Source organism: Solanum stenotomum, chromosome 5, assembly GCF_019186545.1.
Source record: "Solanum stenotomum isolate F172 chromosome 5, ASM1918654v1, whole genome shotgun sequence".
Taxonomy (NCBI): Eukaryota; Viridiplantae; Streptophyta; class Magnoliopsida; order Solanales; family Solanaceae; genus Solanum; species Solanum stenotomum.
The window spans coordinates 23,868,064-23,940,152 of record NC_064286.1 but is presented as its reverse complement, the minus strand read 5'-3'; positions in this window follow the sequence as shown (position 1 = coordinate 23,940,152).

Here is a 72,089-nt window from a genome sequence, read left to right as displayed (position 1 = left end):
TTACTTTCTAATGACACTAGAGCAATCTAAAGTTTGATGTGATAAATTTCTAGGACCATCTTTGATTCCCAAGTTTCCTTGGAGGCAAAATTATGCAAACTATATTTACCCCAAAATTAATGAAGAAAATATTTTTTTTCTTCTTATTTGGCAATGACAAAGCCACACAAGTTTGTTCAACATATACAGACACTTGTTCAACGAGCAGATTGAGAGAATCAGTTGAAAATTATGTGATTTATAACACGTACCTTCAGAATAATTAGAAGAAGATGAGTCACCCGATGATACCTGATCACCAAATAACTCTGCTCCCTTCATTGTTGTAACTAGTATAGAAAAAGAAAAGCATGTTAGCAACTTATACAAATGAAATTTTTCATGAAACTATATTAACTTCAATTGGAAGTGTCTACTCCCAAAAATGAAATGAATAAAGAATTTGGATAGAAGGAAATGACTAATCAATGAAGCTAATTAGCAATTGGATGGAAAGCTATACAATTTCTATAGACGGCTGCGTCTGCACATAAAAACCTAATTGTCAAGTGTAACACTAAACACTTAAAAAGTTCAACTCATATAGAATAATCAACAAAATTCATGTCTTCTTATCATACCCTCCCCAATGTAAAGAGATAGTACCATGAAAGATAAAAACAAAAAAATCAGACACACAAATGACTGTTCAGATACAGAAGCTCATACAATTTCAATAGACGGCTATTTTGATTAATTTTCATAAAAAACTAATGGTCAAGTTTAATATCTAATATAATCTCAAATAGAAAAATTCTAGCAGATTCAACAAAATTCATGCCCAGATCATTTTTTTTTCTTCTTTAACCAAAACGAATTAGGGTTTATAAGAGAAGAGTAACTTACATTTGAAGTTCAAGAAAGAAATAGAAGAGTTCGAAGAATACTAAGTTTTCCTCACTCACTATTAAGCTTTTACCATTTATAGAGTGTGACATTTGAGAACGGCGCAAAAGACAAAAACTTGTTGATTTAATTTGGTCAAACAAACATGTGTTCCAACTACTTGATAATTAATTAATATCTCAATATTATATATACAAAATATAAAATTATATTTGTTAGTTTTCTTATTAAAAATAAAAGATTTCAAGATATTAATAATCTATTTTATAATTTAAAATTGTCCTTATTTCTCTTTCTTCATTCATAATCCTCACACATCATTATTGTCCCCCTATCAAAATCATGGCTATTGCCTTCAATAATATCATTTGTTCCTTACAAATTACTAATCTATTAACACTAGGTAGTGCTTTTTTTCTTTGTTAATCATTCTAATTTAAATGCTAAATTTGATATATTTGTAAATTTTTATCAATTCAAAAGTTGCTCATATACTATTGATGTAAACTAGTTCCGGCTAGTGATGTCATATAAAGTCGATGGAAAATAGTTCTGGCTAGTGATATTGTGCCGAAAGGAAATGGTTCTAGGAAGAGTTTGACTATTGTGATTTGATGCATTTTGATGCTGATTGATCTACTTGTAAAATGTGATTGATGCACTTGATACTTGTGATTGTTCCGTTTGACTCTTGTAATTGGCATACTTGATACGTGTTGATTGTTGAATTGAGACTATTGGACTATGATTATTGAGCCTTGTGAACTGTGTATTCGCACTATTAACGGATGACATATTTTCTCAATGTCTCATAGCATATTTGAGAGTTTCCCATAAAATAATGAACCAATGACATTTATTACCATTTACTATGAGACTAGATTAGACAACTCACAAAGATTTAGGTAAAAATATTTTGGTCAAAATCTAAAGGGAATGTTGCAACCACATTAAATTGTTGAGTCTAATTCATACTAAATTTGGATAAAGCTTTAACCGATGGTCTATTTCATTGAAGGCACAAACTCATGTAACGTATTAAAGTATATGACATCCTATTCAAATTTAGGACCAACAAGATGATGACGTGTGTTTAAATGACATGGAAACTCCCAATCATAACAAGAACCAATCAAAACTCATTTAGTGTCGAAAATGACATGTCTTGACAAATCATAAGCAATCTTATAATTTAGCATTTGTGATAAACTTAATGACTATCAAAATGAAGAAACAAAATTCATTTACCCTTGGAATACCTACATCCTACAACTATTAATAGGAGGGATGGGTTCATAACTTTCTAAAGATATATAAAGCATTGGAGAAAGCATTCTGCAGCCGGTGAAGGCATCCGCAAGCGGAAGTTCTTCCCAGAGATCAACCTGACACAACAAAGTGCTGACCAACGTTCCTAACGGTCAAGTACATCTCAAAGACTTATTTCTATAACCCTTACATATTAATACTTATATCTGTGACATCATTTTTTTTTATTGTAATCCAAAAAATCATGTTGGATACATTTTTCAATATTATTCTTTAGTTCTTTTGTGTTTTCTTTTCATTTTACAACAACACTCATTTCCCAAAATCTCTCCGTTTTTTGTTAGTAGTAAGAAAATACAGATGGTACATTTCAATCTATTTGTGGAGCATTTTTCTAAACATTAAACCTCTTTTATTGATAAGCCTCTGGATGCAACTCCGTAAAGGGGAAATCCCAACCATTGCACAAAGTACGAAACTTGGTAGATAACAGATCTGATCGGCTTTCTTGTATATTGACTATTGGTTTTCTTCAATTGAATCTAGGTTGAATTTTCTAGCTTATTTGATTCTGATGTGCTTTTGTATTGAAAATAAACTAGCTAACACTCTCCGATTAGGGACTGAGTGAAAAGTCATATGTGGTCATATTTTACTATCGGGTGAAAAGTCATATGTAGTCATGTTTTAGTAGAATGTAGGATCAATATGACCTTTTACCCGATCCCTAATGCATGCATTCCTTTTTATCACTTCTACATAAACTAAATTCAGTTATTGATAAATTGTGAAGGGACATGTAGTATATTTTACTTGATAGAATGAATTTAATAAACAATGCTTATGATATTGTGTTGACCCCCCGATTTTCAATTCGCAGAGTTCAATGAATATGAGTGGAGAAAGCTATGGTGTAGATATGATTAGCAATTTTCCTTGTGATCTTCTTAGGAAGATATTAGGATGCTTGCCTTTGCATGATGCCATATGGACAAGTGCTTTCTCAACAAAAAGAAGGTACAAGTGGGTAGTATGTTCCGGGCTAGTGTTTGATTATTACATTAACAAAGAACTCCTCCTGATATTTATAAAGTCCTATTGATGCATCAAGGAGAAGTATGCAAATTAAGCCCCTTGGTCCCTAGCTGTCACGCCCTGAGGCTACCCCCTTGACGTAACACGATATCTAGGATCATGAATGACCCCAAGCTAACCCTGTTTCTAACATATCATAAGCATACTCAACATATCTAATAAAAACATGAACTAATGTGGAAGCTTAATCAATTGATAATTGAAAGTGGGGAATACCCATCCAGTCTTCATATATATGTATAAAACATACTAAGAGTTTTAGTGATACTGAACAATCACTCAAAAGCTAAATTTGAATCTAATACTCTATGTCTAAAAAGCCTGTAACTGACTAGAGTTGCTGAGACATCCCCCCAGCTAACTCTAGCAAAACTGAAACTGAAACTCAAATGAAAGACTGAATGTGAAAAACATTTTTATTGTCCTCGAAGTATGATGACTCACCACTGAAGCTATTGAATATAGATCGGGAACCAATTTATATGTGATTTGGATGCTGAATACTTGAACCTACATCATGAAAGGATGTAGCGCAGAGTATGCGTCAGTACTTGGAATGTACTGAGCATGAATGATATATAATATAGTTGAACAAATAAACTTGAGCAATAACATAATTTGAACAGAAACATAGATATTGAAATATAACTGAAAACAATGTTAAATTCAATGACCAAGTACTAATCATGAAATGGAATGATGAGACTGAATACTAAGGGATAAACTGAAAACCTGGTCAAATGCACTAGATATTGACCGTGGGAGCTACAATTAACCGACGTAAAACCACGTGAGCTAAATGCAGAGTCCAATGTATACCCCCCCCCCCCATCGAAAGGACCCAATATACCTTGTCAGGCGTATAAAGGCATGACTGGCGTTATCACTAATTCTGATGCCCACAGAGGTGACTTATAAACCTACGGGGGCACGTAGTTCTGGGACTACGAGGGTATGCTGAACCCTAGTCCAACTCGGTGTTAAGTCTACTCCTAATTAAAAATATGTATGAAACAACTTAACTGAAATAATGGATTAGCTCAATATTCTGACATGCTAATTGAGAATGCAACATTTATGTACTGACAATGAAACATTCAAAATCTGAGACATGTGTATCTGTTTAACTGACCTAGCAAGTTTAATTCATGAACTAAGAGAATTTACACAACTAGGGTTCTAGTTTCATGCAAAGGACTAAGAAACAATTCGACAAAACCATGATAATTTGAGTAAAAATACTATAACGGCTATATCACAACAATTCTCCAAGGTTTTAGAAACCCTAGGTCTAAACAAGATATAAAGAATCAAAAATTTGATTGAATTCTATGGACCTAGTGGATGAAAGGAACCCACTAGTGAAATCTCACATACCTATTGACGAAATCTACGGAGAAATCCTTCGATTTTGGGGCTGGAGCTAAAGAAAATCTCCTTCTTATTCTTGAGGAAAAATTGGCGCCTCGTACTCTTCTCTTCATTCTAATTATTGGTGATTTAGGAGAATAAAGGTTTTTGGTAGGTTCAGAGTAGAATATTAGGCTAAAACTGAGTAAACAATCTAGTGTAGGGATTAAACGACATAGTTTAACTGTCCAAAGCATAGGGGAAAGACCAAAACAACCTTGACTTAACAGCTAACGAAGCCATCATGGCCCCTGATCGACAGACCGTGGACTGACCAATGATCCATCCTGACAAGGAGTCGTTTTGCTTCAAAGAGTTGGTGCTGAGGGTCACGATCCACAGACCTCGACCACGGACCATGGTCCAACCTACGGACCGTAGGTCTGATCGTGGGTGATGACTTTTCTGGAAATTCTAGGTGGGGTTGAGGTGACAAACAACGGACCACACCTACGGTTCGTGGTTCAACCTATGGTCCATAGGTGGCCTTCATCGGTGGAACCTGCAACTTCTGAAAATCTGCAATTTTGTTCTTTCTCAAATCTGGGGTGTTACATTATCTCCCCATGGGAACATTCATCCTCGAATGAAGTCTAAACAAGCTGAGTATGGAGGGAATGAGCTACAATCCCTACAACTACGTACTAGAAACTGATATATGACTGAACTGAGTTTCGAGAACATGCAAATATGCTGAAAATGCAAGAAAAACTAAAGGAACATGATACTAAGACTGAACTTACGCAAGATTAAACTGAGGGACTGGAGAAGAACTATTACCTCAAGTTGAAACGGAATCAAAAGGAAAGAGGCGAGGATACTTGGCCTTCATGGTTTCTTCTGATTTAGAAGTAGCTCCCTCTACAGACTGTCTCCTCCAAAAAACCTTCACTGATGCGACTTTTTTATTTCTCAACCTACAAAATGGTCAGGATTCTCAATTGAACTCATAAGTGAGACTATGCTTCACAGCTACACTATCTAATGGTACTATAGATGTCGGATCACCCACACATTTCTACAACAGAGAAATATGAAAGATTGGATGAACCGCAACTAGTTTTGCTGGCAACTCTAACTCTTAAGCCACATTACCAATTCTTTTTAGGATTCTATAAGGACCTACATATATAGGACTAAGTTTTCCTTTCTTGCCAAATCTCATCACCCCCTTCATAGCTGACACTTTCAGGAAAACCCAATCATCGATTTTGAACTCTAAGTCCATTCTCCTCACATCTGCATAGGACTTCTGACGACTCTAGGCTGTCTTAAGTCTATCTCTGATTAGCTGAACTTTTTCCATAGCTTCATGAACTGAATTTGTCCCAATCAATGCTTCTTAACCTACTTCAAACCAACCAATAAGAGATCTACATCTACTCTTGTATAATGCCTCATAAGGGGCCATCTGAATACTGGAATGGTAGTTATTATTATAGGCAAACTCTATGAGAGGTAGGTCTTCATCCCAACTACCCTTGAAATCGATCACGCAAGCTCTCAACATGTCCTCTAAGGTTTGAATGGTACACTTTGCCTAGACATTCGTCTGTGGATGAAATATTGTGCTGAGATTTACCTGGGTACCAAGACCTTTCTGAAATGCTTTCTAGAAATGAGAGGTAAACTAAGGACCTCTGTCTTAGATGATAGACAAGGGAACCGCATGCAAGCTGACTATCTCATTGATGTAAAGTTTGGCGTAGCCCTCCACTGAATCCATAGTCTTCATAGCCAAGAAGTGAACAGACTTAGTAATTCTGTCTACTATTACCCAAATGGAGTCATGCTGTCTTCGAGTACGAGGTAAACCCATAATGAAATCCATGTTTATCACTTTCCACTTCCATATATGAATGTTAATCTCTTGAGTCATACCTCCTATTTTTTGACATTCTACCTTAACCTGTTGACAATTCAGACACTTAGCCACAAAATCTGCTATGTCCCTCTTCATGTCGTTCCACCAAAAGACATCCCGTAGATAACGTTACATATTAGTGGCACATAGATGAATGGAACACCTGGAGTTATAGGCTTTTGTAATGATCTGCTGCCTCAACTCACCCATATTAGGAACACATAAGCGACCCTGGTAACAAAGCACACCATCTCCCCCTTGGCAGAAAACCTCAACCTTCTGCTGATGAACTGCACCTTTCAACTGAAGTAATATAGGATCACTATCCTGTTTATCCTTAAACTCCACCACTAATGAAGATTCAGATCTGTTCTGAACTATCACACCACCATCTCGCATGTCCGTAAGACCAACTCCTAAGCGAGCAATTCGTTGAACATCTTTTGATAATTCTTTCCTTTTTTCATCAACATGTGCTACACTACCCATAGATAATTTTCTAAGAGCATCAACTACTTACCAGGATGGTAAAACATATTCATATCATAGTCCTTGAGGAATTCAAGCCATCTCCTTTGTCGAAGATTCAACTACTGGAGGCTCGTATGATCCGTGAACACATCTACATCAACACCTTTCATGCCCTAAGCCTACCATTTGACGTAACATGAGAGCTACGATCACGAGTGACCCCATTCTAACCTTGAAGTTGGCATATCAAAAGCATACTAAAACATCTGAATAAAGAAATACTATGCGAAAGCTAAAACATGAGATAACATAAAAATAGGGAATACCTAATACTGATCTGAATATATAAAAGGTACTAAGAGCTTAATGATATTGAAAAATCACTCAAAACTAAAGTTGAATCTAATACTATGTATGAAAAGCCTCTAAGTGACTAGAGTTGCTGGGACATGCCTCCACCCAAATCTAGCAAAATCGAAACCGAAATGAAAGACTGAATATGAAAAACATGTCTATTGTCCTTGAAGTATGAGGACTCACCACTGAAGTTGCTGAACACGGATCCGAAAGCGATGTGTGATCTGGATGTTGAATACCTGAACCTACATCATGAAAGGATGTAGCGCTGAGTATGCGTTAGTACTTGGAATGTATTAAGCATGCATGATATAGATAATAGTTGAACAAACATGTAAGCTGAACAAAGAATAACTAAGCAATGACATAATCTGAACAGAAGATAAATGTTGAATTATAACTGAAATAAACTGAACTGAATGCAATGACCAGGTACTGTTTATTAACATAACATGCTGAGACTGAATATTGACGTATAACTAAAAACCTAGTCAAATGCACTAGAGTCTGACTGTGGGAGCTACTATTAACCGACATAAAACCACGTGAGCTAAATGCAGAGTCTGTTGTATACGCCCCATCGAGAGGACCCAATATAACTTGCCAGGAGTATAAAGGCATGACTAGTGTGATCACTAAATCTGATGTCCACAGAGTGGACTTATAAACCTACGGGGGCACGTAGTTCTGGGACTATGAGGGTGCTGAACCCTAGTCCAACTCGGTGTTAAGTTTACTCCCAACTGACTATGTATATGACACATTATGACTAAACTACTAAAATACTGAATAACTCAAAATACTAACATGCGAAATCTGAGAATGTAACAATTATATACTAATAATGTGACATTCAAAAAGTGAAGCATGATTATCGGTTTTCCTGACCTAGCAAGTGCATTTCATGAACTAAAAGAAACTACACAACTAGGGTTTTGAGTTTCATATAAGAAATTTAACAACGATTTAAAGAAAACATATAATTCGATTAGGAAGACTATAATAGCTAAATCACAACAAATATCTAAAGTTTCTAGAAACCCTAGGTCTAAACAAGATATAGGGAATCATGAATCGGACTGAATTCTAGGGACCTAGTGTATATGAGGAACCCACTAGTGAAATTCCACATACCTGGTGACGAAATCTATGGAAAAATCCTTCAATTGTTTAGTTGGAACTTGAAAGGAACCTGCTGGTTGTTCTTGGGAATGCTGGCACCTTTTGCTTCTCTTTTTGCTCTAATTTTGATGAATTTTAGAGAACGAAGGTTCTGGTATGTCTGACTAAGTTATTAGGCTTAAACTGAGTAAAATGATGTAGTTTAAGGGAGTAAAATGATGTAGTTTAAGGGCCCCAATGCATAGGAAAAAGACCTAAATGACCCTAACTTAAAAGCTGACGAAGGTCATCCACAGAGGGACCTACGGTCTATCCGTTGGCCTACCAACTGTTGGTAGGGGTTATCGATCAAGCTCTGCCCGACAAGGCTTTACTAAAATAAGTATAAATTTTTACTTCGAGATGGGATTTCAGCAAACTCGGTGGTGTTGGAAAGAGGATTTAATTATCTTTCATTTGATAGGTCATGGGCCACTTAATTCATTCTGTGTTAAAAGATATGACTGTTTAAAGTTGACCCAACAACCAATTCCCTCCAATTTGCTGCTGATCCTCACCTACTGTCAGACCTATGGTCCATAGGTCCAACTACGGACCGTCCTGGTCGACCGTGAGTGGGGTCAGAGATTATAAATATTTGGTGCTCAATGATGGACCCTACCTATGCAACGTGTGACAGACCACAGACCGTCAGTGGCTTTCGTAGTTCTTGTACCAGGTCTGGAAAACTACATTGTTTTCTATTTACTCAAATATGAGGTGTTACAACACCATACAAGTAATGTCTCCAAATCTTTAGGGCAAATACTACGGGTGCAAGCTCGAGGTCATGAGTCGGGTAGTTCTTCTCATGTACTTTAAGCTATCTAGAAGCATAAGCTATGACCTTACCTCGTTGCATCAACACACATACCAGGCCAACACTGGATGCATCACAATAAATGACATACTCGTCTGAACTATCTGGTAGAGTCAATACATGAGTTGTAGTTAACCTAGTCTTCAGTTTTGAGAAGCTTTTCTCACACTCATTTGATCACTGAAATTTGACCTTCTTCTGAGTCAACTTGGTCAACGGGGAAGCTATGGATGAAAATCTTTCAACAAATCTCATGTAATAATTGGCCAAACCCAAGAAATTTCTGATATCTGTTGGAGAGGTGGGTCTGGGACAGTGCACTACCTCTATTTTCTGAGAATCCACTCGGATCCCTTCGCTAGATATGATATGACGAAGGAAAGTGACCGAATGTAACCAGAATTCACATTTGCTAAACTTAGCGAATAACTGGTGATCTTTGAGAGTTTGCATAACAACTCTCAGATGAGTTGTATGCTCCTCATTATTCTGTTAATAAACAAGGATATCATCAATAAAGCCAATAACAAACAAGGCCAAATACTGTTTGAACACTCTGTTCATCAAATCCATGAAAGATGTAGGAGAATTTGGTAGTCTGAAAGACATAACTACAAATTCAAAGTGACAATACTAATTTCTAAAAGCTATCTTTGAAATGTCACTATCTCTGACTCTAAGCTAATGATAGCCGGATCGGAGGTCTATCTTCGAAAAATAACAAGCCCCCTGAAGTTGGTCGAACAAGTCATCAGTCCTGGGGATATGGTATTTAGTCTTGATTGTGACTTTGTTCAACTACCGATAGTCAATAAACATTCTGAGAGAACCATCTTTCTTTTTCACGAACAACACTAGAACACCCAATGGAAAGACACTAGGTCAGATGAAGCCCTTGTCTTGAAGGTCTTTAAACTATTCTTTCCATACCTTGAGATTAGCTGGAGCCATTCAGTAATGGGGAATCAAAATGGGATGGGTATCTGGAAGGAGGTCTATTACGAAGTCAATTTTCCTTTCAGGAGAAACTTCAGGAAGATCTTCTGGAAATACTTCTGGAAACTCATTTACTACTGGGACTGACTCAAGAGTTGGAGTTTCGTAGTTTGAATCCTAAACCACAACAAGATGAAACATATACCCTTTGGAAATCATCTTTCTGGCCTTAAGGTTAGAGATGAATCGACCCATAGGCACTGAGCTACTACCATTCCATTCTAAGACCGACTCATTTGGAAACTGAAACCGAACGATCCTAGTTCTACAATCGACTGAGGCATAACATGAATGTAACTAATCCATGCCTAGAATGATATCAAAGTCTACCATTTCTAACTCTACAAGATCTGCTGATGTGGCTTTTTGAGAGACTGTGACATGGCAATTTCTGTATACCTGTCTAGCTATAATTGGGTCACAAACATGAGTAGACTGAGAAGGGTTCTGAAAGAGTTTCTGGACTAACACCGAAGTTTACTGTTATATAAGGAGTTACAAAAGAAAGAGTAGCCCTTGGATCTAACAATGCATAAACATCTAAGTGAAATACTCGTAACATACCTGCGACTACATCAGGATAATTTTCCTGGTCCTGGTGAGCCCGGAGACCATACAACCTGTTCTGGATCTGCAACGATATGTGGAGCATACCTGGAGAGTTGAGTGAACTTCTGCCTACTCTTGGACTAACATGGTACCTTGCCTCAAATTCATGAACTCTTGAGCTTTAGCTTCCCACAACTCTCTTGGGAAGAACTTGTCCGGAAAAGCCCCAGTAAAACATTCCCAAGTAACATGAGCTGCATTTGTACCCTTGTTTTCTTTCCACTTAGTGAACCAAATGTGAGCCACATCCTTAAGTTGGTAAGATGCCAACTCTACCCTATCATTAACAGTCATTTGCATCACTCCAAAGATATTATTCACCTCATTAATGAAGTTATGTAGGTCCTCACTGATTTGCGACACTAGAAACTCATGCAGATTTATCCGAACAAAATCTCAAACCCTGGCTGATGCTGACGAACTATTAGCATTTGCAGGAATTGGAGCATGCTGATTGTTCTGGTTGGCTACACTCTAAGCCAAAAGCTTGATAACATTCTGAAACTCTGCATTTGAAATGTCTTGGTCTAGGACTAGAGGAACTACGTTAGCGTTGCGTACATTAACATTTCGTCCATAAGCTCTACGAGGAGGCATGATCTGAAATGCATAATGACGGATTACAAAGAGAAGTTGGATCATACCTAACGCACGATAAGAGTAGCAAGAAAGTGATGGTTTTCCTAAAACATTTCGTAGCCTCTCTCTCTCATTAGATGTGGTGCACTTCACACCCATGAAAGAGACTCTACTTAGTGTGGCTTTTTGAAACGACCCCAAAAATGCCCGAAAATGTGCTTCGGAAACACCTATAATTGTAATTTCCATATATCTCAAAATCCGTGCATGATTTCGGAAATTCGACTTCATATTCTTATTCAGGGGGTAAAATTGAGTGGGAAATGGGTCTAACCCGAATTTTAGAGCAACCGTATCAAAATTCGAAAATCGCAAAAAATGCGATTTTCAGGGTCAACTTTAAAGGGGCATATCTCTTAGCACACAAGGAACTGGAAGGGCCACTACCTATTAAATTAAAGCCCTTCGAGTTATCTTTCCAATGCAATTGGTTTCACCTCATTTCGAGTTAGGATGAAGGAGTTATGACCATTTTCGTAAAACCTGTCGGAGCAGATTTGCAAATTCCAGTGAGCTACGTTACTGTAGCGGCTGGGACGTTTTTCTTTTATAAAAAAGAGGATTGTCCCATACTTAGTTATATTTCTTTCTAGCTTCAAAACACTCAAAAACACTCACTAATCCCTCTCCAAAATTCCACCAAGATCTTCAACCAAATTCAAACATCTCAAGTTCTAATTCCGGATTCAAGACTCAATCTCAAGCATCAATTCTCCATTCCAATCTTCATCAAGGATTCTCCAAAGTTGAGGTATGTGGGTTGATTGTGGAAACCTTCCTTTCCACAAGTCCAACCATTTATCCTCTATTTTACTTCAAGTTTATGGGTCCTTATGATCATTTATGAACTCTTGAATTATGGAATTACTACTACACATTCTATTATGGTCTATTTTTGCATATTATCATGAAATGGAATTATTATGTGATGTTTATGGTTTTCATGCTTCCATGATCAAATTATGAAGGTTGATATATATATGTATGTTGTTGGTGGGCTGATTTATATGTATTTCAGAATTGGTTGGACTTAATACTCTTGAAAGACATAGTTTTATCTACATGAACAATAGCCCACCATGTGTTTGATAAAATGCCATTGATAGAATTCTTAGGGAATGGAATGTCCAATGTACATCCTATGAGTCGGATGATTATATAATTATTGAAATGATGATGAAAGGGATACGTGTGTATGATTTTCTCTATATAAGTGTTGTGAGTCGACCAAGCCTAGCTCGGGGGGTTGTAGGCTCGGGTAACCGTATCAAGGGGTTGGTACCTTGGTTGCCTAGTACGGGGGGTAGTAGGCCCGTATAACCACATCGAGGGGTTTGTACCTTGGTCCCTAGCTCGGGGGGTGGTAGGCCCGGGTAACAACATTGAGGGGTTTGTACCTCTTTCGCCTCTCCAAGGGGGTGGTAGGCCTTGGAAATACTATATTGATGGTCACTCGCCACACATGTACTACGTCCCACTAAATATGATTTTTATGTAAGCATCATTATACATATCATTTCATTAATATGCTATCTATCGGGTATGATTATGCATTTTTCCTATGATGTCCATCTATTGTAGCATTGCATTGCATCCCATATACTTAGTACATTCAAACGTACTAATGCATACTCTATGCCTACATGATGTCACCATGTAGGGACCGGAGCACCGCTTGACCATCCTCCTCCGCGTGGCTAATACGATTTCCTATCAAGGTTATTGGTGAGTCCTCCATTCCGGGGACGTTGCTCATGATCTTTTGCTATGTATAAGACTTTTCTTTTTAGTTATGTTTTGACTATGAGGGTGAGCCCGGTAGTTTGTCTTGGCCCCCGCTAAGTACTCATGTTTGGAGGTGGTGTTGGACAAGTTGTGTATTATGCTTGAGCTTGACTCATCTATGGTATTTATGTATCATTTCTTCTTTTTTTTTTCTTGCTCCCTTAGTCTCGATTTCCCCTTTGATTATGCTTATTGCTTATGGTCATTTTAATTGCTTCCGCGGCCAATGATGTGTAATGATACGCTATGAGGCTTGCTTGGGGTTCCTTCGGGTTCCCCATTCGCCGGTCACGTCTAGGCCCTAGGCTTGGGTCGTGACACTTTTATACATCCTAGTACTCGTAAACCTAATGCTCTAATACAAATGTTGTCACGCCCCGAGGCTACCACCTTGACGTAACACGGAACCTATGATCACGAATGACCCCAAGCTAACCTTGTTTCTCACATATCATAAGCATACTGAACATCTCTAAGAAAAACATGAACTAATGCGGACGCTTAATCAATTGATAACTGAAAGTGGGGAATACCTATCTAGTCCGAATATGTATATAAAACATACTAAGGGTTTTAGTGATACTGAACAATCACTCAAAAGCTAAAGCTGAATCTAATACTATGTTTGAAAAGCCTCTAACTGACTAGAGTTGCTGGGACATGCCCCCAACTAACTCTCGCAAAACTAAAACCTGAAATGAAAAATTGAATGTGAAAAACATGTCTATTGTCCTCGAAGTATGAGGACTCACCACTGAAGCTGCTGAATACAGATTGAGAGCCGATCTATATGTGATCTGGATGCTGAATACTTAAACCTACATCATGAAAGGATGTAGTATATAGTATGCGGCAGTACTTGGAATGTACTGAGCATGAATGATATAGAATATAGCTGAACAAATATAACTGAGCAATAAAATATTTAGAACAGAAATATAGATACTCAATTATAACTGAAAACTGAGCTAAATGTAATGACTAACTACTAATCATGAACAAGCATGTTGAGACTGAATACTGAGGTATAAACTTAAAACCTAGTAAAATGCACTAGAGTCTGACTGTGGGAGATACTATTAACCGACATAAAACCACGTGAGCTAAATGCAAATTTCGATGTATATACCCCATCAAGAGGACCCAATATACCTTGTCATGGGTATGAAGGCATGCTGGCGTGATCACTAATTCTGATGCCGACAAAGGGGACTTATAAGCCTATGGGGGCACGTAGTTCTGGGACTATGGGGATATGTTGAACTCTAGTCCAACTCGGTGCTAAGTCTACTCCCAACTTGAAATGTGTATGACACAACTTAACTTAAATACTAGATTAGCTCAATATTCTGACATGCTAACTGAGAATGCAACATTTATGTACTGACAATGAAACATTCAAAATCTGAGGCATGTGTATCTGTTTAACTGACCTAGCAAGTGTAATTCATGAGCTAAGATAATCTACACAACTAGGTCTCTATGTTTCATGCAAAGTACTAAGTAACGATTCCACGAAAATATGATAATCTGATTAAGAACACTATAACAACTAAATCACAATAATTCTGCAAGGTTATGGAAACCCTAGGTCTAAAGAAGATATAAAGAATCAAGAATCTGACTAAATTCTAGGGACCTAGTAGATGAAAGGAACCCACTAGTGAAATCCCACATACCTGGTGATGAAATCTATAGAGAAATCCTTCAATTTCAGAGCTTGAACTGAATAAAATCTCCTACTTGTTCTTGAGGGAAAACTGGAGCCTGTTACTTTTCTCTTCATTCTAATTTTTGGTGATTTAGGATAATAATGGTTTTTGGTAGGTTCTTACTAGAATATTAGGCTAAAACTGAGTAAAACGACGTAGTTTAGGGATTAAACTACGTAGTTTGACTGTCCAAAGCATAGGGGAAATACCAAACTGACACTGACTTAACAGCTGACGAAGCCATCGACAACCCTTGACCGACGGACTGTTGACTAACCGACGGTCCATCCTGGCAGGGTATCATTTGGCTTCAGAAAGGTTGTGTTGATGGTCACAATCCACGGACGTGCACTACGGACCGTGGTCGAATATACGATCCGTAGGTCCGGTTGTGGGTCATGATTTTTCTTGAAATTTTGGGTGGGGTTGAGGTGACCAACCACGGACCACACTTACGGTCCATTGTTCAACCTACAGTCCATAGGTGGCCTCCGTCAGTGGCTCTTGCAACTTCTGAAAATCTACAATTTTGTTCTTTCTCGAATCTGTGGTGTTACATTAGCTCCAATCTCTTTTCTAATATTGATACATGGATTCTATTTTTTTTGGCCAAAAATGTCCAGGAATCATCACTTGCATTTCTTAAATGCTTTCACCTCCCTTCTCACCTATTAAAATTTCAGGATCTAAAGCACCTGGAACTTAATAGTTGTAAATTTCACCCTTCTCCCAACTTTAAAGGTTTTTGAAGTCTTGTTACCCTTAACTTTCAATTTGTAACCTTCAAGGCCATGCCATTTTAAGTCCTCCTCTAAAGTAGATCATTACTTGAGCGTGTATCGACGGTTTGCTGCAGTAAGTTTAATAGCTTCATTATTGATGCCCCTAATCTAGAAATCTTTGAATTCAGCAGCCGAGCAAATTTCCTTTGCTTTAGAAGAACCCCTCTACTTGAGGAAATTTTATTAGGAATGCCTTTTAACATGTTGGCGGTAATCAGCATCATTGAGATATATGTTTGATGCACTACTAGATTTTGCTCGTAATTTTAGATAATTTTGTCGCAGTTTGTTTTAGTCCTTTACAGTACCAGAGCCTTAGTTGATACTAGACCACATCAAAATTTTGAATTTCAAGAATTTTATCTTTTCTGAAGTTGAGTGGGTTGCATATGTGATTGACTTGATCAACCGCTGCCCCAACATAGAAAGGCTTCTAATTACGGTACGTCTTATTTTTCATCTTTTGATTGTAAATATGTTGATTTTTAGCATCTTCTTATAGTTAATCTTCTTTTTCCCTTCTCAAGTCTTATGCCTTTGAACTGTGTGCGTGTGCGTGTACACATCCCTTGCAATCCCAGGAAATGACAATGACACATAGTGCAATGAAGTGGCTCAAAAGCGTGGATATGACCCTCATGTGGGTTAATAAAACTGAAATGGAATTCTTGAAGCATGTATTGGAATTTGCAACTGCACTTGAGAAAATATACATTGCAACTTCTGCAGAAATCCATAATAGGGGAATGAAAAATGATGGAGAAGATGAAGCGATTCCCTCGAGCATCACCTAATATAGAATTTATATATCATTCAGGAGATTGACCTATCTTTGTAGCAATAACAATATCGATTATCCGAGATTCTTATTTTCCTTTTAAATTTCATTGTGTTTTTGATCTCTTCATAAAGGAAAATAATTTATTTTTTGGATGGATGTTCCTCATAATTGAGTTTCTCAATGTAATAAAAAGGAACCTAATGGTTTTTGTATATAGTTGAAATTATTAAATTATAAGTCACGTAAGGGTATGCATACATACTTAAATATGTATTCATGTAGATTTGAATATTGTCTTTATGTCGAAATTCTCCCAAGAATATTGAATACTTTGAAAGTTGTTAAGTGCATTTGCTTTGTACTAATGGTTCAGTTTCTTAATCTCAACTTTAAGAAGTTCTTGCAAACTGTCGTCAGTACTCGACCACGAGGAGTACTAGGAGATCTGGTATAGATACAATTAGTTGTTGAATTTTAGCAAGGTGTAAATGCGAATAAGAATGAATGAGCAGATGGAAAATGTGGGGGAACCAATTTGGAGGGAAAATGAAAAGTCATTTCAAATGGAAAGTCTTCGAAAATGAAAAGTCAATTCTCCCATATTGGTAGAAGAAAGGAAAATTGTTGTCCTTATATAAAGAAACTCTTCCTTTAGTTATTAAAGGGTAAAGAAGAAGGTGCCCCCCACGCCATCGTCGTCGCTCGCTCGGCCTCAACTTTGGATTTTAATTTTGCAAATAATTGAATGATAATATTTTTGGACAAGATTTATTTAATCAATCTCATTAAGTAATTTCCTTTCTCTTGAAAATTAATTAAGAATGTTACTTAATTAACATAATTAATTTCTTTCATATAACAGAATTATTTGAAAGTCGCGCGTAACGGTAAAGTCATTTTGAAGGGACCTGTTCCTTCCGAAAAGACGTTATTTTTTCCAAAAGACACAACACTCTGGAAAGACATGTCTGAACAGATGCGTTCACACCATTGTCCGAACAGACGCGTTGCTTGCTGCAATTGGCTATAAGTAGAGAGGGTTTTCCCCTTTTTCAAACATTGAAATTTTTTCTTTTTGCATACATTTTCTTACAAAATCAAAATTGTCGATCGACTGAGTATATGTGTGCTATCGTTGTTGTTCTTGAGTTTGCTGAAATTAGTGAATTTTAAGGTACCACTACTTCTCTAATAGTTAATCCATTTTATCTTGGGAGGAATTAATCTACAACCTCGGGTACTTGAGGGATTAAATTACTTAAGGAAACACAGTGGGTTCTGTGGACTCGAATTATTTATTTTATGTGTGTTTCATCTTTTTTCTGTTTCTGATTTTTCTAACCTGAATACAGGAGATACCAAGATTAAGAAATTTAATTTGGTTTCTGTATTTGAGGTTTCTGGAGATTAAAACCGTTCTAATTTTCTATACTGTTTGAATTTTAAAAATTCATTCGGTTAATGATTAGAAGATCATAAAAACTTCATCGTTAAATTAGAAACAAGTTGTCCAAAGATTTATTCTTTACTGTTAGTATTTCACATACTAAAATTATCTACCATTTGTGACAGAAAAATGACAAATTCAAGTCAAGTAAATGTTGAAACAGTAGGTCCTGACACAACATCGGTTGCACACAATCATTCAATTGATGCCCTTGCACCGGCTGAGAAACCTACAAAGTTTTCTAGAGTCGACTTCAAGAGATGGCAGCAAAAGATGTTCTTCTATCTGACTAGGTTGAGTTTGCAGAGGTTCATTAGTGAGAACGTTCCTACTCCGTCGGATGATACTCCGGATGAAGAACGATTCTTGGTAACAGAAGCATGGAAGCATTCAGATTTTTTGTGTAAATATTATATTCTGAGTGGCCTACAAGATGATCTGTACAATGTGTACAGTAGTGTAAAGACCTCAAAAGAACTCTAGGATGCTTTAGAAAAGAAGTACAAAACAAAGGATGCCATAATGAAGAAGTTTATTGTCGCAAAGTTCCTGGACTATAAGATGATAGACAGTAAGACAGTTGTCACCCAAGTTCAAGAACTACAGGTCATAATTCATGATCTCCTTGCTGAAGGTATAAATATATATAATACCTATGTTGAACATATTAGTTTTTTTCTTAATACTCACATAATCTTTGATGTAGGATTGATTGTGAATGATGTTTTTCAAGTGGCGGTCATTATTCAGAAGTTACTTCCGTTGTGGAAGGACTTCAAAAACTTCTTGAAACATGAACTCAAGGACATAACTGTTGAAGATCTCATGGTAAGGCTGAGAATCGAGGAGGATAACAAGGCCACAGAAAAGAGGTCACGTGGTAATTCAACAATATCTGGAGTAAATATTGTTGAAAAAGATCCAACAAAATCAAAGAAAAGAAAGAAAGCATCTGGTCCAAAGAGCAGTCCTCCTAAGAAGAAATTCAATGGAAACTGCTTCAATTACGCCAAACATGGTCATAAGGCTATAGAATGTTGAGGTCCCAAGAAGGAAAAAAAGAAGGATCAAACAAATTTGGCTGAATCCAAAGAAGAGATGGACGATCTTTGTGCAATGCTTTCAGAATGCAACTTGGTTGGAAATTCAAGAGAATATTGGATAGATTCTGTTGCCTTATGCCATTTTGTGCCAACAAAGAATTATTTGCATCATATACTCCAACACCAGCAGAGGAGAGGTTGTTTCTGGGATCTCCGTTGCTGCAAAGGTGGAAGGAACTAGCAAGGTCCACTTAAAGATGACCTCGAGCAAAGGTGGTGACTTTGAACATGGTCATGCATGTTCTGGAATTGAGAAAGAACTTAGATTTTATACCAGTTCTTACCAAAAATGGATTTGAATGTGTATTTTTTTCTGATAAAGTTGTAGTAAGTAAGAATGAGATGTATGTAGGAAAAGGTTAACTCACTGAGGGCCTCTTCAAACTCAATGTAATTGTAGTTGATATGAATAAAGATTCTGCTTCTTCTTACTTACTTGAGTCAAAATGTTTATGGCATGAACATTTGAGACACATAAATAACAAAACCTTGCAAAAATCGATTAACTTAAATGTTTTGCCTAAATTTGAGTGCAATAAATCAAAATGTCAAGTTTTCGTTGAATCTAAATATGTTAAGCATCCTTATAAAACTGTTGAATGAAATTCATACCCCTTACAACTGATTCACAGTAACATTTGTGACATGAAGTCAACACCATCACGTGGTGAGAAAAGTATTTCATAACTTTTATTGACAATTGCACTAGATACTGTTATGTCTATTTGCTAAATGGTAATGATGAAGCAATATATGCATTTAGGAAATATAAAACCGAAGTTGAAAATTAGTTGGATAAAAGGATCAAAATGATCAGAAGTGATAGAGGTCAAGAATATGAATCTCCATTTGCAGAAATATGTTTGGAAAATGGAATCTCCATCAAACTACTGCTCCTTAGTCTCCTCAATTTAATTTAATTGCAGAAAGGAAAAACCAAACTTTAAAGGAAATGATGAATGTCTTACTTATAAGTTAAGGTTTACCACAAAACTTGTGAGGGGAAGCTATCCTTACAGCGAATCAAATACTCAATAGAAGGCCTCACAACAAGACACATGTTATTCCATATGAGAAATGGAAAGGTAGAAAACCCAACTTGAAATATTTCAAAGTGTGGGAGTGTCTACCCAAAGTCCAGGTTCCTATACTTCAGAGGGTAAAAATAAGACCTAAGATTGTAGATTGTGTATTCATTGGATATGCACTACACCATTTTAGGCTTTTAGCCACCTCGGTAAAGTGTTGCCTAAACTAAGAAAAAGTGTGGCTTTTGATAAAAGGCCACACTTTTTGACTTTAAGCAACGCTTTTTAAGGGGTGGCCTAAAGAAGTGTAACCTTTGACATTAGGCCACACTTTTGAAGTGTCGCCAAATCAGCAACACCTAAAAAGCGTGACCAAAGAGGTTTAAAGGCAATGCTTTGTAGTATTTAATTATCAACACTTTTATTTGATTATACTACACTTAAAAGTGTGACCTTTGCGTTGTTATTGGTTACACTTTAAAAGTGTAGCCTTTTATATCTCATCTATAACAACACTTATAAAGTGTAACTTTTTCTTATGTAAAAGATAAAATTTATAAACAATAAGCCACACTTTCGAAGTGTTGCAATGTTGTGTAGAATTTTTGTAGCTACAAATTTTCATTTTTAAGAATAATAATTTTAGTTTGCATATAATCAATAATCACAATTAAATATATAAGTGATCTAAAGCACAAAATTAGCTTATAAATAATTCGAAAGTGTATATTTCAAATAAACTTCGAGAAACATGTCTTGTACAACCCATACATAGAAAGCAGTTGCTACTAGCAATACATTCCACAAAACCAAATGTATTCAAACAACATTTATGATAATAGTACAAAAACTCTTTATCGTTCACTACAATATAATAAATCGTGCTTACTTTTGTCCTCTATTCATCAAATTCAATCAACGGCCTTTTCCTGCACATTCAAAATTAAATTATAAGTTAGAGAATCATGTATTTCATATGCTCACTAGTGATTGTTCAATTTCCAGCCCCTTCACAGTTAAATGATCCCCAAACATGTACAAAAATTATAAAATCAGGGAGAAAACAGTAGGCAAACATGGGTGATATGGAATCCTGCCTACACTCATATTATCTTGAAATCTATGTCTGCACAATTCATACACACTACAATTCAAATAAATCTGGGAGAAAACAGTAGGCAAACAGTTAAATGATCCCAAACATGTACAAAGAAGACCCAAATATGAATGATAAAATCTGGGTGAAAATAGTAGGCAAACATACAAATGCATCACAATCCTTAGCTTTTGATGTCTTATATTGAATTTCAACAATTTAGCAACATTTCTTGGAAACTAAAGAAGTGTCAACTTGCAACAATTCTCATTTACTAATTCTAAATATACTAAAGGGAACTTAACTTTACTTACCTGTTCCACCCTCACTCTCCCTCATATTGGTACGACGTTTGAAATCAAGATCAGGAATTGATACTATTATGCTCACACTTCTGGTATTTTGTTTCATTTGTTTCTGTTCTGAACTTTTCCGTTTCTTCCGTTCATTTATCTAGTGTTGAAATATTACATTTTCAGGAAGATATTTCAATCATATTTAGCAAGGAAGACAAGAACAATTCAAGTACTCTAAGAGTGGAAGATTTTAAAGAAGTGATCCAACACATATGTGAGAGGTACCCTCAAGTGGAGCTTTATCTGAAGAAAAAGCAGTTGAAAAACTTAATGCTTTACTAAAAAATTCTGATGAAGTTGCTGAAAGTAACATCGAAAAGTTCAAGAAACTACTTGTTAAAGTAGACTCACAGATGAAAAATTTTCCTGCTACAACACATGAGAATGAATATATAGAGATTATTTTTCTCTTGTTTATATGAATGATAAAATCTGGGAGAAAACAGTAGACAAACATACAAATGCATCACAATCAGACCTGTCAGTGACATGCTATAATACAAAACCAGAAAACCAATTTTTTACCATTATGTTTTTTCAAACCAGAAACATATAGGTCATGTCCTCTTTTTTTCAATAACAAGTTCACAGATCTTCTTTTCACATCTTCTCTTCTTTTACCTTACTCTAATTCAATGTTTATCTCAAACTCACACTATTAATTCAAGACTCCAAAAACCAAATTCACTGGAAGCTTTATAACAGAGAGTCCATAATATTATCATCAGAATAAACTGTGAGTTAGAATTGTTAGGTATACACAATCCTATTTTAACAAGAATTATTATATCACTATAGAGGATAACTAGAATCATTCCACAGCCATACAAGAAAAAAGGAAAACTAATAATGCAAGATATGGCAGTAAATTAGAAAGCAGAGATCCTTGTTCTTCTAGAGTGATGCAATATGCCTACCAATCTTGTCCTCTTTACGTCATATACATGATAAATAAACTGTCTCAAGAAAGGAGGCAATCAAAACCGAAAAACCTCAGAAAAAAAGGTGAAGAAAACACATTGGACAACTTTCAGAAGAAAATCAATAGAGTCAACAATAAGAGGAGATACACAAGCAACAAAACAACAACTACCTTGGCTATCGATAGCAATATGCAGACTATTAATAGAGAATGTAAAATACAAAATACCTTTTGAAGAACCAAATTATGAGCTAACCCTGAAGAATGTGAAAGATTTGTTCCTCTTACAGCTTGTGCGCTACTTGCATCAACAGGTGAAACAAGGTTAGATCCAACACACCCTAGTATATCTTGAAAATTCAATCCATGGGTTGTTTTGCAGCAATTGAGTGAATAAATGTCGCATTTCTTCTCTCAATTATTCCTTTAGAGAAGTGATTTCATTGGCATGCTTTTGTTTTAGATTGTTAATTTCCTCATCTTTCTTCAAAGAACTTGTTGTCATTGATCTACCATGCTTCTCCCTTCCAAACACTACCCTAAATGCATCATCAACTGTTTCCCCAGAATTTTGGCGATTCTGAAGTTCAGCCTGTTGAATAAAATTGGCATCCATAATGAACTGTAAGTACTATTTTAGTTCCAGCTAAAATGAGTTTATGATTCATTTAGTTAACTTTAATTGAGATCCCTTCCGAGCAAACCGTTTATCGACTCAAGCATTTTAAAATAAAATTGTCACCCCCTCTCAACAAATCAACAGTCCTATGATAGCGATAAAGAACTAAAAATATCTAAAAACTTTTCCTAGCAAATAATTTAGGCATGCCATCAGGACGTTTTGCTAGCATATCCTAAGGGGTATTGTTTTTATCAAAAAAATTCTGTTTAATTTTTTGCTTGTGTCGCCTCTAAGCATCACGAAGACCAGTCATCACCCACTTCTTTCCTTCTACTGGAATTAGAAATTTGAACTATGCACAATAAAATATATTTAGCTTCAGTAAGTAAAAACAAACAATAAAATATGTAATCTAAAAAGTGATTGTTCTTACATTGATATATTCCCATATGCGCTTTTTAGTATCATTTGGCACCGCATGCCAACTAGTGTACATCAAGCTAATGAATCTAGGATTCCTTGCAATTGTTCCTATAAAGTTTCTTAATTCTGACACTCTCTTATTAGTTGGTTCCACTGCTTGTCCTTTATCAAATGTCACCTCCTTTCTTTCTTCCAAATTTCTTGTGTGAATATCCTTACATGTTGTTTGTCCTCGAACTTTTTTTGGCTTCGATAGTTTTAGATTGATGTAACAGACAGAAAATAAGAAATTTCTTTTATAACGACTAATAAACTTACAAGGTTTAAGACATACCTTTTGTACTACAACCAATGTCAATTTCCTCTTCTCATCACACTCATCTCCTCCGAGTTCTTCTTGATCCACAAGATCATCCAATCCTTCGTTGTGTTCATTAATAATATGAGTATGCATAAATTCGACATCAGCTATTGTGTGGTTATATTGTTTTGTTTCATCATATATGTGTATCCCTTGATTTTTCTAAAACTGATCAAGACTATTAGCTGGTATTACCGACTTTGTCTTTACCTGCTTGCAATTTGGTAGATCATGAATATCATGTTCATTGTGTATCCGTTGCTTATCCAGAAACTGATCAATACTGGTGGATGGTAGGACTGACTTCCTCTTTGCCTGTTTGAAGTTTAGTAGATCCTTAATATCATGTTATACCTCTCTATTACCTAGTGTTGTTCTAGTCACATATACTGAAGCAGTAACACCTTCCTTGAAAGACGTTTGGAACCTAGAGCTATACATAGGAAGTTTAATTCCTTTCTCTTGAATGGACTCTCCAGATTGAAATAACCTCTATTTAGTTTGTCCTTTCCCTGCAATCCTATGTGAGGTACTAAGCTCTTCCCTTGAAAATGATTCAATTACTGATTTGTGCCCAAGCAATTTACTCTTTCCTTGTTCAGGAATGAAATCCTCAGAATTTTTTCTTTTATGTGGTATTGGTGCCTGCTCTTTCTTAGCTCTATCATTGCGTTCGTTTGCAAGTTGTTCTCTCTTAATCTTGAATTTGTTGGCCAATTCAGCACTTGATCGGTATTGCATATCAAAATCCAGATTCTTCAATGGGCATTGAGCTTTGTTTGGATTCGAACCCTTTTTGTTTAGTATTGCTGATTGATTCATTCTTCCCGCTTTTTTGGATCTCTTTATTTTCTGTCCCTGTAGTAATTTAACCTACAAAATAATAATTCATTAGATAATAAGAATAAAGTTTCCTTGGATTAAGGAGGTTGCTTATCAGTGGAAAGGAATGGTGGCCTTGCTACAGTTATATAAGCCTACTCTATACTATCATGTAGTGAACTGGAAACCACCTGAAATGGGTTGGATTTAGTGTAATACTGATGGAGCAAGCAAAGGAAATCCACGCCAAAGTTCTTATGGTTTCTACATCAGAAACCACATTGGTGAGCTACTTTATGCAGAAGCACAAAGTATAGGAGTGGCTACCAACTTTGATGCAGAATCAATGGCCATCTGGAAGGCTTTACAATATTGTTTGAGCCAAGGATTCCAACAAGTGAGTCTGGAAACAAACTCTCTTACTTTGAAAAACATATTGGTAAGAAACTGGAAAACTCCTTGGGAATTAGTGGAAAGAATAGAAGACATTCAGGAGATTATGTCCCACATGGATGTTACAATCAAGCATATTTTTAGGAAAGTTACTCAACTAGCAGATTACATTGCTAATGTTGTGATAAAGAAAGTGGAAAAGCAACAATTCCAAAACTTTAATCAGCTACCAATTACATTGCTAATGTTGCGATAAACATTACTAATCATTGTAAATGGTTGTTTTTCAGAATCACAGCAAACCACCAAAATTCATCAAAAGCACTAATCACACATTCCATTACACAAAAAATGAATACAAAAGAAGTCATGGGAGGAAGCAAGATCAACTCACCAAAATTAGCTTCAATGTCTTCAAAAGACAAAGTATTGTTATTTCCAATCAAAATCACACTACCAATAGCTCCAGAAGCCGTCAAAGACACATAACATATCAACAAAAACACCTAGAAATTCACCATCCCACTTCCCAAATCTTAAAACACCAGCAACCCATTTTACAATTTCCCAAACCACAAAAAGAAAACTAAAAATTCCACAACAGAAAACTATAAAAATACTCAGAATTCACTATTCCCAACCAACCCTAAATACCAAATCTCAAAACCCACAACCTTTTTTGCCAATTTTCAAGAAAATTCAGAAAAAAGGACACTCTCAGAATGCTGAGAGAATAGAAACATCAGCTTCCATAGAAAATGACTTTCCTTGTATGTGTAGTTAAAGATAATAAATATTTGGAAGGAATTGGAAATCTAGAATTCTTGTTTATCTAAATCTCTAGCAATTTATATTTTTGCAAGTTGCAAAAAACTCAGTAGTCAGTAAGGATAATAATATAATCAGCTACCAATTACATTGCGAATGCGACAAAATAGTTTCTGAGTACACTATCTCACTTGCTCACAATATGTAGTCCATATAAGCTGATCTCAAACTAATGAACTTTTAAATGCATGATACTTGGAGGATTTCTGATAATGTTTGGGCTTTACCTATCCAAACTGTACTAAAACAAATTCAAACAACATCAGGAGCTAGACAAACTAATTTTGATCAAATTGAACATTAGAACTTGAAGCCTCGTAGTATCAGATAGCATTTGAGAATAATCACACGGATATATACAACGACTAAGTTAAGAGATGCTAGAACTGAGGCACACTTGGAGAGAAAGGTAAACAACCAGAGTTTACAACCCCATTTCGAGAACCCAAAACACATAGCAGGCACACTTAAAATTGCGACTAAATAAACTACAGACCATCTTGAACAAACTAAAAGGAGACTTAGTTAACTTTAAGAAAATAGATCAAATCATATCAACTAAGAAACTGACACAAACTAGCAGCTCAATATTTCAGTCACAACAACGCATAACACTCTTGGTCTGAAACAAACAAGGAAAAATTAAAGGTAAAGAGTTGTACCTCTCTTGGAGCGACGAACTCGGGACAGTGACTTCAAAATGCAGAGCTCACTGTTCTGCCTCTACTATCCACTGCCTGATAATAATAGGAAACACATAAGTATATAAATAATAAATAGCCAAATAAAACAATACTCAGGTTCCTCAATAAAATAATAATCAGATAAGAAGCGAACATAAATTAATTAACCAAACAACAATTGGGCGCATGAAAAAAGCCAACAGAATACTTAAATATTGTAGCGATCTAATCTTCAATTCCACATATTAGATATCTTAATGTGTTTGTACAAAAAAAAACAATTAAATAACAAAAACAGTAAGTGAGCACTATATGGTCATCACAAAAATAATGAAACTCATGGTGCGTCATCTAGTGCTCATCTTCAAACTCATCTGTAGACTCATCTTCAATCTTCTCTTCATACTCGACGTCAAGTTGTTGAGTAACAAATTCCTCCGAAGGCACATCAATAATTGTTTCTGGTACATCAGTCCTTGTTAAGAGTACTTCACCATTATCTATTGGTATAGATGGTCCCATCAAATGATCAGATGGCTTGTTTTCATAAATTTGTGGGAGATTAGATTAAACTTGATCACCCATGTCAAACAAGTCTCTTGGAACAGTCTTCATAACATAATATCTATCTTGATCATATGGATCTTGCACATAGAAGCATTAGTGCACTTGAGATCCAAGCACAAAAGGATCTTCCTGAGAGCATCTCTTGTTAAAATAGACATAAGTAAGGTCATAAATATCATTTTCAACCTCATACCAATCACACTTAAATAGAACAACCTTAAAATGACCGTAATAGTCTAACTCAACAATATCAACTATTCTGCCATAATAAGTCAAATCTGCAGCAATTAGATTTTTATCCTTTGAGCTTGCAAAGCTTGTAGTTGAGGCAACTACTGTAATACCACTATTTTTTGTTTCATGCCTTGCATCACGCTGCCTAACATGGAATCTATATCCATTGATAAGATACCCAGATTATCTTTTTGCAACAGAATTTGGTCCTCTAGACAATTGTTTTATCAAATCAGGCACATCCTCTGGCAAAGCACAAGTTTCAAATCATTGAGAGAAGTTTTGACAACTATTTTTGGCCTTGCTCCATTTAGATTTTTGTAGCTGATTATTAACCTCTTGATCATGCTCTCTACACAACATGTACTTTTATTTGTTAAAATAATAAATAAAATAAATTTAAAATTGTTTATACAAAAAGAATACTATATTCAAATTAAGGTACCTAATATATTTTTGAACCTCGTCATAATTTCTCAATAAGTATGCATGTGCCTGACTTAGTGACTTGTTATCTAAAATGAATGGATCAATTTTCTTTGATCCCAAAGGAACTCCTTTGTTAGGAAACAAACTCACAGTTTCTGTATCACTTGGGTCACATTCATTATTATTTCGGGCTCTTCTGTTAAATCTGGTATGCCACCCCCATGCAGATATTTGTAGAATAAATTCATACAATTTATTCCCACTCGTGTCTCTTCTATTCAACCTTCTAGGTAACGTTTGTTGCGGATGTATGATTTGAATGTACCCATTTCTCTTTCAGTGGAATACATCCATCGATTTTGAACAGGACCTCCTAATCTCACTTCATTCGCCAAATGAATAGGCAAATGAATCATTATATCAAAAAATGAAGGAAGAAAAATTCACTCCAACTGATTTGTTGTTTCTATGATCTCTACTTCTAAGCAATCCAGTTCCTCCAATGTGATTATTTTTTGGCACAAACGACGAAAGAAGGAACTAAGATGAATCAAAGTAATAGACACATAATTAGGAAGACTGCTTTTAATTGGTATTGGAAGCAAGTAATGTAACATGAAATGAGCATCATGGGTTTTATAATTAGACAGTTTTCTTTAATCCAAGTTCACACACCTAGATATATTGGAAGCACTACTATCAGGTAGCTTGGCTGTCTTTAAAACTCCACAAAAAATTGATTTCTCTCCATTTGTCATTGAGAAGCACGCTTTTGCAAACTTTTTTCTCTTACTATCTTCTTTATCTTTTGGATGAAGGTTCTTTCTGATTCCCATATTTTTCAAATCATACCGGGCTTTTGCATGATCCTTTGTTTTGCCCAGAAATATCCAAAAGAGTTCCAAGTATGCTATCAACTATGTTCTTCTCTATGTGCATTACATCAAGGTTGTGGCGTAACAAGTTGTGCTGCCAATAAGGTAATTCAAAAGAGATTGACCTTTTTTTTCCTTGGGCCATCATTTGATCTCTTTCTCTTCTTTCCCAACACATTTTCAAAATCATGTAAGCTATTAAGCACATCAGTTCCCTTTAAGAAAGGTGGAGGAGGCCTAAATTCAGTTTTTTCATTGAAAAATCTTTTGTTAGATTTCCATGGATGATCTATGGGTAGAAAAACACGATGATCCATATAACACATTTTCCGACTATGTTTAAGATAGCGAGAATTAGTGCCATAGTTACAACAAGGGCAAGCAAACTTTCCTTTTGTACTCCAACCAGATAACATATCATATGCATGAAATTCATTGATTGTCCACATAAGAGCTGCCCGCATTTGAAAAGTTTGATTTCTTGAAGCATCATATGTTTCGACCCCAGAATCCCACAATAATTTTAACTCATCTATCAATGGTTGTAACTAAATATCAATGTCATTTCTAGGTGGTCGCGACCCAGGTATAAGTAAAGAAAGTATACAGTATTCAAATTTCATGCACTTCCAAGGCAGCAGATTATACACCATCAACATAACTGGCCATGTGCTATGTGATATACTCATGGTTCGAAATGGATTGAACCCATCACTTGACAAGCTAAGTCTCACATTGCGACAATCTAGTGCGAAATCTGGATGCAACCTATCAAAATCTTTCCATGCTAGACCATCAGCAGGATGCCTTAACTTTCCATCTTTAGAGCGCTCCTCGTCATGCCACCTCAAAGAATCTGTTATCTTTGAGCACATAAATAACCTTTTGAGTCTAGGAATTAATGGAAAGTGTCTTACAATCTTTGCAGAGACTCGATGTTATTTTTTTGAAGGCTCAAGCTCACTATCAACTTCAGGAGATTTAATATATCGTGAAGCTCCATAAGTATGACAAATCCATCATCCTTATGATCATTCCTGAACAACATGCAATCATTGGAACATGCATCAATTTTCTCATAATCAAGACCGAGATTCTTAACCATAGACTTGGTTTTATTGTAAAACGGAGGAATGTTCAACTCGGACATAGCCTCTTTTAATAACTCTAAAAGAGAAGTGAATGATCTATTGCTCCATCCATGTAGACACTTCAACAAATATAAACAAAGTGTGAATGATAATTTAGAGAATCCTGTACAACCACGATATAATTCTTGGCTTGCCTCGTCAACTAAGTTATAGAATTTATTGGCATCTTCATTTGGACCGTCATAAACTCCTTCAGCCTGTGCAACATCTCTAAATTGATCATTTAACAACCCATCAATATCATCCCGCGAGTAATCCATATCATCGTCAACATTCAACTTGATATCCCATTCCCCGTGATTGATCCATCTAGTATAGCCTTTAACAAATTCATAGCATATTAGATGATCATACACTACATTCCTTCTAGTCCAACAAATATTACAACATTTTGCACATGGACACTGAATTTCCTCTCCTTGAGGATCTCCATAAGAGTAAGCAAAATCTAGGAATGATTCAACATCATCAATATACTCTTTGCTATACCTTGCTAAATCCATCCAATCCTTGGATGGGACACTTGAATTCATAGAAGAAGATATCAATATTTAATCTTACAGTAACAATCATTAAATCATTAACTACTTCACAAATAAGTTTTAAAAGTCACGAGTAAGTTATAAGAATCATGTGTTATGAGATGATAAAAGTTTCTTACCTAGTCATGGCACTTGTGCTATGCCAAATCAAACCTCGAATCCACCACAAATGTTTTTGAATGTTGATTATACTTCCAAGGAAAATAAGTAAAATTAATAGGATAGACACAATTAAGAAAGAAAGTAAATAAATGGAATTCAAATGATTAAAAGTTAAAGCTTTATTAGTGAATTTAAATACTCATCACCAAATTCATTTTGCACGGTTTACATAGGAAACTCATCAGTTATACACTTTAGTGAAATGAATGCTCAAAACTTGTTTCAATTTCCTTAATTTTGTAGCTCACGCTACTTTCCTTTATTTAATGTACTTCCAAGTGTTATCTAACCACATAAAATTAACAACCTTAGTCAAATAGAAGTTTTAACAAAATAAAAAATATTGACAATCAAACCATCCTAAGAATTGTAAGAATCATAGGGAATTCAACATATTCAAGAAAAACAGAACATAGTCCTACGAATGGTTAAGCTTTAGCTGAGTTTCACCTTCTCTCTAACTCTAAGGAATTTAAATGAACTAATCAAGATTAAGAAATTCTATGCAGAAGCATGTTCAAGTTATAAACAACATTTTAAAGAAGTTCAACATATCAACAGCTTATGAAAGTCACTTTGTATTAGTAATACAACAATTTTTGAAATTTGTTGTCTTAGTAATACAAAAGTTTGCAAATTTCACACTGTATTAGTGACACAACAGTTTTTTAAATTTAATCTGTCATTGATACAACAACAGATACAAAGCGAATTGTTGTATCAGTGAAACATAACGAACATCAGAAACTCTTGTATCAATGAAACATGGCGAATTTTAGAAACTATCACTATGTTAGGTTATCTTTTTACAACTCTCACCATGTTTGATAAATATAGTGTACAAGTTTATCTGGATAAGTAATTAGTACACCAAAAGTATCCTTAAAACTTATGATCTTAAACATATCCGAACAATTGTATAGATATAAGAACATGTTAGTAAGGATAAGATGGGAAAAATGTTGTGTGCTTACCCAATAAGCAGCAGCAAAAAAAGCTATAGCAGAAATCATGTTCTTCAGCGAGAAGCTATTCAGAGAGAAATTTGTCCAAAATCGTGTTCTTCAGCAAGAAATCTAAGAGAGAAGTATGACAAAGAGACTTAGCTTCAGTTCATCTTGCCAAAAGCGTAACGGAGAGACTTAGATATTGTATGCTTCTAAACAATATCATCATATTAATATTTGTCCTGCTTTTATGAATTTTCTGAAGTACTTCTACATTCTAAATCTCAACAAATCAATTAAATCTAATGCATATTTTTTCTGTTCTAGCATTCATTAGAAAAGCATTTTACAAAGTGCAAGACATAGAACAAATTTTGATCTAATGCATATTTTTTCTGTCCTAGCATTGATTAGAAAAGCATTTTACAAAGTGCAAGACATAGAACAAATTTTAATGCTAAAAATGAACTTCAAAGAGGTTCAATGAAAGATAAAACAAGCTATTAATGAATAGAAGTGGAACAAAATGCATACGATAGATACTAACTGACTAAAATGCTTCCGAGTAGTAATTACCTCTATCTCGGCTGCTGAATATGCCTAGGTTCACTTTGACGTTCAGGATTTTCGGCACTTTCTTCCCGTACTTTGGAATTTCAGCTGTAACTAGTGATTTGTTCCATTTCAACAGCCACAAAGCAATCAATTCCTTCTAAACAAAAAACAAAAATTAGTAGAGAATAAGAAGGAATCTCTGCTGCTGAATATGGACTCATAAAATGTAATGGTGTTCATGACTTATAGAGATAACAAATCTAAAACCCCAACATAATATGGATCAAAGAAAATGGACTCATAAAATTGACAATTTTTTTCCAACATGTACTTCAAGAATCAGACATTGTAGGTAATTCAATATGCAAATGCACTTCATTGCATTAAGGACTAAACAGACTGGAGAAGAAGAAACCTTGGCTTTTGGAATGACCTTAACAACAACTTTCTGACCCTTAAGTTGACCTTTCTTGACAATAGTAGAACAAGTATACCCAAAATGGCATCTACACACTTTCTCCCTATTGTATCACTAATACATAGAGAATTTCAGAATTGTTGTATCAATGATACATGGAGAATTTTAGAAACTCTCACTATGTTAGGTTATCTTTTTAGAACTCTCACCGTGTTTGATAAATATAGTGTACAAGTTTATTTGGTTAGTTATTTAGTACACCAAAAGTATCCTTAAAACATGTGATCTTAAACATATCCGAACAATTGTATATCTATAAGAAAATGTTAGTAAAGATAAGACGGGAAAAATGTTGTGACGTTATCCAATAAGCAGCAACAAAACCAGCTACAACAGAAATCATTTTATCCAGCGAGAAGCTCTTCAACGAGAAATCTGTCCGAAATCCTGTTCTTCAGTGAGAAATCTGAGAGAAAAGCGTGACGGAGAGACTTAGCTTCAGTTCTTCTTGCTAAAAGCGTGACAGAGAGACTTAGAAATATTATACTTCTAAACAATATCATTATATTAATACTTGTCCTATTTTTATCAATTTTCTAAAGTACTTCTACATTCTAAATTTCAATAGATCAACTAAATCTAATGCATATTTTTTCTGTTCTAGCACTCATTAGAAACATAATTTACAAAGTGCAAGACATAGAACAAGTTTTGTGCTAAAAATGAACCTCAAAGAGATTCAATGAAAGTTAAAACAAGTTATTAACGAATAGAAGTGGAACAAAATGCACACGATAGATACTAACTGACTCAAATGCTTCCGAGTAGTAATTACCTCTATTTCGGTTACTGAATATGCCTAGGGCTCATTTTGACTTTCACGATTTTCGGCACTTTCTTCCCATACTTTAGAATTTCAGTTGTAACTAGTGATTTGTTCCATTCCAACAACCCCAAAGTAATCAATTCCTTCTAAACACAAAACAAACTTAGTAGAGAATAAGAAGCAATCTCGGATGCTGAATATGGACTCATAAAATCTAATGGTGTTCATGACATACTGAGAGAAAAAATCTAAAACCCCACTAGAACATAAATCAAAGAAAATGGACTCATAAAATTGACCAATTTTTCCCACAATGTACTTCAAGAATCAGACATTGTAAGTAATTTAATATGCAAATACACTTCAACGCATTAAGGACTAAACAGAGTGGAGAAGAAGAGACCTTGGCTTTTGGAATGACCTTAACAACAACTTTATGACCCTTAAGTTCACCTTTCTTAACAATATCAGAACAAGTATACCCAAAATAGCCTCTACCCACTTCCTCCCCAATGTATCACTAATATATAGAGAATTTCAAAATTGTTGTATCATTGATACATGGAGAATTTTAGAAACTCTCACTATGTTAGGTTATATTTTTAGAACTCTCACCATGTTTGATAAATATAGTGTACAAGTTTATCTGGTTAGGTAATTAGTACACCAAAAGTATCCTTAAAAGTTGTGATCTTAAACATATCAGTACAATTGTAAAGATATAAGAACATGTTAGTAAGAATAAGATGGGAAAAATGTGGAGTCCTTACCCAATAAGTAGCAGTAAAAAATGCTACAACATAAATCATGTTCTTCAGCGACAAATCTGAAAGAAAAGCATGACAGAGAGACTTAGCTTCAGTTCATCTTGCCAAAAGCGTGACAGAGAGACATAGAAATTTTATACTTCTAAACAATATTATCATATTAATGCTTGTCATGTTTTTATCAATTTTCTGAAGTACTTCTACATTCTAAATCTCAACAGATCAATTAAATCTAATGCATTATTTTTATGTTCTAGCATTGATTAGAAAAGCATTTTACAAAGTGCAAGACAATGAATAAGTTTTGATGCTAAAAATGAACCTCAAAGAGTTTCAATGAAAGTTAAAACAAGCTATCAATGAATAAAAGGGGCACAAAATGCATACGATAGATACTAACTGACTCAAATGCTTCCGAGTAGTAATTCCCTCTATCTCTGTTGCCGAATATGCCTAGGGATCACTTTGAAGTTCATGATTTTCGGCACTTTCTTCCTGTACTTTGGATTTTCAGCTGTAACTACTGATTTGTTCCATTCCAACAACCCCAAAGTAAACAATTCCTTCTAAACACAACAAAAATTAGTATAGAATAAGAAGGAATTTGTGCGGCTGAATATGGACAGATAAAATCTAATGGTGTTCATGACATATAGAGAGAACAAATATAAAACCCCAGCACAACTTAAATCAACGAAAAATGGACTCATAAAATTGACAATTTTTTTCCAACATGTACTTCAAGAATCAGACATTGTAGGTAACTCAATATGCAAATGCACTTCATTGCATTAAGGACTAAACAAAGTAAAGAATAATAGACCTTGGCTTTTGGAATGACCTTAACAACAACTTTCTGACCCTTAAGTTCACCTTTCTTGACAATAGCAGAACAAGTATACCCAAATTGGCCTGTACACACTTCCTCCCGAATGTATCACTAATACATAGAGAATTTCAGAATTGTTGTATCATTGATACATAAAGAATTTTAGAAACTCTCACTATGTTAGGTTATCTTTTTAGAACTCTCACCATGTTTGATAAATATAGTGTACAAGTTTATCTGGTTAGGAAATTAGTACACCAAAAGTATCCTTAAAACTTGTGATGTTAAACATATCTGAACATTTGTATAGCTATAAGAACATGTTAGTAAGGGTATGATGGGAAAAATGTTGTGACTTTACCCAATAAGCAGCAGTAAAACCAGCTACAACAGAAATCACATTTTTCAGCGAGAAATCTGTTCGAAATCATGTTGTTCAGTGAGAAATCTGAGAGAAAAGCGTGACGGAGAGACTAAGCTTCAGTTCATCTTGCCAAAAGCGTGACAAAGAGACTTAGAAATTTTATACTTCTAAACAAAAATATCATATTAATACTTGTCCTGTTTTTATCAATTTTCTAAGTACTTCTACATTCTAAATTTCAACAGATCAATAAATCTAATGCATATTTTTTCTGTTCTAGCATTCATTAAAAAGTAATCTACAAAGTGCAAGACATAGAACAAGTTCTGATGCTAAAAATGAACCTCAAAGAGATTCAATGAAAGTTAAAACAAGCTATTAACGAATAGATGTGGAACAAAATATACACGATAGATACTAACTGACTCAAATGCTTCCAATTAGTAATTACCTCTATCTCGGATGTTGAATATGCCTAGGGCTCACTTTGACGTTCACGATTTTTGGCACTTTCTTCCCATACTTTGGAATTTCAGTTGTAACTCGTGATTTGTTCCATTCCAACAACCCCAAAGTAATCAATTCCTTCTAAACACAAAACAAAAATTAGTAGAGAATAAAAATCAATCTCGGCTGCTGAATATGGACGCATCAAATGTAATGGTGTTCATGACATACAGAGAGAACAAATCTAAAATTCCAACTGAACTTAAACAAAAGAAAATGGACTCATAAAATTGACCAATTTTTCCCATAATGTACTTTAAGAATCAGACATTGTAGGTAATTAAATATGCAAATACACTTCAATGCATTAAGGACTAAACAAAGTGGAGAAGAAGAGACCTTGTCTTTTAGAATGACCTTAACAACAACTTTCTGACCTTTAAGTTCACCTTTCTTGATAATAGCATAACAAGTATACCTAAAATGGACTCTACCCACTTCCTCCCCAAGGTATCACTAATATATAGAGAATTTCAGAAATGTCGTATCATTAATACATGGCGAACTTTAGAAACTCTCACTATGTTATGTTATCTTTTTAGAACTCTCACCATGTTTGATGAATATAGTGTACAAGTTTATCTGGTTAGGTAATTAGTACACCAAAAGTATCCTTAAAACTTGTGATCTTAAACATATCCGAACAATTGTAAAGATATACGAACATGTTAGTAAGGATAAGATGGGAAAAATATCGTGTTCTTACCCAATAAGCAGCAGTAAAACCAACTACAACAAAAATTGTTTTTTTCAGCGAGAAGCTCTTCAGCGAGAAATCTGTCTGAAATCGTGGTCTTTAGTGAAAAATCTTAGAGAAAAGCATGACGGAGAGAATTAACTTCAGTTCATCTTGCCAAAAGCTTGACGGAGAGACTTAGAAATTCTATACTTCTAAACAATATCATCATATTAATACTTGTCCTATTTTTATCAATTTTCTGAAGTACATCTACATTCTAAATTTCAACAGATCAATTAAATCTAATGCATATTTTTTCTGTTATAACATTCATTAGAAAAGCAATTTACAAAGTACAGGACATAGAACAAGTTTTGATATTAGAAATGAACCTCAAAGAGGATCAATGAAAGTTAAAACAAGCTATTAACTAATAGAAAGGGAACAAAATGTATACGATAGATATTTACTGACTCAAATGCTTCCGAGTAGTAATTCCCTCTATCTCGACTGCTGAATATGCCTAGGGATCACTTTGACGTTCACGATTTTCGGCACTTTCTTCCCATAATTTGGAATTTCAGCTGTAACCAGTGATTTGTTCCATTCCAACAACCCCAAAGTAATCAATTCCTTCTAAACACAAAACAAAAATTAGTAGATAATAAGAAGGAATCTCGGCTGCTGAATATGGACTCATAAAATCTAATGGTGTTCATGACATATATAGAGAACAAATCTAAAACCCCAACAGAACTTAAATCAAAGAAAATGTACTCATAAAATTGACAAAATTTTTCCAACATATACTTCAAGAATTAGGTAATTAAATATGCAAATACACTTCAATGCATTAAGGACTAAACAGAGTGGAGAAGAAGCGACCTTGGCTTTTGGAATGACCTTAACAACAACTTTCTGACCCTTAAGTTGACCTTTCTTGACAATAGTAGAACAAGTATACCCAAAATGGCCTCAACCCACTTCCTCCCCTATGTATCACTAATACATAAAGAATGTCAGAATTATTGTATTATTGATACATGGCAAATTTTAGAAACTCTTACTATGTTAGGTTATCTTTTCAGAATTCTCACCATGTTTGATAAATATAGTGTACAAGTTTATCCGGTTAGGTAATTAGTACACCATAAGTATCCTTGAAACTTGTGATCTTAAACATATCCGAACAATTGTATAACTATAAGAACATGTTAGTAAGGATAAGATGGGAAAAATGTTGTTTCCTTATCCAATAAGCAGCAGAAAAAACAGTTATAGCATAAATCATGTTCTTCAGCGAGAAATCTTTCCAAAATTGTATTTTTCAGTGAGAAATCTGATACAAAAGCATGACGGAGAGACTTAGCTTCGGTTCATCTTATTAAAAGCGTGACAGAGAGATCGACTTAGAAATTTTATACTGCTAAACAATATCATCATATTAATACTTGTCCTGTTTTTAAAAATTTTCTGAAGTACTTCTACATTCTAAATTTCAACAGGTCAATTAAATCTAATGCATATATTTTTCTATTCTAGCATTCATAAGAAAAGTAATTTACAAAGTGCAAGACATAGAACAAGTTTTGATGCTAAAAATGAATCTCAAAGAGATTCAATAAAAGTTAAACCAAGCCATTAACGAATAGAAGGGGAACAAAATGTACATGATAGATACTAACTAACTCAAATGCTTCCAATTAGTAATTACCTCTATATCGCCTGCTGAATATGCCTAGGGCTCACTTTGATGTTCACTATTTTCGGCACTTTCCTCCCGTACTTTGGAATTTCAGCTATAAATCATGATTTGTTCCATTCCAACAACCCCAAAATAATCAACTCCTTCTAATCACAAAACAAAAATTAGTAGAGAATAAGAAGGAATCTCGGCTGCTGAATATGTACTCATAAAATCTAATGGTGTTCATGACATACGGAGATAACAAATCTAAAACCCCAACAAAACTTAAATTAAAGAAAATGGACTCATAAAATTGCCCACTTTTGTCCCACTATGTTCTTCAATAGAGATATGGATACACTATCTCTATGGGGTGCATGTAGACATGTTTATCGACTACAAGAGTCTTCAATATGTGTTTAGCCAAAAAGACTTGAATCTCCGACAAAGAAGGTGGTTAGAACTTTTGAAGGATTATGATATGAGTGTCCTTTACCACCCCGGCAAGGCTAATGTGGTTGCGGACGCCCTGAGTAGATTATCCATGGGTAGTGTGGCTTACATAGAAGATGAGAAGAAGGAATTGGTTCGTGATGTACATAGGTTGGCCCGGTTAGGTGTCCAACTAGTGGATTCCACCAACGGTGGGTTTATGGTCCATCATAATTCTGAATCATCACTTGTTGTTGATGTGAAGTCTAAGCAACATCTTGGTCCTATTTTGATGGATTTGAAAGAGTCGGTTCTCAATAAGTTCGTTGAGGCTTTCTCCCAAGGGGAGGATGGAGTGCTTAGGTACCAAGGTAGATTATGTATTTCGAATGATGATGGTTTGAGAAAGAAAATTCTAGAAGAAGCTCATGGTTCGCGATATTCTATTCATCCAGAAGCCACCAAGATGTACCGTGATCTACGGGAAGTCTATTGGTGGAATGGCTTGAAAAAAGATATAGCAGGTTTTGTAGCCAAATGTCCGAATTGTCAACAAGTAAAAGCCGAACACCAAAAATCCAGAGGTTTGTCCCAATATATAGAAATTCCTACTTGGAAATGGGAGGATTTTAATATGGACTTTGTGGTGGGGTTGCCTCATACTTGAAGGCAACATGATCTATTTGGGTTATTGTTGATAGGTTGACAAAATCAGCCTACTTTATTTTGGTTAAGACTTTGTTTTCAGCGAAAGACTATGACAAGTTGTACCTCAATGAAATTGTGAAGTTGCATGGGGTTCCCTTATCTATTATATCGGATCGGGGTGCCCAATTAACTTCACATTTTTGGAAGGCATTCCAAAAGGGGATCGGTACCAATGTTAAGCTTAGCACCGCATTCCACCCTCAAACGGATGGTCAAGCGGAACGCACCATTCAAACCTTAGAGGACATGTTGAGGGCATGTGTAATAGATTTCAAGGGTAGTTGGGACGATCATCTTCCTTTGATAGAATTTACCTACAACAATAGTTACCACTCAAGCATTGCCATGGTTTTGAAGCACTATATGGTAGAAGGTGTAGATCACCGTTGGGTTGGTTTGAAGTAGGTGAGTTTACTATAATAGGCCCCGAACTAATTTATGACGCCATTGAAAAAGTTCAGCTTATTAGGGAAAGGTTGGAAACGGCTCATAGTCGGCAAAAATCCTATGCCTATAATAGAAGGAGGGAATTGGATTTTGAAATTGGTGATTGGGTCTACTTGAAGATTTCACCTATGAAAGGTGTTATGAGGTTTGACAAAAAGGGGAAGTTAAGTCCCCGATATGTGGGCCCGTAGAAAATCTTGAAACGTGTCGAGAAAGTGGTATATGAATTAGAGTTGCCAAACAAATTGACCCCGGTTCACCCGGTGTTTCATGTTTCCATGCTTAAGAAATGCATTGGTGATACGGTGTCCATCCTTCCTTTAGAGGGTTTAGGAGTTGATGAGAACCCTTCTTATGAAGAGGTCTCGGTTGAAATTTTGGACCGGCAAGTGAAGAAGTTAAGTAACAAAGAAGTATCTTTTGTTAAGGTTCTATGGAGGAACCACCTAGTTGAGGGTGCTACATGGGAGGCCAAGGCCGATATGAAATCCCGTTACCCTTATCTATTTGTTTCTACTCTTATCCAAACTTGAGTAAGAAATTCCTCTTTAGTTCTTAGTATTTTGGGTATCTTGTGTATTGTTTTAGTTTTGCATGATTTCCTTGTATAGGCATGTTTTAGATGAAATTCATGTTTAGTATAAATTGAGCTTTAATGAATTGCATGTTTTATGATGAATTGCATTGTGTATGATGTTGACATGTGTGACTTCATAAGATGAGTTGATGAACATGTTTAGATATGTTGTGATGAAATGACTTGTTGGCTTAAAATTGTTGTGGTTGACCTTGCTTGTGTTGGAGAAGGTAGTTCCTCCCAAGTTTGTATAAAATTGAAATTTTGGTGCGTCATGAAGTTGTGGATGTAGTTCCTACATCTTGTTGTTGCATTGAGTTTATGATGTTTCCTCCTATGATTTGTACCTTTTGAAATGTCTAGTATGATGGGATACTAGTTTTTAGTCTTTATCCCCTTAATACGTTTAAAGTGTCATTCGAGGATGAATATTCCTGGGGGGATAATGTAACAACCCAGAAAATCAATAGGCTTTCATCGTGTGAGTTGGTATAACATTGAGTTGGTCTTTAGGTTGAGTTAGGATTAATGGGTGAGTTTATGTAACTTGCTGAGATGTTTAAAGACCTAACTAAAGCTAGAATGAGGAAGGTAAATATCTAGGATGAAGGTAAGGACCTAAACTTTCAAGAAACGGTAAAGGAGAACCTTGTTTGCTCTTTCAGCAGGTTGGCGATTGGCAGCATGGTCGCCCAGGTCACTTGGCGATACGCCAAAGTGCACTTGGTCACCCATTGTTCTGTCCCTCCTAGCCTAAGCAACTGTCCAAATGGGTGAGATTGCTTGGGGATCGCCCAATGGATTGGCGATTTGCCCAACAATCCTCCCCATCGCCGAAGTGAGCTGCCCACTTTGGTGTCCTACTGTAAAAATGGGTGAGCTTAAGGTTCATTAGGCGGGTCGCCTAAGTGGTTTGGCGAGCCAAGGGTGCCAAAGGGTGAGCTCAAGCGGGCCAAACAAACATAAATGAAGTTTAAGTGAGGGCTTTTAAGTAATCTTTCTTAAACTTGAACCAATACTTTTCCACTCTTTTCCTAACAAGTATATATACTTTTTAAAGTCAAATTTCCTAAAAATTTAGTTACTCCCAATTAATAAAAGAAGAAACCCAAGAACATCATCCTTCTCTAAAAAATCTTCTCTCTAAACTCAAGAAGAAGAAGAAGAAGACATTGGAGCTAGGGTTTCAAGGTTTTTCCCCAAAAATTCTTGGAGTTCCTTAGACAAGGTATGGTTGCTTTTCGTCCTTGGGTAGCTATCACCCAAGGAGCCCCCTTCAACTATGTTTTCAAGAAATCAAATCCCCCAATTTCTAGGGTTTTCATTATATAACATGGGTCGTCTTTCCAAAACATTTTTATTGCTTAATTATGACTGTTTATGGTTGTTTATGATGAATTATGAATATATTGATGGAGAATTGAGGTTTACAACGAGAATTCCCCATAGACCCATGTTTTTCCCATGTTGTTAGATCTTGAATTGATATTATAGGTTGGAGAATATTGTGAATATGTCAATTGAATATGTTTATGATGTTTAAGCTATTGAAACATGAATTCCTTCTATATTATGTAGTAATTGTGTATAGTTGGGTTGATTGTGATTCCAAGACCCTTGAAGGGCAAATGTATGAAGGTTATGTCTCTTTAGGGAATTGTGCATGAGATTATGAATTTCTTAAATAGTAATGATTCTATATCTATTGTGTTGTTGTGGTGTTGATGATTAGATCTTTCATCCCTATACCCTATACACTTGGTTATGCATGATGTATGTATGTTATAAGAAGCTTATTGTGTTGATTGAAATGACATTCTCATGATCACAATACGATTGTAATGTGAAAGGTTTACTCACATGCTAGTGTTTCTAAAGTGAAAGGAGCATTCTCACTTAAGGAACCTATGAACTATTATGATGAGATGTTGGCATGAGTGCTCAATGAATGTTGATATGAACTTAAGCAAAGGCTAATTATGACTATTAAATGGAACAATGCGTAGCACCGAGAGGACATGAAAGTGAGATGGGGGCTTTTATGTTTAGCAAGTCCAGCTTCCCATTGTACAATATCTCATGAGATGGAAACCTTTTGCATTTAGCTAGTCCAGGTTTCTAGTAGCAATCTCCTTGTCCCGTAACTATGTGCCCACATAGGTCTTAGCTAGTGGATCTACCTAAATAGCTAGAATGTACGTTCTACCTTAGGCAAGTAGAACACCTCTTTTCGGTGTGGGGGTAGAACACCAGATTCCATGCAACTCACATGGTCTATGTCGGTTAATGCAATCTTTCCCTAAAGGTCAATGAATGAACTATGGTAAGGACATGGACTTTAACCAGGACTTCTTAAGGTGTACTACTTAGTTTGAGTGGGGGTATGGGACTTCACTTGTACATTGCACAAGTAGACTCTAAGAGGGGTTTTGGTAAGTTCTCTTATGATTATGATGATTTATGAACTATGTATGAAATGGTATGTATGAATGTTATAAATATGAATGTCTTCACTTTTATGTATGTTGTTGGTGGCCTAAAGCTGATACTTGGCATTTGGTAGGTTTATGGGATCTTGCCTTTGCATTGCACTAGTGTTGCATTGGGTTGCTTATATGCTTGGGTTGGCTTATGTTTCTTCATAAATGTGCATATTGGTTTTAAAACTTGACAAAAGGAATGATTTCAACTAAATGTCCCTTTTATGCATTTTTAAGGATTTTATGGATGGCATCCATACTTAGTAGAATTAATTGTGCAAACCCATATTTTGTACTTCACTATGAGTGTAGGTTTCGGTCGTTGATACTTACTACTTTCTTGAAGGTGAAGCTTGGGTCGACTATTCCCACAGCTTGGTGAGTCCTCAAGTTCGAGGACAAGTTGCTATTGATTCTAATTTCTAGTTTACCTTCTATATTCTAGACTATTGTATTTCCCATTGTTGGGAACTTTATTGATGTAAGGGCATAGACCCTATTTGTATTCTTATGTCTAGATGGTGATTGAGACTAGTCTAGTTTCCTATTTTCCTTATATGAAAGAAGTTGGCTTCGATTGTAAAAGTTTTAATTTGTCTATGTCTTTCTATGTCTTTATGCGATGATAAATACAAAGGGCTCGTATAAGACCCCTTCGGGGTCAAGTACGCTGTGTTACCACTAAGGGGTGCTCTCAAGTCATGATAGTTTGAAGCTCTTTCCCTACCTATCCAGCTAGTTTAGAATTCATTCGAGGACGAATGTTCCTAAGGGGGAGATATTGTAACACCTTGGAACCTAGACTTAGAAATTACAGTAGAAAATCACCATAATCAGTGAACCACAGACCGTGATAGGGTCCACAGTCCATTGACGTTCCCGTGGACTTCAGCATCCTCCAACAGAAGTGGACCACGGGATCCTTCACGGGCCGTGGACCACCTCACAAGACCCTTCACGGGCCATACCGGTACCCATGGTGAAGAGTCAGAGTTCCCCCAAGTCATAAAATCTGACCACGAAGCCCTCCACGGGCCGTGGGAGGGTTCGTAGACTTGAGCCAACAGACCACCAACCCAAGTGAAGAACCACATCGACCTTCATGGTCTGTGGTAGGGCTCGTGGTTGAAGCCCCTAGAACCAGCAGCTACTGGACAAGGGACCACGAGCGGCTTCACGGTAGGTGGTCCCTAGTAAACTAATAAGAACTAAACCTAATTAATTATTCACAAAAATCAAGCGTGACATAGATCAAAACAGAGGAGAAAGTCGACCTAGCCCTAGTTCAAGAACGCAACAGATTTTCATTAGTTTCAGCTACAAAATCGAAAGATTTCTCCGTGGAATTCATCACCAGGTATGTGGTATTTTACTAGTGGGTTCCTTCCACCTATTAGGTCCCTAGATTTTAGTCGGAATCTTGATTCCCTTAATATCATGTAAACATAGGGTTTCATAATTGTTATAAATTGTTGGTTTTTAGCTGTTAGAATGATCCAAATCAGATTATCATGTTTTTGCTTAGTTTGTTGTATAGCATTTAGAATCCTAGCTATGTAATTATTTTAGTTCATGAGTTACACATGCTAGGTCAGGTATTCTAGGTATATATGCTTCTGTTTATGAATGTCACATTATCAGTTATAATTGTTGCATTCTAAGAGTTTGCATGTCAGTAATTGAGCTAACCAGTACTTCACATTTCATTCATAATATTGCTTATATATACATTATAATTGGTGGTAGCTTAATACCGAGTGAACTAGGGTTTATCATACTTGAATAGTCTGAAAACTACGTGCCCTCGAAGGTTTATAAGTCCCCTTTGTGGGCATTACATTTTAGTGATCACGCCAGTCATTCCTCTATACCTCTACCAAGGTATATTGGGTTTTCTCGATGGGGCGTATATATCGGACTCTACATTTATCTCACGTGGTTTTATCTCGGTTATTAGTAGCTCCCTTATAGTGATATTCTATTGCATTGACCATGCTGTTAGTTACAGTCAGATTTGAGTCTCAACATGTTATAAACTTTGTCATTGTATTCAGTTAGTTCATGTTCATTAGTCTCAATATAATATCATGCTTATCTCTTATCATTGCTCAGATATATGCTTTGGTTAAGTTATCTTTATTGTTCATCTTTGTTCTATACTGCATGCTCAGTACCTTACAAGTACTGACGCATACTCTGCGCTACATCTTCTCGTGATGTAGGTTAAGGTCCTCCGCTTCCAGATAACGCATAGATCTGTTCCCGATCTTCAAGTCAACAATATCAGTGGTGAGTCCTCATTCTCCGAGGATGACATACATGTTTATTTTGCTTTTAGTCTTTAGTTTTAGTTTTGCTAGATTTAGATGGGGCCTGTCCTAGCACTTCTAGTCAGTTAGAGGCTTATTTCAGACATAGTTAGTTTCAGCTTTAGCACTTCAGTTTGGTGTTTCCGTTGTTGTTAAATTCTCATTTTTTTTAATATCGAGTTAGTTATGGGTATTCCCCATTATTTCATTTCAGTTTATCTTATGATTTAGCTTCCGCACAGTCTTTTCTTACTTCAGTTTATTTGGTATGCTTATGATATTCATATAGGATTAGCTTGGGGTCACTAGTGATCCTAGGTCCCGTGTCCGCGTTCTGGAGGTAGCTTCGGGACGTGACAAACCTGCTATCAAATCCTTATGTTAAACTATCCTAGAAAGTGTGAAAATCCGCACTATGTAGAGTCAGTTTCATGGGTGTGAAGTGCACCACATCTAATAAGAGGAGGATTCAAAGTGTTTTAGGAAAACTTCAAATTTCTTGATATTCTTATCGTGCATAAGGTATGATCTAACTCCTCATTTATAATTCAACGTTATGCTCTATAAGATCATGCCTCCTCGTAAAGCTACAGACAAAATGCGAATGCACTCAACACTAACTCAACTCCTCAAGTTCCAGATTAGAAAGTTTTGAATGTTGAGCTTCGGAATGCCATTCAACTTTTAGCCTAGAGTGTGACCAACCAGAACAACCAGCAGGTTCCAGTTCCTGCAAATGCTAGTGGTGGATCAATGGCAGCTAGGGTTCGTGATTTTGTTAGGATGAATCCGCCTGACTTCTTAGGGTCGTATATTGGTGAGGATCCCCAAAACTCATAGATGAGGTCAAGAAGATCTTTGGAGTGATGGAAGTGACAGGAAATGATATGGTGGAGCTAGCATCCTACCAGCTTAAGGATGTAGCTCACATATGGTATACTCAATGGAATGAAAACAGGGGTACAAATGTGGCTCTTATCACTTAGGAATGCTTTAGTGAGATATTTCTGGACAGGTTCTTCCCAAGAGAGTTGAGGTAGGTAAAAGCTCAGGAGTTTATGAATTTGAGGCAAGGTAACATAACAGTCCAAGAATACAGAGTCAAGTTCACCCAACTCTCCAGGTATGCTCCTCACATGGTTGTCGATTCCAGGGCTCAAATGAATAAGTTTATTTATGGAGTGTCTGACTTAGTGAAAACATAGTGCAGAAATGCTATATTGCTGGAAAATATGAATATCTATAGGCTTATGACCCATGCTCAGAAGGTTGAGAGAGATAAGCTTAGGGAACATTCTAAGGATAATATAAAGGCTAGGACAAACAACTATGAGTATTCTTAGCAGAAATCGGGTGGTGGAAATCGCTCTCAGTTCCACCAGAAATCTTCAGCTCCAGCACCTTCATCAGCTAGTGTTCCATCCCCCAAGTTCTGACAGGATCAGAAAGGTAGGACATCAGGCTCTACGTCTCAGGGGAGTATTTCAGTCACCAGAACCTACCCAACTTGTCCAAAGTGTGGTAAGAACCATCCGGTCGAGTGTCTTGCAGGAAATGAAAGATGTTTTGGGTGTGGTCAGTCTGGTCACAGATTGAGAGATTATCCTTCTGCTAAATAAGGTCAAGGAGACATTAATGGTAGGGCTCAATCTATAACTTCAGCAACACTAGCAGGTCGCCTGACTCAGCAGGGTAACTCATCTGGTACAGGTGGCGGACAGTGCCAAAATAGGTTGTATTCTCTTCAGGCTCGCCAGGATCAGGAAGATTCTCCTGATGTAGAACTACTATGTTACGAGTCTTTAACTTAGATGTTTATGCTTTGTTAGAGCCAGGGGCTACTCTTTCCTTTGTAACTCCTTATATAGCAGTCAACTTCAATGTTAGTCCAGAAACTCTCTCAGAACCTTTCTCAGTCTCTACTCCACTCTAGTCGGTGACCCAATTATAGCTAGATGGGTATACAAAAATTGCCCTATCATAGTCTCTCAGAAAGTCACCTCCGCAGATCTTGTAGAGTTACAAATGGTAGACTTTGATATCATTCTAGGCATGGATTGGTTACATTCATGTTATTCCTGATTTAATTGTAGAACCATGATCGTTCATTTTCAGTTTCCTGACGAACCAATCTTAGAATTGAAGGGTAGTAGCTTAGCGCCTATAGTTCGATTCACTTCTTACCTTAAGGCCGAAAGATGATTTCTAAGTGTTATCTCTATCATCAAGTTCGAGTTAAGGATTCAAGCTCTGAAATCGCAACTCTTGAGTCAGTTCCATTAGTTAATGAGTTTTCGGAAGTGTTTCCAAAAGATCTTCCCAGAGTTCCTTCTGAAAGGGAAATTGACTTTTGAATTGATATCCTTCCAGATACCCAGCCTATTTCTATTCCTCTTTAAAGAATGGCTTCGTCTGAGCTTAAGGAATTGAAAGAGCAGTTGAAAGATCTTCTAGATAAGGGCTTTATCAGACCTAGTATTTCCCCATGGGTTGCACCAATGTTGTTAATGAAGCAGAAATATGGTTCTATCAAAATGTGCATTGACTATAGACAGTTGAACAAGGTCACAATCAAGAATAAGTACCCTATCCCAGAATTGATGACTTGTTCAACCAACTTCAAGGTGCTAGTCATTTTTCGAAGATAGACCTTAGATCCAGTTATCATCAGCGAAGAGTCAGAGATAGTGACATTCCAAAAACAGCCTTCAAAACTTGGTATGGTCATTACGAATTTGTAGTTATGTCATTTGGACTAACCAATGCTCCTGCAACTTTCATGGATTTGATGAACAGTGTGTTTAAGCAGTATTTGGACTTGTTCGTTATCATCTTTATTGATGATATCCTCATTTACTCTAGGAATGAGGAAGAACATGTGAATCATTTGAGGGTTGTCCTGCAAACTCTCAAGGATCGCCAGTTATTCGCTAAGTTTAGCAAATGTGAGTTTTGGTTGCAGTCAGCTGCTTTCCTTGGGCATATTGTGTTTAGCAAAGGGATCCGAGTAGATTCTCAGAAAATAGAAGCAGTGAAACAATGGCCCAGACCCGCCTCTCCTTCAGATATCAAAAGTTTCTTGGGTTTGGCAGGTTACTATAGAAGGTTAGGATTTTCATCCATAGCTTCTCCATTGACTAAGTTGACTCAGAAAAAGATTAAGTTTCAGTGGTTAGATGATTGCGAGAAAAGCTTCGCAAAACTTACAACTAGGTTGACTACAGCCCCCGTTTTGACTCTACCAAAGGGTTCAGACGGTTATGTGATCTATTGTGATGCATCTAGAGTCGGCCTAAGTTGTGTATTCATGCAACGAGGTAAGGTTATAGCTTATGCTTCTAGACAGCTTAAGGTGCATGAGAAGAATTATCTGACTCATGACCTCGAGCTTACAGTAGTGGTGTTTGCACTTAAGATTTGGAGGCATTATTTGTATGGCCTTCACGTAGATGTGTTCCTAGACCATAAGGGCCTTCAGTATGTGTTTACCCAAAAAGAGTTGAATCTTCACTAGAAAAGATGGCTTGATTTCCTCAAGGATTATGATACGAGTGTGCATTACCATCCTGGTAAGGCCAATGTAGTAGCAGATTCCCTTAGCAGACTATCGATGGGTAATGTAACACATGTTGAGGAAGAGAGAAAGGAACTAGCAAAAGATGTTCACAGGCTTGCTCGTTTGGGAGTTCGCCTTATGAGCATATCAAATGATAGTGTAACAACTCTGAGTGGGTCAGAATCATCAGTGGTAGTGGAGGTTAAGGAGAAATAATACATTGATCCTATATTGCTTCAACTAAAAGGTGCAGTTCATCAATAGAAGGTTGAGGTTTTCTCCCAAGGGGGAGATGGTGTGCTTCTCTATCAGGGTCGATTATGTGTTCCTAAGGTGGGTGAGTTGAGAGAGCAGATTCTTCCAGAAGCCTATAACTCCAGGTATTCTATTCATCCAAGCGCCACTAAGATATACCATGATCTACGAGCGATCTTTTGGTGGAATTGTATGAAAAAACATATAAGGGATTTTATGGCTAAGTGCCCTAATTGCAAGCAAGTGAAGGTAGAACATTAGAAACAAAGGGGTATGACTCAAGAGATCAACATTCCTACTTGGAAGTGGGAAGTGATCAACATGGACTTCGTTAAAGGTTAACCTCGTAATCACAGACATCATGACTTCATTTGGGTGATAGTTGACAGAGTTACTAAGTTTGCACGCTTTTTGGCTGTTAAGACCACAGATTTGGTGGAGGACTACGCCAAGCTTTACAGTAATGAGATAGTCAGGTTGCATGGAGTTCCATCATCTTAGATAGAGTTCCTTAGTTTACCTCTCATTTGTGGAAGTCATTTTAGAAAGGTCTTGGTACTTAGGAAAATCATAGCACAACATTTCATCCACAGACGGATGGTCAGGTAGAGCGTACCATTCAGACCTTAGAAGACATGTTGAGAGCTTGCGTGATCGATTTCAAGAGTAATTGGGATGATCACCCTCCTCTTATCGAGTTCGCCTACAACAATAGTTACCATTCCAGCATTCAAATGGCCCCTTATGAGGCATTGTATAGGCATAGATGTATATCTCTAGTTGGTTGGTTTGAAGTATGTGAAGCAGCCTTGATAGGGCCAGATTCAGTTCATGACACTATGGAGAAAGTTCAGCTCATTAGATATAAACTTAAGACAACCCAGAGTCACCAGAAGTCATATGCAGATGTAAGGAGAAAGGACTTAGAGTTCCAAATTGATGATTGGGTTTTCCTGAAAGTGTCACCTATGAAAGGGGTGATGATATTTGGCAAAAAGGGGAAGCTCAGTCCTAGATATGTAGGCCCTAACAAGATCTTGAAAAGAATTGGCAAGGTGACTTATGAGTTATAGTTGCTAACAAAATTAGCAGCAGTGCATCCGATTTTTCACATTTCGTTGTTGAAGAAGTGTGTGGGTGATCCAGTATCTATAATGCAATTAAAAAGTTTGGAAGTGAAGGATAGTCTCACTTATGAAGAGGTGCATGTTGAGATTCTTGATCTTCAGGTTCGAAGGTTGAGAAACAAAGAAGTCGCTTCAGTGAAGGTTTTGTGGAGAAGTCAGTAAGTAGAGGGAGCCACTTGGGAAGAAAAAGTTGCCATGAAGGCCAAATATCCTCATCTCTTTCCTTCTGATTCCATTCCAGCTTGAGGTAATAGCTCATCTTTAGTTTTTCAGTCATTCATGCGTAGCTTCAATCTTAGTACCACGTTCCTTCAGTTTGTACTTGCATTTTTAGCGTATTTGCAAGTTCTTGGAACTTAGTTCAGACAAAAATCACTTTCTAGTAAATAGTGGTAGAGTTTGCATCTCTTTCGCTCCCTATCAAGCTAGATTAGACTTCATTCAAGGACGAATGTTCCCAAGGGGAAGATATTGTAACACATCAGAACCCGGACTTAGAAAATGTAGCAAAAAATCAACAGAATCAGTGAACAATGACAGGGTTCACGGACTCTGATAGGGTCCCCGGTCCGTTGACCTACCCGTGGACTTCCGCATCCTCCAATAGAAGTGGACGACGGTACCCTTCAAGGGCCGTACTGGTGCCCGTAGTGGAGAGTCAGAGTTCCCCCAAGTCCTGACATCAGACCACGGATCCCTCCATGAGCCGTGGTCTTAATGACGGGCCATGGGAGGGTCCGTAAACCTGAGCCAGCAGACCACCAACCCAAGTGAAGAACCATGTCGACCTTCATGGTCTGTGGTCCTTCACACTGGCCATGGTAGGGCTTGTGGTCAAAGCCCCCAAAACCCGCAACTACTGGACCAAGGACCACGATCGGCTTCATGGTCCGTGGTCCCTTTGACGGTCCGTCAACCATGGTCTACCCAGTCAGACTTTTAAGTTAGGGGTCATTTGGTCTTTTCCTTATGCGTTGGACCCCTAAACTATGTTGTCTAATCCCTAAACTACGTAGTTTTGGTCAGTTTTAGCCTAGTAAACTAATTAGAACCTAACCTAATTAATTATTTACCAAAATCAAGCGAAAGTTAGATCAAAACAGAAGAGAAAGTTGACCAACCCTAGTTCAAGAATGCAGCAGATTTTCATCAGTTTCAGCCCCAAAATCAAATGATTTCTTCGTGGAATTTGTCACTAGGTATGTGGGATTTTACTAGTGGGCTACTTCCACCCATTAGGTCTCTAGATTTCAGTCAGAATCTTGATTCCCTTAATATCATCTATTCCTAAGGTTTCATAAATGTTAGAAATTGTTGAGTTTTAGCTGTTAGAATGATCCAGATCAGATTATCATGTTATTTCTTAGTTTCTTGTATGGCATTCAGAACCCTATCTATGTAGTTAATTTAGTTCATGAATTACACATTCTAGGTCAGGTATTCCAGGTTTACATGATTCCGTTTACGAATGTCACATTATCAGTTATAATTGTTGCATTCTCAGAGTTTGCATGTCAGTAATTGAGCTGTCTAGTACTTCACATTTCAGTCATAATATTGCTTATATATACATTCTAATTGGGAGTAGCTTAATACCGCGTGGACTAGGGTTCAGCATACCCAAATAGTCCCAGAACTACGTGCCTCCGTAAGTTTACAAGTCTCCTCTGCGGGCATTACATTTTAGTGATCACGCAAGTCATGCCTCTATACCTCTGGAAGGGTATATTGGGTTATCTCGATGGGGAGTATACATCGGACTCCACATTTAGCTCATGTGGTTTTATGTCAGTTATTAGTAGCTCTCTTACAATTAGATTCTATTGCATTGACCATGTTATCAGTTACAGTCAGATTTGAGTCTCAAAATGTTATACACTTGGTCATTGTATTCAGTTAGTTAATATTCAGTATTCTCCATATAGTATCATGCTTATCTCTTATCATTGCTCAAATATATGTTTTTTTTCAGTTATGTTTATTGTTCAGTTTTGTTCTATCCTGGATGCTCAGTATCTTTCAAGTACTGACGCCTACTCTGTGCTACATCTTCTTGTGATTTAGGTTCAGATCCTCAGAGTCTAGATCACACATAAATCGGTTCCCAATCTTTAGCTCAACAGTATCAGTGGTGAGTCCTCATTCTCTGAGGACGACATAATGTTTCTTTTGCTTTTAGTCTTTAGTTTTAGTTTTGCTAGATTTAGCTGGGGGCCTATCCTAACACTTCTAGTCAGTTAGAGGCTTATTTTAGACATAGTTGGTTTTAGCTTTAGCACATGAGTTTGGCCTTTCAATTGTTGTTAAACTCTTAGTTTTTTTTTATATTTAGATAGTTATAGGTATTCCCCATCATTTCATTTCAGTTTATCTTATTATTTATCTTCCTCACAGTCTTTTCTTATTTCAGTTTATCTAGTATGCTTATGATATGCCAGCAAGGTTAGCATGGGGTCACTCATGATCCTAGGTCTCGTGTCTGCGTCTAGGGGGTAGCTTCGGGGCATGATAGACACGTATTTTTGGGACTATGAGGGTACACTGAACCCTAGTCCAACTTGGTGCTAAGTCTACTCCCAATTGGAATTGTGTATGACACAACTTAACTGAAATACTGAATTAGCTCAATATTCTGACATGCTAATTAAGAATTCAACATTTATGTAGTGACAATGAAACATTCAAAATCATAGACATGTGTATCTGTTTAATTGACGTAGCAAGTATAATTTATGAACTAAGAGAATCTACACAACTAGGGTTCTGAGTTCATGCAAAGGACTAAGCAACGATTCCATGAAAACATGATAATTTGATTAACAACACTATAGTAGCGAGATCACAACAATTCTCCAATGTTTTAGAAACCCTAGGTCTAAACAAGATATAAAGAATCGAGAATCTGATTGAATTATAGGGACCTAGTGGATAAAGGAACCCACTAGTGAAATCCCACATAACTGGTGATGAAATCTACGGAGAAATCCTTTGATTTTGGGGCTGGAACTGAAGAAAATCTCCTGCTTGTTCTTGAGGGTAAACTGGTGCCTCATACTCTTCTCTTTGTTTTTTTTTTTTGTGATTTAGGAGAATAAAGGTTTTTGATAGGTTCTGACTAGAATATTAGGGTAAAACAACGTTGTTTAGGGATTAAACAACGTAGTTTAACTGTCCAAAGCATAGGGGAAAGACCGAAACAACCCAGACTTAATAGTTGACGAAGCCATCGATGGCCCCTGACCGACGGATCGTAGACTAACCAATGGTCCATCCTGGTAGGGCATCATTTGTCTTGAGAGAATTGGTGCTGAGGATCACGATCCACGGACTTGGACCACAGACGTGGTAAAAACCTACGGTCCATAGGTCCATTCATGGGTCATGACTTTTCTGGAAATTCTGTGTGGGGTTGAGGTGACCAACCACGGACCACACCTACGGTTTGTGGTTCAACCTAGGTCCGTAGATCGCCTCCGTCGGTGGCACCTGCAACTTCTGAAAATCTGCAATTTTGTTCTTTTTCAAATCTAGGATGTTACATTATCTCCACTTGGGAACATTCATCCCTGAATGAAGTCTAAATAAGTTGAGTATGGAGGGAAGGAGCTGCAATCGCTACCACTAAGTACTAAAAATTGATATTTGACTGAACTGAGTTCCGAGAACATGCAAATATGCTGAAAATGCAAGAACAACTAAAGGAACATGATACTAAGACTGAATTTATGCAAGATTAAACTGAGGGACAGGAGAGGAACTATTACCTCAAGCTGAAACAGAATCGGAAGGAAAGAAGTGAGGATACTTGGCCTTCATGGCTTCTTCTGCTTCCCAGGTAGCTCCCTTTACGGACTGACTCCTCCAAAAACCTTCACTGGAGCGACTTCTTTATTTCTCAACCTACAAACCTGACGGTCAAGAATCTCAACTGCACCTCTTCATAAGTGAGACTATCTTTCACAACTACTCTCTCTAATGGTACTATAGATGTCGGATAACCCACACACTTCTTCAAAAGAGAAATGTGAAAGACAGGATGAACCGATGCTAGTTCTACTGGCAACTCTAACTCTTAAGATACATTACCAAATTCTTTTTAGGATTCTGTAAGGACCTACATATCTAGGACTGAGCTTCCCTTTCTTGCCAAATCTCATCACCCCTTCATAGCTGACACTTTCAGGAAAACCCAATCATTGATTTTGAACTATAAGTCCCTTTTCCTCACATCTGCATAGGACTTCTGACGACTCTGTGTTGTCTTAAGTCTATCTCTGATGAGCTGAACTTTTTCCATAGCTTCATGAACCGAATCTGGCCCAATCAATGATGCTTCACCTACTTCAAACCAACCAATCAGAGATCTGCATCTACACATGTATCATGCCTCATAAGGGACTATCTGAATACTAGAATGGTAGTTATTATTATAGGCGAACTTTATGAGAGGTAGGTAATCATCCCAACTGCCTTTGAAATCATTCATGCAAGCTCTCAACATGTCCTCTAAGGTCTGAATGGTACGCTCTTCCTAGCTATCCATCTATGGATGAAATGTTGTGCTGAGATATATCTGGGTACCAAGACCATTCTGAAATGATTTCCAAAAATTAAAGGTAAACTAAGGACCTCTATCTTAGATTATAGACAAGGGAACCCTATGCAACCTGATTATCTCATTGATGTAGAGTATGACGTAGCCCTCCGCTAAATCTGTAGTCTTGACAACCAAGAAATGAGCGGACTTAGTAATTCTGTCTACTATTACCCAAATAGAGCCATGTTGTCTGCGAGTACGACGTAAAACCGTAATGAAATCCATGTTTATCACTCTTTTACTTTTAATCTTTCGTTTCAGCTTTTGCTAGAGTTTGCTAGGGCATGTCCTAGCACTTCTAGTCAGTTAGAGGCTTATTTCAGACATAGTTAGAATCAACTTTAGTATTTGAGTTTGACTTTTCAGTTGTTGTTAAACTCTCAGTTTTAATATATTCAGATAGTAATGGGTATCCCCTATCATTTCAGTTTATCTTATGATTTAGTTTCTGCATAGTATTTCCTTACTTCAGTTTATTTAGTATGCTTATGATATGCCAACAAGTTTAGCTTGGAGTCACTCGTGATCGTAGGTCTTGTGTACGCATCCTGGGGATAGCTTCGGTGTGTGACATTCCTATTCATGGATCACAAGACACATAATTCGATTCTCAATTAGCAGAGATCCATGAATAAAAAGAGTGGAGAAAGCTCTGGTGCAGATAGGATTAACAGTTTGCCTTGTGAACACATGGCATCATTTTGTAAACAAAATTTAGATACACGGCAAAAATATGTCTATTAACTTAACTTAAGTACACTATAAAGAAAATAAGTTTTTTTTAAAAAAAAAAATATAAAGAACATCATTTTTTAAAAAAATAATATTTACACACATGGCAGGCATTATAAACAGATCCAACTTGGGTAATTAAAGGTGTCACGTCACCACAAAAGGTGCACAAAAATATGAAAAAACTGAGTTTGGGGGGAGGGTTAATAGACCCTAATAAAGTTTAGATGTGTCTTTGGAATTTTGATCATAATCTAGGAGGTACTTGTGCCTTATCCCTATTTAATTCCTTTCTTTAAAGAATTGAATGATAAACCTAAATGTCATTTCAAGTTTATTAACTGAAGTAATAATTTGGGAGTTATTCCGCATTGACTTGATTTCTTTAATGGACCTAATTGTTCTCCTTTCTTGAATCCCGATTCATAAAGTATATTTAACACAAACTGAATATCTTTGAAAAACTTTTATCATCTTTCTCTAAACTTGCCTATATTAGCTCTATTTTTGTTTTGGTTGTCCTTGTACTAGTTTTTGGGTGCGAAAGTAAATATATGGTTTTACAACTCTTTTATTTAAGAATTCAAAATTTTGAACATTCTAGTTAGTCAACTAACTAGCAAAATTCAAAGAAAACAATGTCGGATATTGAAACATATTTTTTGTAAGTGGAATCGATAGAGAATAGTAAAAGAAAGTATAACTTGGAGATCTTTCTGCTAGACCAATATTGTTGTTCATCTTGTATTCCTAAGATACTTAGAACAAAAACTTTGAAGAACTGTATATGAAACAACAAAACTTAAAGAGAATTTTAAAAACTAGAAAGTTAAAACCAGTAGAAAAAATAGAATCAGAAAAAGATTAGAAGCAATATACAAATAATTTTTCTTAAAGAAGAAAATCGAGCTCACTGAATGCACAATGTCTTTTAAGGAAATTATTCCCCTCAAGTACCCGAGGTTAATGGAATATATCCTCCCAGGATAGAATGATCTTACTCACTAGTGTATCGTTACCTAAAACCACTGTGTCAGCGAACCACTCAACGACAGTAAAGTACACTTAGAATACTAGATTTAGTATTAGTAGAAGAAGTCCAGAAGAAATTGGATCTCTTAAAATGAGAGGAAATCTCTATATTTATAGACAACAAAGGGTAGTGTGAAAAGTTCTTATTGTGCCTTACCGGAAAGGTTACAACCCTTTGGAAAAGTCACAATCTTTCGGAAAGGTCACAACCTTTTATAAAAATCACAACTTTTCATAAAAGTCACAACTCTTTATAAATATTGCAACTTTTCATAAAAGTCACAACTCTTCGTAAAAGTTCCAACTCTTCATTTTTCATTCATAACTTTAAAACCCAACAATCCTCCGCATGAATGGGTAATGACTCGGTGACAAAGAAACGAACAAGTGTGTAAACTTTACAAGCAAGAATTAAATGCATTTGGATAAGTAGGTTTCCCTTTGAACTTTCCGTAGTGAACATATGTCGAATATACTCGATCAGTCGATATATTTGATATATTTGAACCGTCAAGCTTTGGCGTATACCTAGACAACCATCTGTCACACAATTAATCCTTTACCGTTTATGGTTCTTAGGTTATGTTCGCTTCAGCCATGAACACCTCCTGATTTCATGAGTGTATAGAAATATGGGCTTTTTACAATCATAATCTTTGAAGCAGCTTACACTTCACACTCACATAAGTGATTTCTAACCGTGTTATCACGTAGATACACTATTTGGTCAAATCTGTCAAACATAGCAAATCATTAAAAAAACTTTAAGCTTTATTAACTTGTTAACAAACCTTAAATTATTATCCTTGTTCCTGAGCATTTTCTTCATCATAATAATGAACAATGCCGAACCGTCAGTCACAACTTTGTTTTCTGCTTGAACCTAGCTCTTTGGATCTCCAGTATGCTAGGTAGAGTTACCGCCACAATGACGTTTCCTTTGCCGTAAAATCATTCCCTTAGATGATCTTTCCACACTCTCTCTCTAGTTATGCCTTTTGTAAGTGTATCCGACACGTTATCATTTGGCTTTACATAGTCAATTGTGATAATTCCACTAGAGAGTAGTTTTCTAACGGTATTATGTCTATGTCTTATATGACAAGATTTTCCATTATACATCATGCGCGCTCCATGCCTTAACTATTGCATCTTGACTAACAAAGTGTATGCATACTGATTCCAAAGGTTTGGGCAAAAAAAAAAAATCTATCAAGAAATTTTGCAGTCTTTCAACTTATTTATCAGTCTTATCTAAAGAGAGAAGCTCAAAGATCATTGTAGAGCTAGTAATACATGTCTGTTTTGAAGATTTCCAAGAAACTACTCCTCCACCAATAGTAAATACATATCCACTTGTGGATTTTACTTCATTTGAGCCGGTGATCCAATTTGGATCACTATATCCTTTCAATACTGCTGGATAGTTTTTATAATGCAAAACATAGTTTTGAGTACGTTTTAAATACTCCAAAACTCTTTTCATTTTCATCCAATGAGTTTGATTGGGATTAATCGTGAACTGAATCAGTTTATTAATAGCACATGCTATATCTGATCGCATACACTTTCTGATATACATCATACTTCCCAATACTCTAGCATAATACAATTGTCAGTCACTTTCACCTTCATTCTTTTGAAGTGCAAAACTCACATTTATTGGAGTCTTGAAAATTTTAAAATCCAAATATTTAAAATACTCAAGTAACTTTTCAATGTAATGAGACCGTGACAGTGCTAAATATTATGGAGTTCTAAGGATTCTTATACTTAAGATCGCAGCAGCAACTCCAAGATCTTTCATATCAAAGTTGCTTTCTAGCATATGTTTAGTAGCATTTATGTCATTAATGTCTCTATTGATGATCAACATATCACCTATATACAACACAAATAATGACCTTGTGATTTTAATGTAAACACATTTATCACTTCCATGATTCTTAAATCCATTTGCCAACATAGTTTGGTCAAATTTCTTATGTCATTGTTTGGGTGCTTGTTTTAGTCTATAAAGTGACTTAATAAGTTCGCACACTTTCTTTTCTTTACCAGGAACCACAAAACCCTCGGTATGTTCCATGTAAATTTCTTCCTCCAGTTCTCCATTTAACAAAGTTGTTTTCACATTCATTTGATGAGTTTGTCACGGCCTAGGGGTACCCCCTAGATGCAACACGGCGTACTTGACCCCGAAGGGGTCTCATACAAGCCCTTAGCATACATAAACATAAGAAAGTAGAAATGACGCAGAATTTAAAATTTTTACAATCGAAGTCTTTTTCATAAAACCGAAAAGAATCTAGACATTGTCTCATAATCCATCTACTACAATAGAATGTCAATAGGGTCACAACCCTTTTACAATTGAAAAGTCTCAAAAGTAGAATATAAGAAAGTAACTAGAAGTGAATAACATATTTTCCTCGAACCATGAGGACTCACCACAAGTCTTGGAGATAAGAAATCCAAGCCTTTGTCAAGAAAGGAAATACATTTCACCTAGCCGGAACCTACACTTATAAAAAATGTAGAAGAAATAGGGGTTAACACAAAGATGTACTAAGTATAGAAGCATGCATAAAAATCCTTGAAATATGATTTTAAAAAAAAGGACAATTTAGTTGAAAAGCATGCATTTGACAAGTCTGAGAATCACCATGACCTTTTAAATAAAAATACAAGTCATAGCATATTCATCATACAAATCGTCATAACATAGTAGAACCATTACCTTAGCAACCCTAAGATATACTTGTACAGTGTATGGTTGGCATCCTATAATACCAACCATACTAAGTACCCCTTTGAGGTTACCTTAGTCATACATATCCTCTTTAGACCTCATCATAGTCAATAGTCATAGATAAGAAAATAGTTATGTAAATTACTTGAATATACGGAAAGTCATTCCTAACAACAATCCATTCAACATACATGCATACATTCATGTCTTATCATAGCATAAAGAACCATCCTATAACCCCTTTTCAAGTCCACTTGTGCAATGTCAAAGTGAAGTCCCATACCCCCACTCCTACTAAGTAAAACTCATCAAGAAGTCATAAGTATAGTTCATGCCATATTCATTATCTTGTCATGTAGGGAAAATAGCCTTAACTGACATAGATCATGTAAGCTACATGGAATTCGGTATCGTGTAACCCCACACCGAAAGAAGGTGTCCTACTTGCCTAAGTTAAAACTAAATGTACATATTTTAGGTGGATCCACTAGCTAAAGACCTATGTGGGCATATAGTTATGGGATAGGGAGATTGCTTCTAGAAACCCGACCTATTGTATTGGTGGAGGAGCTTCCATCTCATGAGAATAATATAGATGACCTGGCCTATTGTATTGACAGGAGGGCCTATACCTCATTTTCCATATCCACTTGGTGCTAAGTATTATTTCCCAAATTATACATAATTAGTCTTGAATTGAATTTACATGTGTGAAGGAATAACTTGCCCTTCATTCAATACAACTCATAAAATAGCTCATAGATTCAATTAGGTGAGAATGGACTTTCAACCTTAGAATCATCATTAACATGTGAGTAAACCTTTCACATCATGTTCATAGTGATTCATAAGAATAGTCTTTCAATCAACACAACAACATTATCATCATCCTAGAGAACTCATACATAGTCATGTGTAAGGGTAAGGGGAGAATGATCTTTCAACAATACCACAGTTTACACAATAGTCATAGGATCTTCACTTTCTAAGTGAATCATAAGTTCATACACAACTTTCATCAACATGTACAAACATTCAAAATTTACCCCTCAAGGGTCATGAATAATATCTCACAATCAAACCTAGAAATACTACATTAGGCATGAATAAAACAGGATTCAATAACTAAAATACCATAGAAACAATTCATAGTATTCATCTTGCATCAATACATCCATCACAATTCATGAAATTGGGGTCATGGGTAAATTCATGGGTTCATGTGGGATTTTACTATAAAAACCACCATTAAACAACAAATCAACCATAATATAAAAAAATTGACCCATTGAAATCGTTTTTAGGAAGAACTCATGGCTAGATTGAAAACCCTAGTTTTTTAAGAATCTGCCAATTCGAAATTAAGAGTTAAAGGACTTCATGGAAGAAAGCTTTCCATGAATCAAGACTCCCATACCTTGATTGAGGATTTCCCCACGAATTGGAGTTGATAAGTTGAGTTCCTGAGTCCTAGTCTTCAAGTTCTTGTTCTTCTTCAATAGAGGATTTCTAGTGAGAGAAATATTGAGAGGGGAGGTAACTTTTGATTTGATTTGGGTGTTTGAGAATAATGACTTAGTCTGGTGAATTTTGACTAAAAACAACTTATATAGTCCCCCCTAAAATACCCAAAACAACCCCACTTTAATTGGACTAAAAAGGAATTGACTTAATTGACCCTCATTCAATTTCCCCCGTCAACAACCACGAGCCACCCTTCACGAGCCGTGGCGTGGACCACGACCCGTTGTCCTGACCGTGAAGGTGAGGCAGTGTCCTTGATTTTGGAGCATAAGGCCCCCTCGCCCGACATTTTCACGGACCCCTACACGAGTCGTGGTGATGACCATGACTAGTGGTCACACTCGTGAAGGGTGAGGCAGTAGCTAGGCTACCTCATACCCCCAAGTCCCCATCCCTAAGTCTCCTTCACGAAGGGCTCCACGAGTTGTGGTCCCTTCCGTGAAGTTGAGGAAGTAGCTAAGGTTTTGGGTGGCCATTTTTTCAAGGCCAAGGAAGCTTCACGAGCCGTGGAGTGCACCACGATCCATGGTCGCACTCGTGAAGGTGGGGCAGTGTGTTCCTAGCCAGGGGAAGCCTTGGCTTGGCCCCTTTGCCTTGGCACTTGTCCCTTGTCCTTGACTCAAATAGAGAGGAGGGAGTATTTGATTTCAATTGGGTGTTTTAGAATAATGACTTAGTCTTGTGAATTTTGACTTAAAAACAACTTATATAGTCCCCCTAAAAATGGCCACCCAAAACTTTAGCCACTGTCTCAACTTCACGGAAGAAACCACGACTCGTGGATCCCTTCGTGAAGGACACTTAGGCATGAGGTCTTGGGGGCATGAGATATTGTAATGACCCTACAGGTCATTTTTAAATTAAAGCATTCATTGCATCGTTTAGAGCGTTCCTGTAGCGACCCCAAGTCATTTATGACTTGCTGGCACTGACTGTTCGGTCGCCTGGTCGTTCGTATGGGTTTTAGGCCCGTTTCCCTGTTTTGGAGATTTTTATAACTTGAAAAGTTGACTTTGGTCAACCTTCTTAGAAGTCGGGCTTAGATGAAAATTCTGACAGCTAGGTTAGCTTCGGAATATTGATTTTGGTCTAGAACAACCCTTTGTTCACTTCCCGAGGCTTTAGATGGCAGTTGTGGAATCTGGCTCAAAACGATACTGGGTGTGGGACACACTTTTCATCGAAGCGATCTCCAAATGGAAATTCCGCCTTCACCGTTGAGTCCAAAATATCGTTTCCAATCAGATTCCATATATGGTTTGTATTTTTCCGACTCCGAACGAGTCCGAAACATCGAAATTTAAGTTTGAAGGGTTGTAGAATTTTGACACGGCGGTGACGTGGCAGAGCCACGTGACGCCACGTGGCAGCGGAGTGGAAATCTGGAAATTTCCAGAATTTAGGACGAATTTCGTCCATTTTTTTCCTTCAACTTCAACTTAAGATTTCTCATTCATTTTGAGTCCAAATTAGGTGCTTCAAAAGGAAAACTTCAAGAGAATTTCGAGGGGAATCTAGCGGTGATCTCAGAAACGCGAGGGGAGGCTTCGTTTGAGGTAAGGAATCAATTTTAGCCACTGCTAGGGTGAGTTCCGGATTGAATTGTTGTTGAATTTTGAAATGTGAGATCTTGATCATCTTAGGTCCGTTTTGAGTCATTCTTGAGGCTAACTTGTAGAGTTTTTCGCAAGGATCGTCGTGGTATAATCTGTTTGGGTTGAAAGGGTCTCGTTTTTCCAGAAATTGGTGATCAAGGGGCTGCCCATTTTAATTGTTGTGGCTGATTTGCTATGTTTAAGGCATCTGTTTGTGCTAAATTTTGGGTATTAGTTTAGTAAGGTATTTGGGACGTTTTCACGGATTCATTTTCGAGATTCCAATTGTGGGCCCCACAATCCCGTTTTAGACCCGATTTTGGGTCCGTCTCCGAAAAATATAATTTTAGTGTCAACATATTCGTAATGACGAGGTGATTAACCTTTTGTTAGTGGGGAAGCATTTCGAGACCGTTTGGAAGGGAAAAGCTCCGGTACCGTGAGTTGGAGCACGCATGGTCGGCTTTCAGGTAGGCTATGGCTTTCTCTCGTGAGATTGAGCATGTTTAGGCATTTGTTTATTGATTTGCTTGAGTATGGAGGGGTTCGGGTGTCGAGCATGCTAAATTTCTATAATTCCTACCTTAGACCTTATTTCGGGAAAGTGTTGGATTATGACAGCATGTCTCTTGATATTATTGAACATCCATACTTTGTGGTGTATATGATAATATTGATTTGAAGTATGTTTGGCCTTAGTCTAGGCTTAGACTAGTGTTGCCATAGACTTGCGAGGTTTCGGATGTTGTTAGGCAGTAGAACTTTTTTGGACGTCGTTTCGGACGGTCAGCTCCTTGTAGACTGATATAGCAGACTTGAGTCTGATAGTCTGAGCCTTAGCTAGGCGGTAACTCACCTTATGACCTTGTATCCATAATGCCCTGCTTTTCTATCGGCTATAGTACCCGGTTAGAGTTCGTGGTCCAGCTTACTTATGTCCAGGCTTGGCTACAGTACCCGGTTAGAGTCCGTGGTCCAGCTTACCTGTGATCTGGTTTTGGCTACAGTACCCGGTTAGAGTCCGTGGTCCAGCTTACTTATGTCCAGGCTTAGCTACAGTACCCGGTTAGAGTCCGTGGTCCAGCTTACCTGTGATCTGGTTTTGGCTACAGTACCCGGTTAGAGTCCGTGGTCCAGCTTACTTATGTCCAGGCTTAGCTACAGTACCCGGTTAGAGTCCGTGGTCCAGCTTACCTGTGATCTGGTTTTGGCTACAGTACCCGGTTAGAGTCCGTGGTCCAGCTTACTTATGTCCAGGCTTAGCTACAGTACCCGGTTAGAGTCCGTGGTCCAGCTTACCTGTGATCTGGTTTTGGCTACAGTACCCGGTTAGAGTCCGTGGTCCAGCTTACTTATGTCCAGGCTTAGCTACAGTACCCGGTTAGAGTCCGTGGTCCAGCTTACCTGTGATCTGGTTTTGGCTACAGTACCCGGTTAGAGTCCGTGGTCCAGCTTACTTATGTCCAGGCTTAGCTACAGTACCCGGTTAGAGTCCGTGGTCCAGCTTACCTGTGATCTGGTTTTGGCTACAGTACCCGGTTCGAGTCCGTGGTCCAGCCCACCCGTGCCCGACCTTTGGCTACAGCACCCGGTTCGAGTCCGTGGTCCAGCCCATATAGGTTGACTTATTAGCTATAGTACCCGGTTCGAGTCTGTGGTCCAGTTTGCACGTGGTGTATTCCCAATTCCTCACTAAAGCTTCAGTTTAGTCTTGATTACTCTCATCTGTAGGTTGAGGTTTTGGAGGTTGGAGAGATTCCGATTAAAGTCCGGGACGTAATGAGATCCTGGAATATGATTAGGAATGGTTCAGTTAAAAGTCCAAAAATTGGTAATATTGTGATAGACCATCTAGCTCCATTATTTTACTTCAACTGTCGGTGCATCTGCCGGGCTTATGGGGGTCGTGCAGGTGGTTTCTTTTATTGTGCACGAGCGTACCCGTCGGGTTTATGGGAGCCCGGCGGAGTTAGTTAGATTACTTGTCTTTGTTGCCTGTACGCTCGTGTACATACCTCCCATTTACTACTCTTTGCACTTGATGTGACCCTTTATTTGCATTTCAGTTCACTTTTGCTTATCTTGCTCAGTCGGCCTATGATGCCTACTGGGTACCTGTTGTTTTGGTACTCATGCTACGTTCTGCATCTATTTTGTGATGCAGGTCCGAGCACTAGTAGCCAGCGTTGATCGAGCTTGGAGTAAACTTATCTGGAGACGGGGGTGAGCACACGGCGTTTTGTACTATTTCAGTCTCCATCTGTATATATAGACTTGTCTTCTTCCTTTCGAGACAGTCCAGTCTCTGTTGTCCACTTTTGGGACTTGTACTCATTTTGTAGTAGCTCTGTACTAGTGACTTCCAGGTTCTGGGAGGGATCTTTATTTGTATATATGTTTTTGGTTTGCGTCAGCCTGTTTATATTGTTATTTGCCTACTCTTGTTTAAACTCTACCCTCAGACCCATTACTTGTTGTTCCAGGTTACGGGTTGGCTTACCTGCTGGCGGGTTATAGTAGGTGCCATCATGACTTGATAAATCGGGTCGTGACAGGTATCCTAGCTACTGCCTCACCCTTCACGAGTGTGACCACGGATCGTGGTCATCACCATGACTCGTGAAGGGGTATGTGAAAATGCCTTAGGCGAGGGGGCCTTGTGCTCCAAAATCAAGGACACTGCCTCACCTTCATGGGCAGGACCACGGTTCGATGTCCACACCACGGCTCGTGAAGGGTGGTTCGTGGTCCCTGACGGGGGGAATTAAATGAGGGTCAATTAAGTCAATTCCTTTTTAGTCCAATTAAAGTGGGGTTGTTTTGGGTATTTTAGAGGGACTATATAAGTTGTTTTTAAGTCAAAATTCACAAGACTAAGTCATTAACAGTATACGTACCCGCGCGTTGCGCGGATATTTTAAAATGAATAATTTTTTAATTTAAAAATAATTCATATGAATTGCAGGTGCAATCATATATAATGTTTTGATTTTATATTAATAGTTGATACTAATAAAACTTTATCCTAAACTATGTGGAGTGGGCATACATTCTTTAAAGAGACAACACATTTTTCTAACAACTTCTATTTTTTGTTGTATAATGAAAATTAATAATAGCATATGTGGTGTGTCTTAGATTGATATTTGTGTTAATTAATTAATTTTAAAATTTTTAGACTGGATTTAAACCTAGCATTAAAAATAATAACTCTAACTTTAGTAAAAATATAAATATAATTTACAAAACATATTGCAACCTATTTAGCACACTCCTCTCTAGTTCAAACTTGCAAAGTAAAACGATTTTCATTTTATTAAACAAACATAAATTCATAAAATAAGGATACACAAAATCAAATTATTATTCAAATTTAAAAAACTTACACGTTTGGATACTAATTTGGATAACTACCATTTTTAAAAACAAATTTTAAAAGGAGACCTCAGAAGTAGTTAAGTCCTTTTTATTTTTTTTTATTTTTCCAAAACCGTATTGTGTTTTTTAGTGTTTACCCTTTTTATTTTTATTGTCAATTGTTAAATTAATTTAATTCATAAATTCTACATATTATATTATATGCAGATTATTTTGTTTTAATAAAAAAATGCAAATGTGGGGATTCCTTTTTGTTTTTCTCTTTTTAAAATGATTTTTTTAATTTGCTTCCTATATTTATATAATGCAAACATTAAAGAAAATAGGATAGTAATTCCTGTTTTTAGAAATCTTTTTGAAAATTAGTATAAAATTAATTTGAAAATTATAATTAGCTTTAAACTTATTTAGGAGTTGTAATTTTATTTTATTTTTGTTAAAATTTGATCCAATAATTACAATAATTTGAATTATGGATTTCTTAAAAGGAAGAAAAAAAAATTGTTAATCGGTTACCCTTATTTTAGGAATCCATTACTATCCTTTTCTGTGTAACTCATATGTATATATATATATATATATATATATATATAGAATTCATTTTGAAAATTAGTATAAAATTAATTTGAAAATTATAATTAGCTTTAAAATTATTTGTGCGTTTGTAATTTTATTTTATTTTTGTTAATTTTATATAATAATTACAATAATTGGAATTACAATAATTTGAATTATGAATTTCTTAAAAGGAAGAAAAAGGCTATATATATATATATAATTTAAACGTTTGAATTATCCATAACGGTAGTTGTAACTGGTTACAAATTAATAAAGCTAATTGATTAGGATATTGATTTGAATAAATACTAAAGCTTTAAACTACTCTCGAAACTGATGTATTATTAAAAAAAAGTAATTTCAAAAATTTTGAATTTAAGAACTTAAAAAACTATAAGAAAATAAATAACTATAAGAATTTGATTTATTTTCTTCAAATGTTAATACCAAATTGCTAACGTTTTACCCTGTTAGGTAGTGCCGTTGTTTACTAAATTTTTTGGTTTGAATTAAATAACATTAAAACATAATTAATAATAATTTTAAATTTAAGTAGATGTAAACAAAATAAATTTAAAATCCTGATTTTATATCTTAGGCATATTTTGTGGAAATACAGCTTCAACAAAATAGAATCTTATTAGAAGAATGTGTCTAACTTCTTTTTGAAAATGAAACTGTTTTAAAAAATATTATAATTTGTTGAAATTTAATTTTATTCTATAAATATTAAAATCATGCATGTGGGTGTTTGTGAGTTAGTGAGGATGTGGGGGTCAAGGACGTGCATGATTTTATTTAGCTTTGTTCCTTTTTCTTTTCTTTTTTCTTTTTCTTCTCTTTTTCTTAAAAAATTAATATGAGTTATACTTTATGTTTTAACCTAAACATATACTTTATATTTTGATTTAATTAAACTAATCTAATTGTATATATACTGTAGTTTTAGTTTAAATTCAATCTTCTTACATTGTTAGGTTTTATGAAATATGAATGAAATTGTAAATATTATCTATATTAATTTTTCTTTATCTCCAAAATTCTTAGGCATTTAAACAAATTTTTTTACTTTTCTATTTTAAATATCATTAATTGATTTTTCCTTGAAAATTTCAGTCTTATCTAATATATGAAAAATATATTTGAAGCTATATGTTAGAGAACTTGAGTTGACCTTCTCTTTTGTTTATTTATCTTAGCAGAAAAACTCACATAATAATATCAATGTATAGTTACATAATTTATTATATTTTTATTTGAATTTTTAATTTATTTCATTCAAATTTTTTAAACACGTGATTTATGTTTTTCTTACAATATATTTTTTAATTTTTTAAAAATAAAGGTACCAAAACGTGAGAGACAACATGAAACATGAATAAGGATATGCATGCAACATAATACCTCTATTGCATTAAAAAATCAAGAATCTACATAAGAATTATAAAAGAATTTATCACATGCATCATAAAAAAGAATTAAAGTATAAGCATTGTAATATACATAAAATGAAATCTTATTTTTATGTGGATTTATGTTAGGTGAACATAAATTGAAATTCAAGTGTTAGAAACTATTGTTTATTTTTTATTACAATTTTCAAATATAAAAGTGATTAATACAAAATGGATTTTCATTTAACATCTCAATAGAAAAGAAAGACATCAACGGAATTGAGAATATCTTCATTAATGTCAAAAAACATTGGTTGAGCAATCACTTTAGTGCAATGAACGTACAATGATCCCAAAATACTTAAAAGAACACCTAGAACATTTAAGTTTAATTGTTTAATTTTGTTAAAGATCACATTTTAATATTGAGAGCCGAACAAATTCAAAATTTAGATTGCTTCATGTTACTATATCATGGTACATTTTAGGAAGATCTAAAAAGTAGAATAGTATTCATATCAACCGACAACATAACTATAATACAACAAAAGCTAAACATATTTCCTTTTAAAATTCAGATCGCTACATGTTAATATATCATGGTACATTTTATGAAGATCTAAGAAGTAGAATATTATTCATATCAACCGACAACATAACTATAATACAACAAAAGCTAAACATATTTCCTTTCAAAATTAAATAAGCACATTGATTGTATAAAACATACTTCTTATCTTAAACAAAATTAAAATAACTCCTTTAGATTAATAGGAGAAATTATAAACTTATCTTAGAAGAAACATCAATGTCGTCTACATCTCTTTCTGAATATTCTTCTAAGTCAAAAAATCTTCTCTTCATTAACTAATCATAAAAAAAAAAAAATCAAACAACACTAAAATCACCCAAAGGAAATGCAAATAGAAACATAGCCATGAACTAAGAAATTGCAGAGAGCGTATTTTGCTTGTTTCAACAAAAAAAAAAAACAGTAAATATATATATAATGAAATTCTATTGTTTCAAATAACTATAAAAAATTTAAATTTTGAAAAATAGTAACCCTTTTTTTTTATAATTATAAAAAATTTTATTGTTGACATGTGTCATTCTAATTATAATTATTGACATGTGTTTATATTTATTTGTTTAATCATTAATTATTTAAAATTTTGAAATTTTTGTGGTGCTGACATGTGTTAATTTTTCTTCTCCTTTTATATATAGATAGAATATAATTATAAAAATTTGTTTTGTTGACATGTGTCATTCTAATTATAATTATTGACGTGTGTCTATATTTATTTGTTTAATCATTAATTATTTAAAATTATTAAAATTCTGAAATTTTTGTGGTGTTGACATGTGTTAATTTTTCTTCTTCTTTTATATATAGATAGATTCTTAAACACCCAATTGAAATAAAAAATTCCCTCCTCTCTCAATATTTCTCTCTCTAAACTCAAGGAAGAAGAAAGGAGCCATCGGAGCAAGGGTTGTGAACTTCAAAGGTTCTTCCTCAAATTTCTTAGGTATTTCTAGTCAAGGTATGGTTACTTTTCATCTATGGATAGTCTCCACCCATAGAGTCCCCTCAAAAGTTGGTTTTCAAGATTCCAAATTTCCCAAATCTAGGGTTTTCAATCTATGTCATGGGTCTTCTTTCAAAACGTTTTTAATTGTTTAATTATGGTTGATTATGGTTTGTTATGGTGAATTATGATTGGAATGGTGATGTATTGGTGCTTTATGATGAAAATTCTCCATAGACCCATGATTTCCCCATATTGACAAATCATGAATTGATAATGTGGGTTGGTTGATATTGGAAGTATGTTAATTGATTATGTTTATGATGAATTAGTTATTGAATCATGAAATACTTCCTATGTCATGTAGTAATTGTGAATGTTTGGGTTGGTTGTGATTCATGGCCCTTGTAGGGAAAAAGTATGAGGTTTTGTACATTTTTATGAGAATTGTGTATAAGCTATGGTTCACTTAGAAAGTGAAGACCTTATGATTATTGTGTAAATTGTGGTATTGTTGAAAGATCATTCTCCCCTACCCTTACACATGGCTATGTATGATATGTCTTTGAATATGATGATGTTGTTGTATTGATTGTAATGCCATTCTCATGAACACACTATGAATAAGATGTGAAAGGTTTACTCACATGTTGATGATTCTAAGGTTGAAAGAACATTCTCACCTAATGAATCTATGAGCTAATTATGATGTTATGTGGGTTTGAGTGTCTAATGCATTTTTTCATGAACATGAACTTATGTAAAAACTTAATATGACTTTTAAAGGGAATTATGCTTAGCATCGAGTGTATATGAAAGTGAGATGGAAACTTTTACGTTAGAAAGTCCTACTTCCCAATGTATGTTATCTCATGAGATGGAAACCTTTTACGTTAGAAAGTCCGGGCTTCTAGTAGCAATCTCCTTATCCCATAACTATGTGCCCACATAGGTCTTTATCTAATGGATCCACCTAAATGTTATACATGTTAGTTCTACCTTAGACGAGTAGGACACCTCTTTTCGGTGTGGGGTCATGACACCGGATTTCATGTAGCTCACATGGTCTATGTCGATTAAGGCTAAATTTACCTACATGATAAGAACATGAACAAGAACAAGAATATGAACCATGAATATGAATATGAACTATACTTATGACTTCTTATTGAGTTTTACTTAGTGTGAGTGGGGTGTGGGACTTCACTTGTACATTGCACAAGTAGACTTATAAAGGTGTTGTGGGGTGGTTTCTCTTATGCTATGAAGAGTCATGAATTATGTATACATGAAATGTATGAATGTTAAGGTTGACTTTACTTGTTACAAGTTATGAATATGAATGCTTCCTTGTATACGGGTATTAGCTATGAATAAGGTCAATGTATGATATGCATGAAGTTGGTGGCCTAAAAGTGGTACTTGGAATACGACAGGGTTATGTGATATTGCCTTTGCATTGCACTAATATAGCTTTGGGATTGGTTACGATATGTTTTGACCTATGTTCCTTCATAAATGTGCATAATGGCTTTTAAACTTAATAAATGCATGGTTTCAACAAAATGTCCCTTTTATGCATGTTTTAAGGATTTTATGCATGGCTTCAATACTTAGTACTTATGTGCTAACCCATATTTCTACATTTTCTTAAAAGTGTAGGTTCCGATCGTTGAGGCATACTTCTTCTTTCAAGTGAAGTTTGGGTTAACTATTCCCTAAGCTTGGTGAGTCGTCATGGTTCGAGGACAAGACATTATTCATTTCTAGTTCCTTTGTATTTTCTATTTTTTAGCCTATGTTGTAAAAAGGGGTGTGGCCCTTATAGACTCTCTATTGTATTCGGTTGTTATAGATAGTGATTGAGACAAAGGTCTAGACTCTTATATCGCTTTTATGAGAAAGACTTCTATTGTAAAAAGTTTTAATTATGCATCATTTTTATGACTTTATGTTTATGATTATGCTAAGAGCTTGTATAAGACCCTTTCGGGGTCAAGTACACCGTGTTGCTCCTAGGGGGTAACACCGGGTCGTGACAAATTTGGTATCATATACTGCAGGTGATGTAATTAACATCTGAATAAATGTAATTCTAGTTACTGGCGAGTATGTGTCGAAAAAATCAAGACTTTATTCTTGTCTAAAAAGCTTTGACAAAAATTCTTGTTTTGTATTTGTCAATAGTTCCATCAACTTTCATTTTTCCTTCTGAAGATTCACTTTGAACCCAAAGGTTTATTTCCTGGAGGAAGATCAACAAAGTTCCAATATGATTACTTAAGATAGAATCAATCTCACTATTGACACCATCTTTCCAAAATGACGAGTCCACAGAAGACATATAAAATGTTACAAAATCATATCCGAAGGAAATATGTCCTTTGAATTTTACTACCCCTATGTATATCTTTATTAAGTACATTCTCCTTTTGTTCTTTCCAAGGTTTTTAGACCCTTCACTAGACTACTCAAGTCTAATTTTACATTCCACAATCTTAGGTCCTATTTTATCCTTTTAGGAATAGGAACTTGGACTTTGGCTAGACACCCCCCACACTTCGAAATATTTCAAGTTGAATTACCTTCCTTTACAGTTCTCATATGGAATAGATTGTGTTCTGAACAAACACAAGTTTTTATTGCTTTCTTTTTGGAAAGACAAACCTTTTTTGTTATTCCCTTTTGGTGTAAGGATAACTTCTCCACACAAGTTTTGTGGTAAACCTGAACTTATAAGTAATGTGGCCATCATTTCCTTCAAAGTTCGTTTTTGTTTTCATTTTTTCAATTGCAATAGATTGAGATGAACAGGGAATTTCCAAACATATTTACGCAATATTGA